The following is a 72,089-nucleotide window of genomic DNA, read 5'->3' on the forward strand; positions in this document are numbered from 1 at the left end:
AAGCTAGTACCCTAACCCTATATATAAGCTAGTACCCAAACCCTATATAATGTATAAGCTAGTACACTAACCCTATATAATGTATAAGCTAGTACCCTAACCCTATATATATAAGCTCCTACCCTAACCCTATATATGTAAGCTAGTACCCTAACCCTATATATAAGCTCGTACCCTAACCCTACATACTGTATAAGCTAGTACCCTAACCCTATATACTGTATAAGCTAGTACTCTAACCCTATATACTGTATAAGCTAGTACCCTAACCCTATATATAAGCTAGTACCCTAACCCTATATACTGTATAAGCCAGTACCCTAACCCTATATACTGTAAAAGTTAGTACCCTTACCCTATATACTGTATTAGCTAGTACCCTAACCCTATATATAAGGTCGTACTCTAACCCTATATACTGTATAAGCTCGTACCCTAACCCTATATACTGTATAAGCTAGTACCCTAACCCTATATACTGTATAAGCTAGTACCATACCCCTATATACTGTATAAGCTAGTACCCTAACCCTATACATAATCTCGTACCCTAACCCTAAATGCTGTATAAGCTAGTACCCTAAACCTTTATATAAGTTAGTACCCTAACCCTATATACTGTATAAGCTAGTACCCTAACCCTATATACTGTATAAGCTAGTACCCTAACCCTATATATAAGCTTGTACCCGAACCCTATAAACTGTAGAAGCTAGTACCCTAACCCTATATATTAGCTAGTACCCAAACCCTATATAATGTATAAGCTAGTACCCTAACCTTATATACTGTATAAGCTAGTACTCTAACCCTATATACTGTATAAGCTAGTACCTCAACCCTATATATAAGCTAGTACCCTAACCCTGTATACTGTATAAGCTAGTACCCTAACCCTATATACTGTATAAGCTAGTACTCTAACCCTATATATAAGCTAGTACCCTAACCCTATATACTGTATAAGCTAGTACCCTATCCCTATATATAAGCTAGTACCCTAACCCTATATACTGTATAAGCTAGTACCCTAACCCTATATACTGTATAAGCTAGTACCCTAACCCTATATATAAGCTTGTACCCTAACCCTATATAATGTATAAGCTAGTACCCTAACCCTATACACTGTATAAGCTAGTACCCTAACCCTATATATAAGCTCCTACCCTAACCCTATATATGTAAGCTAGTACCGTAACCCTATATACTGTATATTCTAGTACCCTAACCCTGTATATAAGCTCGTACCCTAACCCTACATACTGTATAAGCTAGTACCCTAACCCTATATACTGTATAAGCTAGTACCCTAACCCTATATACTGTATAAGCCAGTACCCTAACCCTATATACTGTAAAAGCTAGTACCCTAACCCTATATACTGTATAAGCTAGTACCCTAACGCTATATGTAAGCTCGTACCCTAACCCTATATACTGTATAAGCTAGTACCCTAAACCTATATGCTGTATGATCTAGTACCTTAACCCTATATATAAGCTCGGACCCTAACCCTACATACTGTATAAGCTAGTACCCTAACCCTATATACTGTATAAGCTAGTACCCTAACCTTATATATAAGCTAGTACTCTAACCCTATATACTGTATAAGCTACTACCCTATCGATATATACTGTATAAGATCGTACCCTAACCCTATATATAAGCTAGTACCCTAACCCTATATACTGTATAAGCTAGTACCCTAACCCTATATACTGTATAAGCTAGTACCCTAACCCTGTATATATAAGCTAGTAACCTAACTCTATATACTGTATACGCTAGTACCCTAACCCTATATATAAGCTCGTACCCTAACCCTATATACTATATAAGCTAGTACCCTAACCCTATATACTGTATAAGCTAGTACCCTAACCCTATATATAAGCTAGTACCCTAACCCTGTATACTGTATAAGCTAGTACCCTACCCTATATATAAGCTAGTACCCTAACCCTGTATAAGCTAGTACCCTAACCCTATATATGAGCTCGTACCCTAATCCTGTATACTGTATAACCTAGTACCCAAACCCTATATACTGTATAAGCTAGTACCCTAACCCTATATATAAGCTCGTACCCTAACCCTATATACTGTATAAGCTAGTACCCTAACCCTATATCAGTATATGCTAGTACCCTAACCCTATATACTGTATATGCTAGTACCCTAACCCTATATATATAAGCTAGTACCCTAACCCTATATACTGTATATGCTAGTACTCTATCCCTATATATTAGGGGTGAGCGGGTTCGGATTTCTGAAATCAGAACGCCCCCGAGTCCCCTCGATCCGAGGCAGATCCGAGTCAGGCTCGACTTTTCCCGCCTGACTCGGATCTGAAATCGAGGCAAAACTTCATCATCCCTCCTTCCGGGTCTCGCGGGCTTTGGATCCTATATAAGGTACCCGCGTCGGCGCCATTTTCTCACTCAGCTGTGGACAGGGAAGAGGGAGGGTGGGAGATAGGGCTGGCTGGGCTGTGTAGTGTAGTGCAGAGTAGTGTTGTGCTGTGCTGTGCTGCTGTTGTCCATAGGGGCTGTGTCCACTACTTCAAAGTCCATAGGGGCTGGCTGGACTGTGTAGTGCAGTCAGTTCTCCATAGGGGCTGTGTCCACTCCAAAGACCTGTGCAGTGTCCCAGTCCTAAAGGGGTGCTGTAGTGTTGTCCAGGGGGTGCTCTGTCCGTCAGAGGTGTTCCCCCCAAGTGCTAAAAAAATATGATTTTTTCTGTGTTAGTGAACTGTGTGCGCAGAAGCCGCACGTGCATCAACAAAGTAGTGCCAAGCGTGCGCCTGTGTCATAAGTAAAGGGCCGGCTGGCTTGACCGTTAAAGGGTGCTGTAACCCCCAAAGTACACTCCAAACCAAATAACAAAATATTTTTTCTGTGTTTGTGAATTGTGTGCGCAGTAGCCGCACGTTAATCAACAAAGTAGTGCCAAGCGTGCGCCTGTGTCATAAGTAAAGGGCCGGCTGGCTTGACCGTTAAAGGGTGCTGTAACCCCAAAAGTACACTCCAAACCAAAAACTATATATATTTTCTGTGTTTGTGAATTGTGTGCGCAGTAGCCGCACGTGCATCAACAAAGTAGTGCCAAGCGTGCGCCTGTGTCAAAAGTAAAGGGCCGGCTGGCTTGACAGTTAAAGGGTGCTGTAAGCCCCAAAGTTCAATCCAAACCAAATAACAAAATATTTTCTGTGTTTGTGAATTGTGTGCGCAGTAGACGCACATGCATCAACAAAGGAGCAGCGCCAAGCGTGCGCCTGTGTCCCATAAGTAAAGAGCCGGATGGCTCATTTCTTAAAGGGTGGTGTAACCCACAAAGTGCACTACTCTCCAGCAAAAATAAAAAAATATTTTCTGTGTTTGTGAATTGTGTGCGCAGTAGCCGCACGTGCATCAACAAAGTAGTGCGAAGCGTGCGCCTGTGTCATAAGTAAAGGGCCGGCTGGCTTGACCATTAAAGGGTGCTGTAACCCCCAAAGTACACTCCAAACCAAATAACAAAATATTTTTTCTGTGTTTGTGAATTGTGTGCGCAGTAGCCGCACGTTAATCAACAAAGTAGTGCCAAGCGTGCGCCTGTGTCATAAGTAAAGGGCCGGGACAGTTAAAGGGTGCTGTAAGCCCCAAAGTTCAATCCAAACCAAATAACAAAATATTTTCTGTGTTTGTGAATTGTGTGCGCAGTAGACGCACATGCATCAACAAAGGAGCAGCGCCAAGCGTGCGCCTGTGTCCCATAAGTAAAGAGCCGGATGGCTCATTTCTTAAAGGGTGGTGTAACCCACAAAGTGCACTACTCTCCAGCAAAAATAAAAAAATATTTTCTGTGTTTGTGAATTGTGTGCGCAGTAGCCGCACGTGCATCAACAAAGTAGTGCGAAGCGTGCGCCTGTGTCATAAGTAAAGGGCCGGCTGGCTTGACCGTTAAAGGGTGCTGTAACCCCCAAAGTACACTCCAAACCAAATAACAAAATATTTTTTCTGTGTTTGTGAATTGTGTGCGCAGTAGCCGCACGTTAATCAACAAAGTAGTGCCAAGCGTGCGCCTGTGTCATAAGTAAAGGGCCGGCTGGCTTGACCGTTAAAGGGTGCTGTAACCCCCAAAGTACACTCCAAACCAAAAACTATATATATTTTCTGTGTTTGTGAATTGTGTGCGCAGTAGCCGCACGTGCATCAACAAAGTAGTGCCAAGCGTGCGCCTGTGTTATAAGTAAAGGGCCGGCTGGCTTGACCGTTAAAGGGTGATGTAACCCCCAAAGTACACTCCAAACCAAAAAAATATATATTTTCTGTGTATGTGAATATTGTGCGCAGTAGCCGCACGTGCATCAACAAAGTAGTGCCAAGCGTGCGCTTGTGTCATAAGTAAAGGGCCGGCTGGCTTGACAGTTAAAGGGTGCTGTAACCCCCAAAGTACACTCCAAAGCAAAAAAATATATATTTTCTGTGTTTGTGAATTGTGTGCGCAGTAGCCACACGTGCATCAACAAAGTAGTGCCAAGCGTGCGCCTGTGTCATAAGTAATGGGCCAGCTGGCTTGACCATTAAAGGGTGCTGTAACCCCCAAAGTACACTCCAGTCCAAACCAAAAAAATATATATTTTCTATGTTTGTGAATTGTGTGCGCAGTAGCCGAACCGTGCATTCACAAGGTAGTGCCAAGCGTGCGCCTGTGTCATAAGTAAAGGGCTGGCAGGCTTGACCGTTAAAGGGTGCTGTAACCCCCAAAGTACACTCCAAACCAAAAAAATATATATTTTCTGTGTTTGTGAATTGTGTGCGCAGTAGCCGCACGTGCATCAACAAAGTAGTGCCAAGCATGCGCCTGTGTCATAAGTAAAGGGCCGGCTGGCTTGACCATTAAAGGGTGCTGTAACCCTCAAAGTACACTCTAAAGCAAAAAAAATAATATTTTCTGTGTTTGTGAATTGTGTGCGCAGTAGCCGCACGTGCATCAACAAAGTAGTGCCAAGCGTGCGCCTGTGTCATAAGTAAAGAGCCGGCTGGCTTGACCGTTAAAGGGTGCTGTAACCCCCAAAGTACACTCCAAACAAAAAATATATATATTTTCTGTGTTTGTGAATTGTGTGCGCAGAAGCCGCACGTGCATCAACAAAGTAGTGCCAAGCGTGCGCCTGTCATAAGTAAAGGGCTGGCTGGCTTGTCCATTAATGGGTGCTGTAACCCCCAAAGTACACTCCAACCCAAAAAATATATATTTTCTGTGTTTGTAAATTGTGTGCGCAGTAGCCGCACGTGCATCAACAAAGTAGTGCCAAGCGTGCGCCTGTGTCATAAGTAAAGGGCTGGCTGGCTTGACCGTTAAAGGGTGCTGTAACCCCCAAAGTACACTCCAAACCAAAAAATAAAATTAGTTTCTGTGTTTGTAAATTGTGTGCGCAGTAGCCGCACGTGCATCAACAAAGTAGTGCCAAGCGTGCGCCTGTGTCATAAGTAAAGGGCCGGCTGGCTTAACCATTAAAGGGTGCTGTAACTCGCAAAGTACACTCCAAACCAAAAAAAAAATTATTTTCTGTGTTTGTGAATTGTGTGCGCAGTAGCCGCACGTGCATCAACAAAGTAGTGCCAAGCGTGCACCTGTGTGATAAGTAAAGGGCCGGCTGGCTTGACCGTTAAAGGGTGCTGTAACCCCCAAAGTACACTCCAGTCCAAACCAAAAAAAAAATTATTTTCTGTGTTTGTGAATTGTGTGCGCAGTAGCCGCACGTGCATCAACAAAGTAGTGCCAAGCGTGCGCCTGTGTGATAAGTAAAGGGCCGGCTGGCTTGACCGTTAAAGGGTGCTGTAACCCCCAAAGTACACTCCAAACAAAAAAAATATATATTTTCTGTGTTTGTGAATTGTGTGCGCAGTAGCCGCACGTGCATCAACAAAGTAGTGCCAAGAGTGCGCCTGTGTCATAAGTAAAGGGCCGGTTGGCTTGACCATTAAAGGGTGCTGTAACCCCCAAAGTACACTCCAAACCAAAAAAATATATATTTTCTGTGTTTGTGAATTGTGTGCGCAGTAGCCGCACGTGCATCAACAAAGTAGTGCCAAGCGTGCGCCTGTGTCATAAGTCAAGGGCCGGCTGGCTTGACCGTTAAAGGGTGCTGTTACCCCCAAAGTACACTCCAAAGCAAAAAAATATATATTTTCTGTGTTTGTAAATTGTGTGCGCAGTAGCCGCACGTGCATCAACAAAGTAGTGCCAAGCGTGCGCCTGTGTCATAAGTCAAGGGTCGGCTGGCTTGACCATTAAAGGGTGCTGTAACCCCCAAAGTACACTCCAAAGCAAAAAAAAAAATACTTTCTGTGTTTGTGAATTGTGTGCGCAGTAGCCGCACGTGCATCAACAAAGGAGCAGCGCCAAGCGTGCGCCTGTGTCCCCTATGTAAAGAGCCGGCTGGCTCATCTCTTAAAGGGTGGTGTAACCCACAAAGTGCACTACTCTCCAGCAAAAATAAAAAAATATTTTCTGTGTTTAGCCGCACGTATATATCAAATCGATATAACATAAATGGAGGACCAAACTTTCTCCAATAAAAATAAAATAGAGAAAGATCAAGAAACACTTCCTCCTAGTGCTGAAGCTGCTGCCACTAGTCATGACATAGACGATAACATGCCATCAACGTCGTCTGCCAAGGCCGATGCCCAATGTCATAGTAGAGGGCACATACAATCCCAAATGGCAAAGTTCAGGAAAATGACCTTGAAAAAAACATTTAAATCATCTCAAGAGAAACGCAAACTTGCCAATATGCCATTTACGACACGGAGTGGCAAGGAATGGCTAAGGTCTTTCCCTATGTTCATGACTAGTGGTTCAGCTTCACATGACGATGGAAGCCCTCCTCCCACTAAAAAAATCAAACGAGTTAAGCTGGCAAAAGCACAGCGAAGAACTGTGCGTTCTAAGAAGATATCACAAATCCCCAAGGAGAGTCCAAGTGTGGTGGTGGTTGCTATGCCTTACCTTCCCAGCACTGGACGGGAAGAGGTGGCTCTTTCCACCATTTGCACACCCCCTGCAAGTGCTGAAAGGAGCACCCACAGTGCACTTGCTGATATGCAAATTGAAGATGTCACTGTTGAAGTACAACAGGATGAGGATACTGGTGTAGCTGGCGCTGAGGAGGAAGTTAGCGAGGAGGATTCTGATGGTGATGTGGTTTGTTTAAATCAGGCTCCGGGGGAGACAGTTGTTGTCCATGGGATGAAAAAGCCCATCACGGTAATGCCTGGGCAGAAGACCAAACATTCCACCTCTAAGGTCTGGCAATATTTCTATCCAAATCCGGACAACACCTGTCTTGCCATATGTACCATATGAAAAGGTGAAATAAGTAGGGGTGGGGACGTCAACTACCTAGGAACATTCTCCCTTATACGGCACCTGCAGCGCATTCATAAAAAGTTACTGTCAAGTTCAGAAACTTTGGCTATGACCGTAAGCAGTCCAGGGACACCTAAATCCCATTGTCCTGTTGTATCCAAGCGCCTGCAGACCACACCATCAACTCCCTCCTCGTCAATTTCCTCCTTAATCAGGATCGGAAGTAGTCCTGCAGGCCATGTCACTGGCATGACTGACTCTCCTATCCGGGATTCCTCCGGAGGATCCTGCATTGCTACGCCTACTGCTGCCGCAGCTGCTGCTGTTGCTGCTGCTGGGAGTCGTTCATCATCCCAGAGAGGAAGTAGGAACACCACTACTTTTACTAAACAATTGACCCTACAACAGTCCTTAGTGAGGAGGATGAAGTACGACAGCAGTCATCCTGAAGCAAAACGTATAACTGAGGCCTTGACTGCTATGTTGGTGTTAGACGTGCGTCCGGTATCCGCCATTAGTGCAGTGGGATTTAGACAATTGATGGAGGTAGTGTGTCCCCGATTCCAAATCTCGTCTAGATTCCACTTCACTAGGCAGGCGATATCGAGACTGTACAGAAACGTCAGAAAGTGTCCTCAGTGTCCTGAAAAATGCCATTGTACCCAATGTCCACTTAACCACGGACATGTGGACAAGTGGAACAGGGCAGACTAAGGACTATATGACTGTGACAGCCCACTGGGTAGATGTATCACCTTGCGCAGCAACAGCAGCAGTGTCACCAGTAGCAGCATCTCAGAAACGCCAGCTCGTTCCAAGGCAGCCTACGCTGTGTATCACCAGTTTCAGTAAGAGGCACACCGCCGACAACCTCTTAGAGAAACTGAGGGAAATCATCGCCCAGTGGCTTACCCCACTTAGACTCTCCTGGGGATTTGTGATATCTGACAACGCCACCAATATTGTGCGGGCATTACATCTGGGCAAATTCCAGCACGTCCCATGTTTTGCTCACACAATAAACTTGGTGGTGCAGAATTTTCTGAAAAGTGACAGGGGCGTGCAGGAGACGCTTTGGGTGGCACGAAAAATTTCTGGCCACTTTCGCCATTCAGCGACTGCGTGCCGAAGACTGGAGCGCCAGCAAACACTCTTGAACCTGCCCGCCATCACCTGAAGCAAGAGGTTGTGACGCAGTGGAACTCAACCCTCTATATGCTTCAGAGGATGGAGGAGCAGCAAAAGGCCATACAAGCCTATACATCCACCTATGACATAGGCAAAGGAGGGGGTATGCACCTGACTCAAGCGTAGTGGAGAATGATTTTCGTGTTGTGCAAGGTTCTCCAGCTCTTCGAACTTGCCACACGTGAAGTCAGTTCAGACACTGCCAGCTTGAGCCAGGTCATTCCCTTCATCAGGCTTTTGCAGAAGCAGCTGGAGAAAGTGAAGGAGGAGCTAAGACGGAGCGATTCCGCTCGGCATGTGGGACTTGTGGATGAAGCCCTTCATTCGCTTTGCCAGGATTCCAGGGTGGTCAATCTGTTGAAATCAGACCACAACATTTTGGCCACCGTGCTCGATCCTAGGTTTAAAGCCTATGTGGTGTCTCTCTTTCCGGCTGACACAAGCCTGCAGAGGTGCAAAGACCTGCTGGTGAACACACTGTCAGCTGAAGCGGAACGTGACACGTCAACAGCTCCTTCTTCATTTTCTCCCGCAACTGGGGCTGCCAGGAGAAAACTTATGTATCCTAAGCAACCCGCTGGCGGTGATGCAGGGCAGGCAGGACCAAGTTTGGACATCTGGTCCGGACTGAAGGACCTGGCAACAATTTCTGACATGTCTACTGTCACTACATATGATACTGTCACCATTGACAGCATGGTGGAGGATTACATCGGTGACAGCATCCAAGTAGGCATGTCAGACAGTCCATACCTGTACTGGCAGGAAAAAGAGGCAATTTGGAGGCCCCTGTACAAACTGGCTCTATTTTACCTGAGTTGCCCCCCCTCCAGTGTGTACTCCGAAAGAGTGTTTAGTGCAGCCGGGAACCTTGTCAGCGAAAGGCGTAGGAGGTTGCTTCCACAAAATGTGGAGATGATGTTCATCAAAATTAATTATCAACTCTTCCAGGGAGACCAGCCTCCACGTACAGAGGGACCTGTGGTGGTGGATTCCAGTGGGGACGAGTTAATACTCTGTGAGGATGAGGATGTACACAGCACTGAAGAGGGTGAGGAATCGGTGGATGAGGAGGATGATGACGACATCTTTCCTTCGTAGAGCCACTTTGTGCAGGGACAGATTAATTGCCAGCTTGTTTTGTGGTGGCCCAAACGAGCCAATCATTTCAGCCACAGTCGTGTGGCAGACCCTGGCGCTGAAATGATTGGTTTGTTAAAGTGTGCATGTCCTGTTTATACAACATAAGGGTGGGTGGGAGGGCCCAAGGACAATTCCATCTTGCACCTCTTTTTTTTCTTTGCATTATGTACAGTTTGGGGCCTAGTTTTTCAAACTGCCATCCTGTCTGCCACTGCAGTGTCACTCCTAGATGGACCACGTGTTTGTGCCGCCCTCTCGTGTTGCTTAGCATAGTCATCCAGCTACCTCGGTGCAGCCTTTTGGACATAAAAACACTATTGTGAAGTGTGAGGTGTTCAGAATAGACTGGAAATTAGTGGAAATTAAGGTTATTGAGGTTAATAATAGCATAGGAGCAGAAAAACCAACACATTCTGTGATTTTAGCTGTTTTTATGCTTTTTTTAAAAAAAATACAGATCCAAAACACAAAATCCAGAACCCAAAACACGGAAGGGTGGTTTTGGCAAAACCAATCCAGATCCAAAACACGAAGAAAGATCCAGATCCAAAACACGAAAAGTGGCCGGTGCACACCCCTACTATATATAAGCTCGTACCCTAACCCTATATACTGTATAAGCTAGTACCCTAACCCTAACGCCTTGTGCCTAACACTAACCCTCCCCCTAGTGCTTTACCCTACTCCTCCCCCTAATGCCTAACCCTAACCCTCCCCCTAATGCCTAACTCTAGTGTCTAACCCTAACCCTCCCCCTAGTGCCTAACCCTAACCCTCACCCTAGTGCCTATTCCTAACCCTCCCCCTAGTGCCTAACCCTAACCCTCCCCCTATTGCCTAACCCTACCCTCCTCCTAGTGCCTAACCCTAACTCTCCCTCTAGTGCCTAACCCTAACTCTCCCTCTAGTGCCTAACCCTAACCCTCCCCCCTAGTGACTATCCCTAACCACCCCTAGTGCCTAACCCTAACCCTCCCCCTAATGCCTAACCCTAACCCTCCCCCTAGTGCCTATTCCTAACCCTCCCCTTAGTGCCTAACCCTAACCCTCCCCCTAGTGCCTAACCCTAACCCTCCCCTTAGTGCCTAACCCTAACCCTCCCCTTAGTGCCTAACACTAACCTTCCCCCAGTGCCTAACCCTAACCTCCCCCTAGTTCCTAACACTAACCCTCCCCCTATTACCTAACCCTCCCCCTAGTGCCTTACACTAACCCTCCCCCTGTCCCTTACCCTCCCCCTAGTACCAAACACTAACCCTCCCCCTAGTGCCTAATACTAACCCTCCCCCTAGTGCTTTACCCTAACCCTCCCCCTAGTGCCTAACCCTAACCCTCCCCCTAATGCCTAACTCTAGTGCCTAACCCTCCCCCTAGTGCCTAACCCTAACCCTCCCCCTAGTGCCTATTCCTAACCCTCCCCCTAGTGCCTAACCCTTTTTGCCTAACCCTACCCTCCCCCTAGTGCCTAGTGCCTAACACTAACCTCCCCCCAGTGCCTAACCCTAACCTTCCCCCAGTGCCTAACCCTTAACTCCCCCTAGTTCCTAACACTAACCCTCCCCCTATTACCAAACCCTCCCCCTAGTGCCTTACCCTAACCCTCCCCCTAGTGCCTAACCCAACCTCCTGCTAGTGCCTAACTCTATCCTCCCCCCTAGTGCCTAACCTCCCCTAGTGCCTAACCCTAACTCTCCCTCTAGTGCCTAACCCTAACCCTCCCCCCTAGTGACTATCCCTAACCACCCCTAGAGCCTTACCCTAACCCTCCCCCTAGTGCCTAACCCTCCCCCTAGTGCCTAACCCTAACCCTCCCCCTAGTGCCTAGTGCCTAACACTAACCTCCCCCTAGTGCCTAACAGTAACCTCCCCCTAGTGCCTAACCCTCCCCCTAGTGCCTAAACCTCCCCCTAGTGCCTAACCCTAACCTCCCCCTAGTGCCTAACCCTAACCATCCCCCTAGTGCCTAACCCTACCCTCCTCCTAGTGCCTAACACTAACCTCCCCCCAGTGCCGAACACTAACCTCCCCCCAGTGCCTAACCCTAACCTTTCCCCAGTGCCTAACCCTAACCTCCCCCTAGTTCCTAACACTAACCCTCCCCCTATTACCTAACCCTCCCCCTAGTGCCTTACCCTAACCCTCCCCCTAGTGCCTAACCCAACCTCCTGCTAGTGCCTAACTCTATCCTTCCCCCTAGTGCCTAACCTCCCCTAGTGCCTAACTCTAACTCTCCCTCTAGTGCCTAACCCTAGCCCTCTCCCCTAGTGACTATCCCTAACCCCCCCTAGTGCCTTACCCTAACCCTCCCCCTAGTGCCTTACCCTAACCCTCCCCCTAGTGCCTAACCCTAACCCTCCCCCTAGTGCCTAGTGCCTAACACTAACCTCCCCCTAGTGCCTAACAGTAACCTCCCCCTAGTGCCTAACCCTCCCCCTAGTGCCTAAACCTCCCCCTAGTGCCTAAACCTCCCCCTAGTGCCTAACCCTAACCCTCCCCCCTAGTGCCTATCCCTAACATTGAATAAGTTATCAATTCAATGTTTGTGCTAGATCATGTTCCAGCTCTATTTAAAGAGTTTTTATTTCATACATACATGTGTGTTATTAATAAATATTATACCTTTTTATATTACAGAAACAGAAATATCAGGTGCACAACTCCAAATTACTGATAATATATATATATATATATATATATATATATATGCAATAAAATGTTGCAATCAATAGAGGTTTTTAGCATAATCATGGCCAAGGTTATGGGCCTACCCACCATATCCAAGTAACCTCTGTAGGGTAGGTCCCTAACATACTACGATTCAAATCCAGAGCGCATAACCCCCCAAAACTGGCCCAGCCAAACTTCCCCAGGGCACCGCCACAGTAAGAAAAGTGCAGTGTAAAGAGATAGTTAGAAGCAGCTGCATATAAAGAATGAAAATAAAAAGTGGCCATAACCTTGGCCATGATTATGCTAAAAACCTCTATTGATTGCAAACTTTATTGCATTTATATATATATTATTAATAATTTGGAGTTGTGCACCAGAGATTTGTCTGTTTCTGTGCCTGCAATTAGTCTCATCAGGTAGCACCTCCCTTTATATATATAGTCAGGGTGTGCAGTCCAGAAATCTTTCCCATAACTTTTTATATTAGACTGATTAATCTAGTTATGAAGTACACACCAGCGCAATCATTTTGGGATTATAGTATTCTGTGGCGTGCACGGTGTATCTTTGGGGCTCATACTGTTACGGTCAAATGTAATAGGTGCGGTAATTCGGAACCATTGGCGCTTTACCATTTCACTGCTGATTTGCTGAAATCTCACCAGTTTTCAGGATTGCGCACCCTTAATGTCTGCTGGAGATAAAGAGGGAAGAGGTTCCGCAATGCGCACGGACCAGGCGTGGAAACAAGCGTCACTCACGTCCATAAAAGGATTATTATTATTTTTTATTAAGTGTCAAAATGTTACATAAAAAAAAAAATCAGTACACTTAAAAAAAAAACTAAACAAAAAACAATAACAGTCGCAACAATCATTTTTAACCCCTTAACGTCCTTATAGCTGAGGTTCTAAAGGCAGAGACATGTACGAAAAGGCACTAAACATCTGCAAAACCCCCCAGGACCCCTAAAATAAACATCCTCTTCCTATAAGTGCAATTAATTCAGTTATTTTTTTCCACAAGGTTCCAGGTCAGTGCGGGTGCAGCAGACGTACAGTACACGGACCACTAGGGAACCCATTCAGTCTGAGGAGAGAGCAATAGGAACGGGTCTTCGGCTCACACCAATGTTATTATTCATCAGAGCATTGCGCCAACTCCGCCAACTGCTGTAACACACGACCGCTCAGGAAGGAGGCGAGGGCCAGGCTGGCACCTCACAGACCCCACTTGCTGGAGCTAACTCCGGGAGCACATCTATAGTACAATGCAACGGACTTCTGACCTAATTCAGGCCTAAACTCAACAATATAAACTCACAAGTGGTTCCCCAATAGGAAGGTGAACGCGGGCCGCAGGCAACCAATTATCTACATCTACAATTTATTCTGTGTTTGAAGACCGTTCTGTGAGTATTTAGAACAGTGCGCAGGTAAACTAAGCTGCTGTATAGGGCGGCAGGTTGTGGGGCCTAATATACTGAATTAGTGACAGTTCCAGAAGAAGATGCCACCCAGCCCCCTGCCGCACAGAAGGTAACTGCCCCCTCCCCTCCTTGTAAGCACACATTCACATCACTCAGCATGACACCCGGTCGCCTAGCTCTTGGCAAGTGCTCGCAACGCAACCAATTCATTCATCTACATACAATATTTGCCTTTTACAAACCTATGTATTTGAAATGTTGGCAGGAAACTAGCGCCACCTACAGTACTGAGACGTCAGTGCAGCATTAATCTATTAGTACATTTGCTGATTAAAATCTGCTGGTTACGTTTGCGCCAAAGGCCCCGGCAGCCGGAAATGAAAGCAACACTGCGCGGTTATTGACACCATATCAGGCAAGTCACTAGGAGCGAACAGGGCGCCAGGCAGGCTCCTCAACGGCATGCGGGGGCGTTTCCCGCTAATTGAAAAACGGATGTTCTGCTGGTTGCTCTTTCAATAGCAACCCGAAACGCGCCAGAAAACATTTACCAACGGAATAACTTGTGGCAGTGAAAATAAATTAGCATAAATGATGTAAAAAAAATATATAGAAATATATGAGATAAAGTATAGAGAGAGAGTTATCGCATTACAGAGCGTAATAAAAATCATATTTACATAAACGGAAAACGGTTCCTCATGCGTCTGCCTCTCTGTCCAAGGCAAAATAATAACAAAAATGATAATTGTACGCAGGCAGCAGCTGGTGTAAACGGAAGACAGTGTACAGCGCTCTCAGGGCGGCCAAACGGGAATCCCCAAAATATAAAACATTTTATGACGAGCCAAGGTTGCGAGCAGTTATCTCAGAGGTGCAAATAGAACGCCATGTGTAACTGAAATACAATATAAAAACACCAGGTCATTGACGCGGGAGCACCAAAAGGATTCTGGGAACTGGGTGGGCACGTCAGAGAAAAATGGGTGGAAGACTAGTGGACAGCGTGATAAAGTGAGGGACAAGGGACGAGCGAAATCTGAAGCGAGGACAGACAAGAATGACAGCGCCACCATGATTTCTGGAAGACGGCCGAGGTTATCGTTACACACTGGAAATGATGAGATTGAGGGGTCATTCATTTACTCAGACCGGAAAGAAAATTCCCATGAAGCACCCAATGTGCGCCTACAGCGAAGATTGGGCAAAAGCGTTGTTATAGGAAGGGGGTAAAATCACAGGGAGACCCCTGACCAATCTAAGGTTCCAACATTCATCAACAGTAGAAAGAAACTTATATACAGTATAACAAAACGTGACAATAGTCAGTAAGAGAACAAACTAACAACCAAACAGGAAAAGTAGAAAACTTCTGAGTAAAGTGCAAAAAAAAATAAAAAATATAGCAAGAAGATAGGGTGGCGAAACGCGTTAATCTCTGTAAAGGATTTCAGCGCTCAACCACAACGTGCGCAGTCCTGTGGCAAAAGATTCTGGGAATGCGCCTGATTATCTTAGGCGCAAGGAGGACGGGGGCCAAGCATCTGTACTTTGCAGAGAGGGGTGGAGGCTGTTTTACGTGTATATTCTGTAGCGAGAGGGGAAGCAGAAAGTGCCGCCTGACGGGATCCTCGCAGGGGGTGTTTCTAGTCGTGTTACCTACAGAGATCTCTGCGACAGGTCAGTGTCCTGTGACGGACGTGAGGGGGTCGCTGTACAAACACAAGTCCATCATAGCTCAGTGCAGGTGACGGGAGTCAGCCCATGAATCAGGAGCGTGGGGCCCAGACCCCCTGTTAAAGTCTCCAATTCCTCCAAGTAGCGCTCATGGAGAGAAGCATCAGCCGGAGGCCGCGGGAGATACAGGAACCTCACAGCGGACTCTTCCCCGCCTTCCTCTGCTACGGCACGGTTTGCGGCACTCAGGTACTCGGCAGAAATGGGCTCACGTGTAAGGCCTGGGAGCTTACCGTCCTGTCCACGCAGCGCTGCCACGGTATCCCAGGCCACCACCCGGATGGAGGCTCGTATGCGCAACTTGAACAACAGCTCACGGAACTTTATTTCGGCAGCAAGCCAGCCAGTACCATCAGCGCTGCCCCCGGCCGCCCTGGACTCCACACACAGAAAGACACGGAGCTGGTACCGGCGCCACGTGGCGGCCATGTTGAGGATACAGGCCATCTGCAGCAAAAACAGGCTACAAACATCCACATATGCCGAAGCCTGGGGCCGCAGCAGGTCCAGGGGCCAAACATCGATGTACATGGCAGGGTTGGATGCAGAGATTCCCGGCCTGGTCAGCGAGGGGAATCCCCGTGCCAGGACAATGTTTTTATGCATCTTTAGTGCATCACAGATCATGGCCACGTACTCTGCAGGACTCACGTTGCGAGGAGATTCTGGGCCTCGCACCGGTGGGAAATGGGCCTGAAGAGAGGCAGCATCCACACCAAACGGATCGTCTTGTGGAGAGAGGCCGGGGGTAAAAGCGGAGTCCTGCAGGAAGTAATCATCAGGGCTGGCGTCGTCATAGAATCCCAGGACCAGCATGTTTGGTTTCATCCCTCCTGGAGGTGGAGAAATGGAATTAATGTTAGATGACGGAGATCATGGGCAGTCACATGACAGGTCTGAGTCACATGATGGCGTCTGTGTGTGTGTGTGTGGTCAGTACAGGAATAGTAGAGAGATACAGGACAGGATGGTGGTGTAGAGACAGAGCTGTGTGTGTGGTCAGTACAGGAATAGTAGAGAGATACAGGACAGGATGGAGGTGTAGTGACAGAACTGTGTGTGTGGTCAGTACAGGAATAGTAGAGAGATACAGGACAGGATGGAGGTGTAGTGACAGCTGTGTGTGTGTGTGGTCAGTACAGGAATAGTAGAGAGATACAGGACAGGATGGAGGTGTAGTGACAGAGCTGTTTGTGTGTGAGGTCAGTACAGGAATAGTAGAGAGATACAGGACAGGATGGAGGTTTAGTGACAGAGCTGTGTGTGTGTGTGTGTGTGTGAGGTCAGTACAGGAATAGTAGAGAGATACAGGACAGGATGGAGGTGTAGTGACAGAGCTGTGTGTGTGTGGGGTCAGTACAGGAATAGGAGAGATACAGGACAGGATGGAGGTGTAGTGACAGAGCTGTGTGTATGGGGTCAGTACAGGAATAGCAGAGAGATACAGGACAGGATGAAGGTGTAGTGACAGAGCGGTGTGTGTGTGTGAGGTCAGTACAGGAATAGTAGAGAGATACAGGACAGCATGGAGGTGTAGTGACAGAGCTGTGTGTGTATGAGGTCAGTACAGGAATAGCAGAGAGATACAGGGTAGGATGGTAGCATTGAGTACAATACATCTACCCTGTATCTGGACAATTCACTGTTTTGCCGTAGTCGGGGTCAGGGAATTAGAGAAATCCAACTTGTTGGACAATCTCGATTCCCCAATTCCGACCTGAAGATGTGTCTTTGGGGGAATTTTAAAATGTTGAATTTTCCGAATTCACCGATGGAATCTGTGTTTTTGATCTCCAATCGGCAGAACGAGGGTGTAGCTCTATGTCCCGCATTACTTTGCACCTAGACCCCTCCTCCCCGCAGCGCAGCATGGTGTTACCCAGGCGCATAGTTACTCAGACTCAGGCTCAATTGGTGGAGGTGCTGGTGGGAGGGTTCCCCGGTGGTGTTTTTACAGCTATATCAGAACATACCCAGGCCGGTGATGCGCAGCAGCTGCTGTATCCCCTGACGGACAGACGGACACAAGGTGAGATCCACAAAGGCTTTAACGTTGAGTTTATCCACCAGACTAAGCCAGAAGCTGTAATGGGCCTGGATGGGGTCTGAGGGCAGCGCATCTAGAGAGAGAGGAAGGAAGGAGGAGACACTGGTAAGAAATGGCCACTGCCCGGACTATCTGACCAATACACTTACTGGCAGGGTTCTTTACAGTAAGAGTAGTGCAGGCCACACCTCTAGCATTATCAGGACAGGAGATGACTATGGAGTCACACGTGTGTCGTGAAAGTGTGATGGTGAAAGAAGAGCATGAAGGATCTCACCTAGGTCCCCGGTCTCCACATGACCCATGACAAAGAGTCCTCCTTTCTTCAGATCATTGATAAACTTGATGAGCTGGCAGGAGGTGCGCGGGTTGGACACCATGAGAAGAATCTGTGGTCTCCAGAACTTCACATGCTCTTTCCGCACATCCAGGAGCAGCAGATATTTCCTGACCTGGGAGAAGGGACACATACGTCACAAGAAAGGAGGGAGAGGGAAAGAGGGGCAGAGAGAAAGAGAGGGAGGCGGGGGGAGAGAGAGAGAGAGAGAGAGAGAGAGAGAGAGAGAGAAGGTTAGAGAGAGAGAGAGAGAGAGAGAGAAGGTTAGAGAGAGAGAGAGAGAGAGAGAGAGAGAGAGAGAGAGAGGACAGAGGAGGAGAGAGACGATGGGGGAGGGGAAGCAAGGAAGGAGAGAGAGACAGAGAAAGAGGGGGTCGAAGGAGAGGGAGCGAGGGAGGAGAGAGAGGACAGAGGGAGAGAGAGAGGATATAGATATATATTAATGGTTGTGGATGATGGGGACATACAGTATATCGGGGCAGTGAGGTGTCACAGAGCTCCTCTCCCAGCACTGATCTCACCTATGTGACTTTTACCTTCCTCACAGATGTCTTACTGCACAATGTGTTCTATACAAATTAAACTGACTCAACCTCTTTGTCTCTTATAGGGAATATATGGTCATCCTGAATAATTGTACACCATTCACCCTTCTGAAGTAATAATTTGAAGAGTTTAGACTAACCTCTCCATAGATGTTAGACTACTGTAACCCTTGTGTCCAACCCATCTGTGTCACCCCTGTCTGTCTGCCCCCTTCCCTTAGAATGTAAGCTCTCACGAGCAGGACCCTCTTCCCTCATGCGCTTCTCCTTTACTTAATTATACTTTAATTTACATCAGCACCCCACCCTTGGTTACAGACCCCATGCTGCTTATCTAAGTGTTATGCAGCAATGTATAAATCATGTATCTGTCCTGTATTGTTTGTACTGTTAATATCTGTTTTCTTGTGTACTCATTTGTCTATGTACTGTGTAAGGCGCTGCGGAACCCTTGTGGCTCCAAATAAATAAAGGATAATAATAATATTAATAATAATAATAATAATAACCATCATCTCCCGTTATTGATGACAATACTTTGTGGGCTTCAGTATGGTCTCAGTGAGGTACCCTAGTCTGACAGATAACACCGATTTGGTTTGTTCTATGTATAATTTCTGTATCAGGGATCAGATTCAACCCAAAACTTTCAATTTTAGTTTTGAATTGAGTTCATTATGTTATGATGAAATTGATTAAATATTTCCCCTTCTAAGCTTGTATCTGCCAGCAAAGTGGGCACTGCTCCATACCAGGAGGTGTATACAGTATAGCCCAGGCACCTACTGTACCTGTTGCCAAAGTGGGCACTGCCCCATACCAGGAGGTGTATACAGTATAGCCCAGGCAGACATTCTTTACCTGCCCCCTAGTGGGCACTGCCCCATACAGGAGGTGTATACATTGCAGCCCAGGCAGACATATGTGTGCCCAGGTCTAACCTCTCTGCGAGGTTCCCCAGGAATTCCCTGCACATCTCATTAGACGGTATACAGAGCCTGCGCTGGTTTCTGGCATAGACCCTTTATTTGTCCAGGTATATATACAGTATATTCAGGTTTACCAGCAACCAAATTTTGCCACTTATTTTAAGAATGTGGGTATAGACATGTCTGATAGTGACTGATAGCGTGGGGGCTGAGAGTGACTGATAGCGTGGGGGCTGAGAGTGACTGATAGCGTGGGGGCTGAGAGTGACTGATAGTGTGGGGGCTGCTAGAGAGAAGGTGGCAGGAAGACTCATACTCCCACCATCCCAGTCATTGCCTGACTCTCCTGGGGTCTCTATAACATTATCATTCCTCCTCCTCCTCCTCCTCTCTGACTGTGGCAATGAGAGGAAGTGAGATTGCCTGACGTGTGTGGGTAGGACAGTGCAGTGCGGCCATCCAGGCTTCTTCGGTCTTCATTCCTCTCTCTATTATCATTCATGGTAATGTGCCCTACTCAGGTCTCATGTCCGCACCTACTCTCTACAGGAACTAGTCTAATATTATTACTCTTCTTGAGGTTTCCTGCATCCAGATTTATCCCCTAACCTTCTCCCACATCAATATTTTAGTAGTCTCCTCCTTTTACCTTATTCTTCCACCTTTCTACTATCATTCATCAAGGTGTGGATGCCCTCCTACCTAATTTCTCCATCTCAGCACTATCATTTCTCACGGTGTGGGGCACCCTCCTACCTCATTCCTCCACCTCACACTATCATTCCTCATGGTGTGGGATGCCCTCCTGCCTCATTCCTCCACCTCAGCACTATCATTCCTCATGGTGTGGGATGCCCTTCTGCCTCATTCCTCCACCTCAGCACTATCATTCCTCATGGTGTGGGATGCCCTTCTGCCTCATTCCTCCACCTTAGCACTATCATTCATCATGGTGTGAGGTGCTCTCCTGCCTCATTCCTCCACCTCAGCACTATCATTCCTCATGGTGTGAGGTGCTCTCCTGCCTCATTCCTCCACCTCAGCACTCATTCCTCATGGTGTGGGGTGCCCTCCTGCCTCATTCCTCTACCTCAGCACTACCATTCCTCATGGTGTGGTGTGCCCTTCTGCCTCATTCCCCCACCTCAGAACTATCATTCCTCATGGTGTGGGATGCCCTTCTGCTTCATTCCTCCACCTCAGCACTATCATTCCTCATGGTGTGAGGTGCCCTCCTGCCTCATTCCTCCACCTCAGCACTATCATTCCTCATGGTGTGCTGTGCCCTCCTGCCTCATTCTTCCACCTTAGCACTATCATTCCTCATGGTGTGGGCCTCCTCCTGCCTCATTCCTCTACCTCAGCACTAGTAGTATTATTATCCTTTATTTATATGGCACCACAAGTGTTCTGCAGTGCCTTACATAGTACATAGAACTAAGAAGTGGACAAAAAAAAACAACAACTAGTAACTTACAGTACCGTGAAGGACATTATATACATTGCTGCAATAGTGATTAAAGCACTCACAATAAGCTGCCGGGAGTTGGCAGTCACGTGTTAGATGCCCTTATGGTGAGTAGAGAGTAAAAGAAAATGTAAAAAGAAGCACATGAGGGAAGAGGTCCCTGCTCATGAGAGCTTACATTCTAAAGGGGAGGGGCAGACAGACAGGTGTGACACAGAAGGGGAAGATAGGGAGGAAAGAGCATGAGGTGGGTTAGGATGAGTGCTGGAAGGCCTTGATGAAGTAGTGGGTCTTGAGAGCCTGTTTGAAGATTTGTAGAGAGGTGGAGAGTCTGATAGGGAGAGGGAGAGAGTTCCAAAGGTAGGGAGCAGCACGGGCAAAATCTTGGATGCGGGAGTGGGAGGAAGTAATCAGTTGGCAGGAGAGGCATTTGTTGAGCAACGGGGGTGGATGGGAGTGTGAAGGGAGATGAGGTCAGAGATGTAAATGGGAGAGGAATGGGTGAGTGCTTTGTAGGAGAGTGTAAGAACCTTGAATTAGCATCTGAAGGGGAAGGGGAGCCAGTGTAGGGCTTGTAGGAGAGGGGAAGCAGATGTAGAACGTCTGGAGAGGAAGATGAGGTGGGCAGCAGCACTGAGGACTGATTGTAGTGGAGAGAGGTGAGAGACTGGGAGGCCAACTAGGAGGAGGTTACAGTAGTCCAATCTGGAGATGACCAGTGAGTGGATGAGGGTTTTAGTGGCATCCTGGGTGAGGAAGAGTCTAATCCTGGAATATTTTTTAGGTGTAAGCGGCAGGACTGCGAGAGGTGCTGAATGTGTAGTTTAAAGGAGAGGGAGGAGTCTATGATAACTCCAAGACAGCGCACTTTGGGGCTAGAGGATATAGTTGTGCCATCAATAGATAAAGAAATTGTGGGAAGTGAGGTAATGGAAGAGGGTGGGAAGATGATCAGCTCAGTCTTAGACAGGTTAAGTTTAAGAAAGGGCTGGGATCTCCATGAAGAGATAGCAGAGAGACAGCCTGAGATACGGGTAAGAAGCAAGGGGGAGAGGTCAGGGGTGGAAAGGTAAATTTGAGTATCATCTGCATAGAGATGATATTGGAGGTCAAAAGAGTTAATGAGTTCCCCTAGAGAGGAAGTATAGAGGGAGAAAAGGAGAGGTCCAAGAACAGAACCTTGGGGAACTCCTACTGTTAGTAGAAGTGAGGGGGAAGAGGAGTCCTGAGAGGAGACAGAGAAGGAACGATCAGACAGGTAGGAGGACAGCCAGAAGAGGGCAATGCCATGGAACAATAGTGTGAAGGAATTGCAGGAGGATAGGGTGGTCTACAGTGTCAAATGCAGCAGAGAGGTCAAGGAGAATGAGCAGAGTACTGGCCCTTGGATTTGGCAGCAAGGAGGTCATTGCTGACTTTCGTGAGGGCAGTTTCAGTGGAGTGGAGAGAACAGAAGCCAGATTGAAATGAGTCAAGGAGGGAGTGGGAGGAAAGGAAGGTGGTAAGGTGGTTGTAAACAATACCCTCAATGAGTTTGGAAGCAAAAGGGAGAAGAGAGATGGGTCGTTAGTTGGAAAGTATGTTAGGATCTAGGGTAGGTTTTTTAAGAATGGGGGAGACAAGGGCATGTTTGAATGCAGAAGGGACAGTGTCAGATGATAGGGAGAGATTGAGGAGGTGGGCAAGATGGGAACAGGCATAGGGAGACGTGTAACAGAGGAGAAGGGAAGGGATAGGGTCAAGGGTGGAGGTGGAAGAAGGGGAGGACCAGATGAGGGCCATGACTTCCTCTCCAGAAACAGGGGAGAAGGATGTCAGAGTTGGTGAGACAGAAGGGGAGGGGTGGTCAGTAAAAGGAGGGGGAGGAGTGCTGAGGGTCTGATGGGATATTATGTCCTCACGTATGGAGTACATTCGAAATGTAAAGTAGGTGGTTAAGTCAAGGGCAGAGAGCGAGGAGGGGAGACGAGGAGGAGAAGGGCAGAGGAGGGAGTTGAAAGTGGCAAAGAAATGCCAGGGGTTTGAGGACTAGGATGAGATGAGGTTCTTGAAATATGATTGTTTGGAGAGGGACAGGGCATCACAGAAGGATGAGAGAATATATTTGAAATGGTGGAAGTCAGCCATAGAATGCGATTTCCTCCACTGGCGCTCAGCAATTCTTGAACACTTCTGCAGGTATCTGGTGTGGTGCATTTGGAATGCCAGGGTTGTGGTGTGGATCTGCAAGGGTGAGTAGTTATTGCTGGAGCAACAGAGTCAAGAGCCGAAATAAGGGAGGCATTGTACAAGGAAGTGGCTTGTTCAGGACAGGAGAGAGAAATGATAGGGAAGAGAAAAGAGTCCAGCAGAGAGGAAAAAGTAACAGTGTCAATAGCCTCAATGTTACGCTTAGTAATGGTAGCCTTAAGAAGTAAAGGAGGGGAAGGAGAGAGGGTTAGGTTAAAAGAGAGAAGGTGATGGTCAGAGAAGGGGAATGGGGAATTGGAGTAATCAGAAATATCACAACGGTGAGTAAAGACCAGGTCAAGTGAGTGCCCACTCACATCTGAGGGTGATGAGGTCCATTGGGCGAGACCAAAGGAAGAGGTGAGGGTATGGTGTTTAGCGGCATAGGATTCTGTGGGAATGTCAATAGGAATATTAAAATCACCTAGGATAATGGAGGGAAGATCTGAGGAGAGAAAGTGAGGGAGCCAGGAAGCGAAGTTATCAAGGAATTTGGAGGGAGAGCCAGGGGGACGGTAAATGACAGCTACTCTGAGGTTTACTGGTTGGAAGAGGCGTATAGCATGAACCTCAAATGTGGGGAATGTAAGGGATGGCTCAGAGGGTATTAGCTGGTAGGAGTAATTGGCAGATAGATTCCTCATGGTGTGGGGCACCCTCCTGCCTCATTCCTCCACCTCAGCACTATCATTCCTCATGGTGTGGGTTGCCCTCCTGCCTCATTCCTCCACCTCAGCACTATCATTCCTCATGGTGTGAGCGACCTTCAGCCTCATTTCTCCATCTCAGCACTATCATTCCTCATGGTGTGGGGTCCCCTCCTGCCTCATTCCTCCACCTCAGCACTATCATTCCTCATGGTGTTGGGCCCCCTCCTGCCTCATTCCTCCACCCCACCACTATCATTCCTCATGGTGTGGGGTGCTCTCCTGCCTCATTCCTGCACCTCAGCACTATCATTCCTCATGGTGTGTGGTGCCCTCCTGTCTCCACCTCAGCACTATAACTAGGTCATTCTCACCTGGTGGAAGATTAGGGCCTGGCTGATGTAGCCCCAGCTGCTGCTGCCACTCCTGAAGTGAATGGATCCCAGCAGTAGTAGGAGCAGGACGATGCTTCCGGACGCATAGGCAGGGTTAATGAGAAACATCATCACCAGGCAGCTCAAGATGCCCAGCAGGCAGGAATGCCAGGAGAAGAGGCGGAATGTGGGACTACACCAGGGACAAAACAAAAACAAATATCAAACTTGAACATGAAGAAAACAAAACTAGAAGCTACAGTCTCAGTAATCTCACCGGAAGTTTGGCGCCGATGCCCACTCGAGCGCTAGGCATGCTAGGTCTATTGCCGCGTATGCCATGAGGTAGAACACGGTGACTATCCCAGCTATGGTGTTCAGCTTTCCTGCCAACAGAACCAGCTGAGAGGAGAGAGAGCAACAACTGAATACATTTTGTCCTGCAACAACTTACCCCAACCACCGTGAGCGCATGTGAGGGACAAACAGTGTCATTAGGTAGCAGGACGGGGGTGAGGCTGGGGATCAGGTACCCCATAGATCTATCTAACCTGCACCAGAGCCCAGGTGTACAGCACTGCCCCCCAGGGGTTCCCTCCCTTGGACACCAGCTTTGCGGGAGCCAGAAGAATTCCTGGAAAAGAGACAAAGTGGTTAGAGGGAAGGCATGTGTCTCTAATCAGAGGTCATGCCATAGAACACATACACACGCTTAGCACATGATAACAGAGGACAACAGTTAGAGATCAACTAGATTAGGGTACATGGAAAATTACTTCTATATTTGTGCCTTTTCACTGACAATAATAGCGGTGTATAATGACCATCCTTCAGCTATTGCACAATTAAAGACACCCCTGGCGATCAGCAATTAAACACCGCTCAGATATTGCGCTGTATAGTATGACCTTATCAACTGACGTGATTATACTGAGGTGTATCTGGATAGTGCGCCAACTATACCATTACACCGCTGACAACGGACATCAGTAAACAGCTGTTTAGGAACACAAGGATCTAATTCAGATGACTCTGGGGTATTTGCAGTCTACTAGGTAACAAATGCTCTGTGCAGGCTGCTGGCTTCTCACTCTGGGTTATGAATGCAGATTCCATAGCAATAGTAAGCACATAGGTAACTATGGGGTCTATTTACTAAGCCTTGGATGGAGATAAAGTACCAACCAATCAGCTCCTAAGTGTCAATTTTCAAACACAGTCTGTGACATGGCAGTTAGGAGCTGATTGGCTAGTACTTTATCTCCTTAGATCCCATATCAGCAGCACAAGCCATTGTTTGTCTGTTACGCTGTTGCATCAAAGCCGTCATGGAAAGACTGAGGGCAGACGAAACCTGGGATAGGCAGGAGTTGGCCTGAGGGCCGCATGGGACCATGCACACCTTCACTTGTAGCCCCCAGCTCTAACTCTGCCTTATACCCTACCCAGCGTCACTAGCAGCTAAAGCTCTTATTATGTTAGTGAGTGGGGAGGCTGACGGGTGTCTTGGTCTTAGGATTACGTTGCTGCAATCTAAATAATTAGCCTGTCTTGAAAAAGCTCCAGGTTTGGAGTGAAACATGTCGATATAGGGGCTCTCTAACCACTTGTGTGAGTCCAAGTCCTGCTCAGTTACCGATCTGTGCCACCGATCTGCCTAATTACAAGGATACCCGTTACTCGTGCAGAGCTCAGTGTACCTGGATCAGTGTACCCGGTAATCAAGGTGACACCTATTCTGTAGCGGCCGCTACCTACATCGCAGCCCAGGGTTTTCCACATTGCCAGAGGACGCACGGAGCATGGGGTATAACGCCAGCTCGGGTTACCCAGTGCGGAGTACACAAATGCCGTCTCAGCCCAACATACAACAGACTCTGCCGATTTACAAGTATACTTACAGGTAAGAGAACAATACTGTTTGGCTACCTCGCCCGATGAGCAGATTGGAAACTTTGAGATACCTTTATATCTTTTATTATGAGAGACTCAACACTTTTAAGGATCAAAGGTTTTTTTGGACTAATAATATCATTCCACTTATACACACTGAGCCACAAGTGGTACCAGCAATCATTTTTATCTTATTGCATATATTTAAACAATTGGATTGTATGGGGGGTTTTTTGTGTGTTTTTATAGGTTTATTATGCTGATATTAAATGTATTATTCTTTTATTGAGAGAAGCCTTGTTATATTAAAGTTGTCAACCCATACATTTACACTCACTTAAAAAATGTTTTGATGCATATATTCACCACCTTGGCGCAGTCCTATATATATGTATAGGTGTATATGTGTACACATGTATATATAGAGAGCCATGTACATATGGTTTTCTTTTGTGAGTGCAATCTAAACAATTATAAAGTAACCTCTCAGATCAATTCAGCACGATCCCTCCAGACACTGCGAGAAAAGTTGAAATTCAAATATTGTGCAGTAACTGCTATAGCCACTAGGTGCCACTGTTCTCCTTCTCACCGAATAGGTCATCTTTGGCGAGAGCGTGCAGGATGCGAGACGCTCCAATGAGAGTGCTCATGGAGGCAGACAGGGACGTGGCGTACACCCCAATCAGGACAAACGGCGGCCAAATGTTAATCGGCTGGAAGAATCCGTAATCCTCTTTTAGCAGCGTCCTGACAAGAGACACAAGGAAAATTCAGAACATTCCGGGACCTTTAGAGTCGCCTGTTCCCTTCAGACAGGATAATTTCCTACTTTACCAATCTTAGCTGATTTAGAGACAGAGAATAACAGTTTGTATCACGTTTCACTCATTAGCAGGAGGCGGACATAACGGAACGAAATAGCGACAGAAGAAAATGGCGTGTAGAGGACAATGTTGAGGTATTTCAGTCCGATTCCTACCTGTCACAGGTAAACGCCGTCAGTATGAAGAGTATCAGATAGACAAAGAACGTGATGATCACCGCGATGATGGTGCCGATGGGAATGGCGCGGCTCGGCTGCTTCAATTCACCTAGGGATAAGAAACAGACAATAACCGGGAGACTGAGCCTGAGGGAGAAATATAGGAACAGTCTCAAGAAAATCCATTAAATCCGACCCTCGCACATTCTGGATCTTTTTATTTAGCTGGGGCTGACAATCGTATACGTCGTATACCGTAATAATACGCCAATGCTTATGGTTCACTGGCTGAACAGCCATTTTGTGCAGTGAGTCAGGATATCATGAAGTAGGGGCGAGTCACTCCAAGGCAGCCATTTTGTGCAGTGAGTCAGGATATCATCCCAGAGCTACTCTGCGAGTCACTCCAAGGCAGCCATTTTGTGTTGATTTTATTTGACACAGGGCCTGATTCAGCAAGGAACGCAATGCTGCATTTGCACGCACTCGGCCGATGTTTACAATTTGCGCATGCGTATAAGACGCAGTGCGCGTACTAGCTATTGCCTTGGGAACTGCTTTTGCAGAGGCTACGCAGACCCAGAGCACAGCGATTGACAGGAATTGCCGTTTGTGGGTGGTGATGGGGGAGTGGTCGGGCAAATGCAGGCGTGCCAGTGCATCTGGACGGCGTTTCAGGGGCGTTCATAACTAAGCCCTTGCGGTGACGGACGCAGCCTGAGGTCTAGTTCCACACAGGAAGTCTCGCTACGTCTGCGGGAGGGTCAGGCCAGCCACTATTGTGCGTATGGGTCCGATGGTTCTCGATGTTACCGATGTCTCCGCTGTCTTGCCCAGGTATAGAGGATGTAAGTAATGGGAAGTGGGTGTATTATGTGGTGCTGGGCGTCTGCTTATTCTGCTGCGATTGCCGTGCATATGCATAGCATATTCTTGCAGAGGCCGATTGCGTGCGTCCCAATCCGTGCGTTCCTTGCTGAATCAGGCCCACAGTACATACATGTACATGTAATATAGGATGGAGCTGATAGGTAGCGGAGATCAGGGCATTATAAATGCATTTTTAATATTGAAATCACCTTATTTCTATCATCACTTCAGTATTAGGAATAATTGTGTGTTATGAGAACATATTATACATTATATAATGAATAATGTATAATATTAGGCTGTCATTTTGGTGTTTCATTAGATTTGCAGCTATTTATGCTTTGAGAACCTCTCAGTGACTAAATCATTATAAGGGGGGGGGAATTATCCCATTATATCTACACTACAGCCAGTGTTTATCCAAAGTGCACGTGCAAAGGATGCTGGGTAGAAAACAGGGGACTTATTCCTTACCGGACATATTACATCCTGCCATGATGCCGGTGCAGCCATTAAACATGACAGCAAATACCGTGGCGAAATTCATGAGGTTCCCGGTGGTGTAGTCCAGGGAGTAATCAGCTATAGGGAATGGGAGGAAGAGTGACATACAGTAAATGAAAGAGCAAGAGAGAGAGGGAGAGTGAAATACAGTACAAGGAGAGAAATAGAGGAAAAGACAGTAAAAGGAGAAAGAGGAAGAGATACAGTAAAGGAGAGAGAAAGAGGAAGAGTGAGATACAGTAAAGGAGAGAGAAAGAGGAAGAGTGAGTTACAGTAAAGGAGAGAGAGAGAGGAAGAGTGAGTTACAGTAAAGGAGAGAGAGAGAGAGAGAGAGAGTGAGTTACAGTAAAGGAGAGAGAGAGTAAGAGTGAGTTACAGTAAAGGAGAGAGAGTAAGAGTGAGTTACAGTAAAGGAGAGAGAGAGGAAGAGTGAGTTACAGTAAAGGAGAGAGAGGGAGAAAGAGTGAGTTACAGTAAAGGAGAGAGAGGGAGAAAGAGTGAGTTACAGTAAAAGAAAGAGAGAGAGAGAGAGAGGGCGGAAGAGTGAGTTACAGTAAAGGAGAGAGAGGGCAGAAGAGTGAGTTACAGTAAAGGAGAGAGAGGAAGAGTGAGTTACAGTAAAGGAGAGAGAGGAAGAGTGAGTTACAGTAAAGGAGAGAGAAAGAGGAAGAGTGAGTTACAGTAAAGAAGAGAGAGAGAGAGAGAGAGGAAGAGTGAGTTACAGTAAAGAAGAGAGAGAGAGTGGAAGAGTGAGTTACAGTAAAGAAGAGAGAGAGAGTAAGAGTGAGTTACAGTAAAGGAGAGAGAGAGTAAGAGTGAGTTACAGTAAAGGAGAGAGAGAGTAAGAGTGAGTTACAGTAAAGGAGAGAGAGAGTAAGAGTGAGTTACAGTAAAGGAGAGAGAGAGAGGAAGAGTGAGTTACAGTAAAGGAGAGAGAGAGTAAGAGTGAGTTACAGTAAAGGAGAGAGAGGGAGAAAGAGTGAGTTACAGTAAAGGAGAGAGAGGGAGGAAGAGTGAGTTACAGTAAAGGAGAGAGAGGGAGGAAGAGTGAGTAACAGTAAAAGAAAGAGAGAGAGAGAGAGAGAGAGAGAGGGCGGAAGAGTGAGTTACAGTAAAGGAGAGAGAGGGCAGAAGAGTGAGTTACAGTAAAGGAGAGAGAGGAAGAGTGAGTTACAGTAAAGGAGAGAGAGGAAGAGGGAGATACAGTAAAGGAGAGAGAGGAAGAGGGAGATACAGTAAAGGAGAGAGAAAGAGGAAGAGTGAGTTACAGTAAAGAAGAGAGAGAGAGAGAGAGAGGAAGAGTGAGTTACAGTAAAGAAGAGAGAGAGGAAGAGTGAGTTACAGTAAAGAAGAGAGAGAGAGTAAGAGTGAGTTACAGTAAAGGAGAGAGAGAGTAAGAGTGAGTTACAGTAAAGGAGAGAGAGAGTAAGAGTGAGTTACAGTAAAGGAGAGAGAGAGTAAGAGTGAGTTACAGTAAAGGAGAGAGAGAGAGGAAGAGTGAGTTACAGTAAAGGAGAGAGGGAGAAAGAGTGAGTTACAGTAAAGGAGAGAGAGGGAGGAAGAGTGAGTTACAGTAAAAGAGAGAGAGAGAGAGAGAGAGAGAGAGGGAGGAAGAGTGAGTTACAGTAAAGGAGAGAGAGGACGAGTGAGTTACAGTAAAGGAGAGAGAGGAAGAGGGAGATACAGTAAAGGAGAGAGATAGACAAAGAGTGAGTTACAGTAAAGAAGAGAGAGAGAGAGGAAGAGTGAGTTACAGTAAAGAAGAGAGAGAGAGGAAGAGTGAGTTACAGTAAAGGAGAGAGAGGAAGAGGGAGATACAGTAAAGGAGAGAGATAGATGAAGAGTGAGTTACAGTAAAGAAGAGAGAGAGGGGAAGAGTGGGTTATAGTAAAGGAGAGAGAGGAAGAGTGAGTTACAGTAAAGGAGAGAGAGAGAGAGGAAGAGTGAGTTACAGTAAAGGAGAGAGAGAGAGGAAGAGTGAGTTACACTAAAGGAGAGAGAGAGAGAGAGAGAGAGAGAGAGAGAGGAAGAGTGAGTTACAGTAAAGGAGAGAGAGAGAGGAAGAGTGAGTTACAGTAAAGGAGAGAGAGCGAGAGAGAGAGAGAGAGGAAGAGTGAGTTACAGTAAAGGAGAGAGAGAGAGAGAGAGAGAGAGAGAGAGGGAGGAAGAGTGAGTTACAGTAATGGAGAGAGAGAGAGAGAGAGAGAGAGAGAGAGAGAGAGAGAGAGTTACAGTAAAGGAGAGAGAGAGAGAGAGAGAGAGAGAGAGAGGGAGGAAGAGTGAGTTACAGTAAAGGAGAGAGAGAGGAAGAGAGGAAGAGTGAGAGGAAGAGTGAGTTACAGTAAAGGAGAGAGAGGAAGAGTGAGATACAGTAAAGGAGAGAGAGGAAGAGGGAGATACAGTAAAGGAGAGAGATAGACGAAGAGTGAGTTACAGTAAAGAGAGAGAGGAAGAGTGAGTTACAGTAAAGGAGAGAGAGAGAGAGGAAGAGAGATACAGTAAAGGAGAGAGAGAGAGGAAGAGTGAGATACAGTAAAGGAGAGAGAAAGCGGAAGAGTGAGTAACAATAAAGGAGAGAGAGAGGAAGTGTAAAGGAAAGAGGAAAATAGATACATTAAAGGAGAGAGAGGAAGAGTGAGTTACAGTAAAAGAGAGAGAGAGGAAGAGTGAGTTACAGTAAAGGAGAGAGAGGAAGAGTGAGTTACAGTAAAGGAGAGAGAGGAAGAGGGAGATACAGTAAAGGAGAGAGATAGACGAAGAGTGAGTTACAGTAAAGAGAGAGAGAGGAAGAGTGAGTTACAGTAAAGGAGAGAGAGAGAGAGAGGAAGAGAGATACAGTAAAGGAGAGAGAGAGAGGAAGAGTGAGATACAGTAAAGGAGAGAGAAAGCGGAAGAGTGAGTAACAATAAAGGAGAGAGAGAGGAAGTGTAAAGGAAAGAGGAAAATAGATACATTAAAGGAGAGAGAGGAAGAGTGAGTTACAGTAAAAGAGAGAGAGAGGAAGAGTGAGTTACAGTAAAGGAGAGAGAGGAAGAGTGAGTTACAGTAAAGTAGAGAGATAGACGAAGAGTGAGTTACAGTAAAGAGAGAGAGAGGAAGAGTGAGTTACAGTAAAGGAGAGAGAGAGAGGAAGAGAGATACAGTAAAGGAGAGAGAGAGAGGAAGAGTGAGTTACAGTAAAGAAGAGAGAGAGGAAGAGTGAGTTATAGTAAAGGAGAGTGAGAGGAAGAGTGAGTTACAGTAAAGGAGAGAGAGAGAGAGAGTGAGTTACAGTAAAGGAGAGAGAGAGTAAGAGTGAGTTACAGTAAAGGAGAGAGAGTAAGAGTGAGTTACAGTAAAGGAGAGAGAGAGGAAGAGTGAGTTACAGTAAAGGAGAGAGAGGGAGAAAGAGTGAGTTACAGTAAAGGAGAGAGAGGGAGAAAGAGTGAGTTACAGTAAAAGAAAGAGAGAGAGAGAGAGAGAGAGAGGGCGGAAGAGTGAGTTACAGTAAAGGAGAGAGAGGGCAGAAGAGTGAGTTACAGTAAAGGAGAGAGAGGAAGAGTGAGTTACAGTAAAGGAGAGAGGAAGAGTGAGTTACAGTAAAGGAGAGAGAGGAAGAGTGAGTTACAGTAAAGGAGAGAGAAAGAGGAAGAGTGAGTTACAGTAAAGAAGAGAGAGAGAGAGAGAGAGGAAGAGTGAGTTACAGTAAAGAAGAGAGAGAGAGTGGAAGAGTGAGTTACAGTAAAGAAGAGAGAGAGAGTAAGAGTGAGTTACAGTAAAGGAGAGAGAGAGTAAGAGTGAGTTACAGTAAAGGAGAGAGAGAGTAAGAGTGAGTTACAGTAAAGGAGAGAGAGAGTAAGAGTGAGTTACAGTAAAGGAGAGAGAGGGAGAAAGAGTGAGTTACAGTAAAGGAGAGAGAGGGAGGAAGAGTGAGTTACAGTAAAGGAGAGAGAGGGAGGAAGAGTGAGTAACAGTAAAAGAAAGAGAGAGAGAGAGAGAGAGAGAGAGAGAGAGGGCGGAAGAGTGAGTTACAGTAAAGGAGAGAGAGGGCAGAAGAGTGAGTTACAGTAAAGGAGAGAGAGGAAGAGTGAGTTACAGTAAAGGAGAGAGAGGAAGAGGGAGATACAGTAAAGGAGAGAGAGGAAGAGGGAGATACAGTAAAGGAGAGAGAAAGAGGAAGAGTGAGTTACAGTAAAGAAGAGAGAGAGAGAGAGAGAGAGAGAGAGGAAGAGTGAGTTACAGTAAAGAAGAGAGAGAGGAAGAGTGAGTTACAGTAAAGAAGAGAGAGAGAGTAAGAGTGAGTTACAGTAAAGGAGAGAGAGAGTAAGAGTGAGTTACAGTAAAGGAGAGAGAGAGTAAGAGTGAGTTACAGTAAAGGAGAGAGAGAGTAAGAGTGAGTTACAGTAAAGGAGAGAGAGAGAGGAAGAGTGAGTTACAGTAAAGGAGAGAGGGAGAAAGAGTGAGTTACAGTAAAGGAGAGAGAGGGAGGAAGAGTGAGTTACAGTAAAAGAGAGAGAGAGAGAGAGAGAGAGAGAGAGGGAGGAAGAGTGAGTTACAGTAAAGGAGAGAGAGGACGAGTGAGTTACAGTAAAGGAGAGAGAGGAAGAGGGAGATACAGTAAAGGAGAGAGATAGACAAAGAGTGAGTTACAGTAAAGAAGAGAGAGAGAGAGGAAGAGTGAGTTACAGTAAAGAAGAGAGAGAGAGGAAGAGTGAGTTACAGTAAAGGAGAGAGAGGAAGAGGGAGATACAGTAAAGGAGAGAGATAGATGAAGAGTGAGTTACAGTAAAGAAGAGAGAGAGGGGAAGAGTGGGTTATAGTAAAGGAGAGAGAGGAAGAGTGAGTTACAGTAAAGGAGAGAGAGAGAGAGAGGAAGAGTGAGTTACAGTAAAGGAGAGAGAGAGAGAGAGAGAGAGAGAGGGGGAGGAAGAGTGAGTTACAGTAAAGGAGAGTGAGAGAGAGAGAGAGAGAGAGAGAGAGAGAGAGAAAGAGTGAGTTACAGTAAAAGAGAGAGAGAGAGGAAGAGTGAGTTACAGTAAAGGAGAGAGAGAGAGAGGAAGAGTGAGTTACAGTAAAGGAGAGAGAGAGAGGAAGAGTGAGTTACACTAAAGGAGAGAGAGAGAGAGAGAGAGAGAGAGAGAGAGAGGAAGAGTGAGTTACAGTAAAGGAGAGAGAGAGAGGAAGAGTGAGTTACAGTAAAGGAGAGAGAGCGAGAGAGAGAGAGAGAGGAAGAGTGAGTTACAGTAAAGGAGAGAGAGAGAGAGAGAGAGAGAGAGAGAGAGAGAGAGAGAGAGGGAGGAAGAGTGAGTTACAGTAATGGAGAGAGAGAGAGAGAGAGAGAGAGAGAGAGAGAGTTACAGTAAAGGAGAGAGAGAGAGAGAGAGAGAGAGAGAGGGAGGAAGAGTGAGTTACAGTAAAGGAGAGAGAGAGGAAGAGAGGAAGAGTGAGAGGAAGAGTGAGTTACAGTAAAGGAGAGAGAGGAAGAGTGAGATACAGTAAAGGAGAGAGAGGAAGAGGGAGATACAGTAAAGGAGAGAGATAGACGAAGAGTGAGTTACAGTAAAGAGAGAGAGGAAGAGTGAGTTACAGTAAAGGAGAGAGAGAGAGAGGAAGAGAGATACAGTAAAGGAGAGAGAGAGAGGAAGAGTGAGATACAGTAAAGGAGAGAGAAAGCGGAAGAGTGAGTAACAATAAAGGAGAGAGAGAGGAAGTGTAAAGGAAAGAGGAAAATAGATACATTAAAGGAGAGAGAGGAAGAGTGAGTTACAGTAAAAGAGAGAGAGAGGAAGAGTGAGTTACAGTAAAGGAGAGAGAGGAAGAGTGAGTTACAGTAAAGGAGAGAGAGGAAGAGGGAGATACAGTAAAGGAGAGAGATAGACGAAGAGTGAGTTACAGTAAAGAGAGAGAGAGGAAGAGTGAGTTACAGTAAAGGAGAGAGAGAGAGAGAGGAAGAGAGATACAGTAAAGGAGAGAGAGAGAGGAAGAGTGAGATACAGTAAAGGAGAGAGAAAGCGGAAGAGTGAGTAACAATAAAGGAGAGAGAGAGGAAGTGTAAAGGAAAGAGGAAAATAGATACATTAAAGGAGAGAGAGGAAGAGTGAGTTACAGTAAAAGAGAGAGAGAGGAAGAGTGAGTTACAGTAAAGGAGAGAGAGGAAGAGTGAGTTACAGTAAAGTAGAGAGATAGACGAAGAGTGAGTTACAGTAAAGAGAGAGAGAGGAAGAGTGAGTTACAGTAAAGGAGAGAGAGAGAGGAAGAGAGATACAGTAAAGGAGAGAGAGAGAGGAAGAGTGAGTTACAGTAAAGAAGAGAGAGAGGAAGAGTGAGTTATAGTAAAGGAGAGTGAGAGGAAGAGTGAGTTATAGTAAAGGAGAGTGAGAGGAAGAGTGAGTTACAGTAAAGGAGAGAGAGAGAGAGGAAGAGTGAGTTACACTAAAGGAGAGAGAGAGAGAGGAAGAGTGAGTTACACTAAAGGAGAGAGAGAGAGAGAGAGAGAGAGAGAGAGAGAGAGAGGGAGGAAGAGTGAGTTACAGTAAAGGAGAGAGAGAGAGAGCGAGAGAGAAAGAGTGAGTTACAGTAAAGGAGAGAGAGAGAGAGAGAGAGAGAGAGAGGGAGGAAGAGTGAGTTACAGTAAAGGAGAGAGAGAGGAAGAGAGGAAGAGTGAGAGGAAGAGTGAGTTACAGTAAAGGAGAGAGAGGAAGAGTGAGATACAGTAAAGGAGAGAGAGGAAGAGTGAGATACAGTAATGGAGAGAGAAAGCGGAAGAGTGAGTTACAATAAAGGAGAGAGAGAGGAAGTGTAAAGGAAAGAGGAAAATAGATACAGTAAAGGAGAGAGAGGAAGAGTGAGTTACAGTAAAAGAGAGAGAGAGGAAGAGTGAGTTACAGTAAAGGAGAGAGAGAGGAAGAGTGTGGTGCAGTAGAGGAGAGAGAGAGGAAGAGTGTGGTGCAGTAGAGGTGAGAGAGAGAGGAAGAGTGTGGTGCAGTAGAGGACAAGAGAGAGAGGAAGAGTGTGGTGCAGTAGAGGACAAGAGAGAGAGGAAGAGTGTGGTGCAGTAGAGGACAAGAGAGGAAGAGAGTTACAGTTAAGACGAGAAAGAGAGAAGAAGCGAGAGTTGGAATGTGGTAGGTAGCTGCAGGATTAGTGACAGATTATTGGGGTAAGGGGAACCGCATGCACACTACTCACATTGCAGGTTGTCATGCAGAGTCGTAGAGTTGATTCCAGTGTACTCTCCGACCAGAGTTATATTGCCTCCATGTCGGATCGTCACTTGAAGCGGCCCCACAGCTAAAAAACTAATCAGAATAGACAGAAGGACTAAAAATACCAGAATAAAAATGAAAAATGCAGCCTGGGAGTAAATGGATGCCCCGACCAGACAAACCGAGAGACAAATCAGGAGAACCACGCTGGCATAAAGGAAGCTGTATCCATATCCCTGGGGGAGGGAGCGCAGGGTGTTTGTGGGGTCAGAAGAGTCTGCGGGAAGACAAGGAGGGAAGAGTTATGGAGTGAAGGGATAGGGGGGGGAGAGAGAGAAGGATTTCTGGGGAAGGAAAGTACTGACCTTTCCCGAAAAGATCCAGCACGGCCTCCACCAGACCTAGGACATAAACACCACATGCACATACATTGGCCAAATAGAACATCAGGCCAATACTGCCCCCGAACTCCGGGCCTAGCGTACGGGAAATCATAACTGGGGTATCGTTAAGGAAATAGAGGTCTACTGAGAAATGACATTAGGACAAGGGAGTGGGGTGAGAGTAGAGACCTTCTGCTTTCCTGTTCTCCTGGCTTGCAGTTCATATGAGATTTGTGGAATAATCATTAGGGACAGGCTATGGACTGATACACTGGAGGTATAATAGTTAAGGATTGGAATTGCCTAGGAGCATAAAACTCATATGAAACAGTTACCAAACAAACAAGAGAGAAGCCGAAGCTAAGTACCAGGGAGCAACAAGGTACTGATCAGAAGCCACTGGAGGAGAAACCATAACCAACACAGGTGAAATAGCAAGGCAGCTATATAAAGGATGGGTAATCAATTAAATGTATCCTGAATTTCAGCCTACACCTAAAGCATAAATGGCATCTTGTACAGGTATCTGGCTGACTGGTTCTAACACCCAACCTAGACATCCCACACCAAATACAGCATTTAATAAGCAAAGACATGGAAATCAGTTTGGGCTGTAAGAACTGTACCTTTTTGTTGCTATTTAATGTGCAAAAAAATATATATATTTTAGTATAAAAAGCGTGTGCGCCAGAGATGCGTTTTGAGTTCCATTCTGATCCTAGTTATCACCTAATCCAGGATAACAAGGTATATTTGTATTGCTAACAATTATTCACCAAAATGTAACAAATAAAATATTTTAATGCAGCACAACCTAGAATATAGATTTAGATAATGTTGAGAATTCATGCACCCTAAGGACAACTACCAATTCAGTCACCAGGGGGCACTGTCACATTCACAGGAAGAAGGATCTAACATTGGCCCTCATTCAGAGCCGCTCGTTAGCGGCAGTACGCTCGTTCCGAGCGATGTTTGCACATCTGCGCATGCGTACGGTTTTTAGTACGCATGCGCGAACCAGTCAGTGCGGCCGAAAATAGTTTGTACGCTATATAGCGAGTGCTTGCTATTTTGAGTGACAGAATGAGGCGTATGTGGGTGGTAACAGGGGAAGGTGCTTGAAAATGGGGAGTGGAGATCCGAACGCAGGCGTGCTTAAAGGTCAAAACGGGCGTTTTATGGGTGTGTATATTTAAAACAGCAGCGTCATTGACCACGTCACTGGGTTATTTTAGAGCCAGAACTGCTCGCAAATTTGTGGTAGCAAACACCAACCACAAGAATAGCAAGCAGTTCATACGCTGGTCGATGTACTCGATTAATCTAATAAATAGCGGACATGACGTATGGTGCGAGCGGCCAGGGGGCGTTTTTAACAAATAAACGAGCGTATGTTTTGCTCGCTCGTTCAGACTTAGAGGTGTGAACAGACTGCAATGTGCGTACGGATCATTTGAATAGCCACCCCTTGTTTTTAAACGAACGACCGCAAATAGCGAACGGCTCTGAATGAGGGCCATTGTCCTTCTAACTGGACACACCAAACCTCACTTCTGAAGAGGAGGAACAGGTAGAGGAAGGAACAAGATCACTGAGGGTGTATTCACATACTTAATACGGGCCATGTAATATTTACTTCCAGCTCCATCTCAGCCCCTATAAATGCAGGAGATTCAGGAGTTGGAACCTGCATTTTCTTGGCCCCACGAGGTTGAGAACTCCAAGGACACCCTACAGTCAGTAACCAGGAGAGTAAGGAGCATGGTACGTGGCACGGGTGTCCTCTAGGCACAGGTGCAGAACTCCACAGACACCCTACAGTCATTACCCAAAAGAGTAAGGAGCATTGTACATGGCACGGGTGTCCTCTGGGCACAGGTGCAGAACTCCACAGACACCCTACAGTCAGTACCCAAAAGAGTAAGGAGTAGGTACATGGCACGGGTGTCCTCTAGTCTCAGCTCCTCAGAACTTAAGAGCCCCTCCACTTAAGTATAGAGGTGGGAAAAATTAAGAGACTTTATAATTAGATTGCATGAACTGTGGGCCTGATTCAGAGCCGGACGCTCTGACCAGAGCGCTCGCTCTGAATCAGTGCCCTCCTACCTAAAAATGGAGCGGCCTCTTGGACGCTCGCATAGCTGTGGGTTACCACCCACAGCTATAGCGAGCGTCCATGATGATGGTCGCGACCATTGGGCTTGCGACAAGACCCTGCGGTAGGGTCTCGCTGCCGCAAGTTCTGATCGAGCCAAAATCACTCCCACTGACATCACTACTGATGTCAGTGGGGCCGGACCCAGACGGTAGGCGTTCCCATGGGAAGGCCTCCGTCTGGCAGGCACGCCCACCAAAGGGGGCGTGCTGTCAGTCACCATCGACAGCACGCCCCCTTTGGTGTGAGACCCGGAGCGACAGCTTGGCTGTCGCTCGCCGGGTCTCGCGAATGCACACTCCGGAGCTCCCTCCGTCGTGCGCATTCGCATTAGGCACCATCGACCCGCTTCAGAGCGTCCTACGCTCGCGAGCGGGTCTGAATTAGGCCCTGTGCTAGTAAATGTAGGTGTCATGGACCTAAATCGCAAATGGAAGAAATGTCAGAGATGACAACTTTGACCTTATTGCAAAACAAACAATGGCAGAATACAGGGGGCTTGGTCCAAACCTGCAGACTACATCTGTGCCAGGCAAATCCCTCCCGCAGACGGGCATTGCCGCCGCTGCTGCTTCATGCCGAATGGTCACCCATCTTCTGCAGAAAGTAAAAGGAACCGGTCCATGGGCCGGATTCATTGACAGACGCTAATGCAAAGCATTTCCTCGCAGATCCCAGCTGCTAAAATACGCCAATGGCTTCCATAGCAGAGTCTGCTGCCTTCTCGTATCCATCTGATGACATGCAGCGGCGTAAACCTTTGTACCATCGATGCACATCGGCCAGTCATGCAGCATGTCACGCAGGTCAAACAGTGCAGCATTCCCGACATGCAGAGAGCTCTCATGTTGCGCAGGAGAACGCGGTGGCTAATTTATGCACACTCACAAAATGGCATTTAAACAGTCAGATACACCAGCGTTCTTCTAACCACTACCCGTTACCACCCCAAAACGCTGACTACCAGTCACTCACTTTGCGTATGGTTCCTCTGTATGAACCTGATCAAAATTCCAGCGCTGCACTGCGCATTCACAATAGCAAAAAACCCTCGTTCTGCGAAACTATCGGCAGTGCGCCCGTCTCTGAATCAGGCGCAACATATGGTAACAGCCACAGAAACGTACTAATGTGCGATTGTCTCAATCTGCGCAAACCTCCAGTGTTTAGACAGCGCATGAAGAGGAATAATGGTAATAACTGGGAATGAGGACAATGAGACAAAGGGCGTATTGAATTTGAGGCAAAAACCCGTTATCGGCGATAAATTATCACCGATGACGTCATTTTCGCCTATTATCATTATCCTTTAGCAGGCGAAAAAAAGTGGAGTATTGGGGTTTAGGGGTGCAGGTTTAAAAAAAAAAAAAAAAAATAACCTGCACCCCTGGGAATGGTCCTTAAAAATGAACTGTCAAAAAAAAGTAAAAAAAAAAAAATATAGGGACACCCCAAAAAATAAGTTAAATTTTGGGGTTAAAAAAAAATCTGGGGAACAAGTTTTAAACTAACTAAATAAATTCAGGGGGGTTCCCAAGTATGCGGCAGGTGTTTTAAAGAATGCGGGTGTTAGCGGAAGGTGCATCTTTGAAGAATTTTTAAAATGCACCTTAGGGACTTAAAAATATCCTTGCACCCATTTTCATGTTCCCCCAAATTTCCATGCACCTAGTTTTTTTTCGTAAAAAAAAAAAAAAAAAAAAGCTTAAGTGCTCTTCTTCACCCCTTCTTCCCAGGCGGAAAAAAACACCTGCCGCGGCTATTTAAAAACCATACTTGCCCTCCGCAGGCCAAAACGGGGCTACCCATAGTGATCCCCCATGTCAGGACATCATTAGGGGGTCCCTGGATGCTTTCCCGAAAAATCCCGATTTTTATTCGATACTTACCTTTCCGCCGGGTCCCGTTTTCGCAGCTTTCAAATTGAATGCGGGGATAAAGTGGGCACGCGCCCGATACTTTATCTCCAACAACCCTTCGATATGGAGCGAAAAGTCCAGCACGGACTTTTCGCTCACATATTGAATACCCCCCAAAGTGCGGCAATTAGTTTCCTCCATCGGCCATTGCACAAACGTTACTATTTGCTTAATATCTGCATAAAAGAGAAAATAATTTTTGAGATTATTATGTAAATAAAAACAACTGAAAGTAAAGTATAATAATATCATCGGATTATATAATTGGACGCAAGTCTTATGGGCATACAGGTACTAACGGGCGCAGAGTACATTTCATTCTGTATGCGCAGCAATGTGACTTTATATATAAAGCTGTAAGAAAACAAGAATTAGATTCACGTTTCACCAAATGACCATTTATACACTAATTACACGCGGCCAGTGGCCGCCATTACTGCGCACAGAAGGATACAGTAGGCTCCGCCGCCTTGGACGGCGCCATTGGTGGAGATGGCGCAGATGCTCAGTACAGTCAGGCAAATGATGGCGTAAGCTACAGCAAGCATGAGGAGCGACTGCAACAAGCCGGCGTGTCCCACCACAAAACCTGCGTGACAGAGAGATACGTGGGGGGAGTCACATGGTGGCACAGTGGTAAGCATTGCTGACTTACACCATTACTATGAGCAGCAATAACTGTGTGGAGTTTGTAGTACATTAATTTTAGTGCTGTCTGCATAAAAATAGTCTTATCACACAGACAGATACAGTCTTATCACACAGAGTCTTATCACACAGACAGATAGATACAGTCTTATCACACAGAGTCTTATCACACAGACAGATAGATACAGTCTTATCACACAGAAAGATAGATACAGTCTTATCACACAGACAGATAGATACAGTCTTATCACACAGACAGATAGATACAGTCTTATCACACAGACAGATAGATAGTCTTATCACACAGAGTCTTATCACACAGACAGATAGATACAGTCTTATCACACAGACAGATAGATACAGTCTTATCACACAGAGTCTTATCACACAGAAAGATAGATACAGTCTTATCACACAGACAGATACAGTCTTATCACACAGAGTCTTATCACACAGACAGATAGATACAGTCTTATCACACAGACAGATAGATACAGTCTTATCACACAGACAGATAGATACAGTCTTATCACACAGACAGATAGATACAGTCTTATCACACAGACAGATTGATACAGTCTTATCACACAGACAGATTGATACAGTCTTATCACACAGACAGATTGATACAGTCTTATCACACAGACAGATTGATACAGTCTTATCACACAGACAGATAGATACAGTCTTATCACACAGACAGATAGATACAGTCTTATCACACAGACAGATAGATACAGTCTTATCACACAGACAGATACAGTCTTATCACACAGAGTCTTATCACACAGACAGATAGATACAGTCTTATCACACAGACAGATAGATAGTCTTATCACACAGAGTCTTATCACACAGACAGACAGATAGATACAGTCTTATCACATAGACAGATAGATACAGTCTTATCACACAGAGTCTTATCACACAGAAAGATAGATACAGTCTTATCACACAGACAGATACAGTCTTATCACACAGAGTCTCATCACACAGACAGATAGATACAGTCTTATCACACAGACAGATAGATACAGTCTTATCACACAGACAGATACAGTCTTATCACACAGACAGATAGATACAGTCTTATCACACAGACAGATAGATACAGTCTTATTACACAGACAGATAGATACAGTCTTATCACACAGACAGATAGATACAGTCTTATCACACAGAAAGATAGATACAGTCTTATCACACAGAAAGATAGATACAGTCTTATTACACAGACAGATAGATACAGTCTTATCACACAGACAGATTGATACAGTCTTATCACACAGACAGATAGATAGATACAGTCTTATCACACAGACAGATAGATAGATACAGTCTTATCACACAGACAGATAGATACAGTCTTATCACACAGACAGATAGATACAGTCTTATCACACAGACAGATTGATACAGTCTTATCACACAGACAGATTGATACAGTCTTATCACACAGACAGATTGATACAGTCTTATCACACAGAGGGGCCTATTCATCAACACTAAAATAAAATTTTTAAGGACATTTTCCTTAAATAACATTATTTTGGTATTCATGAACAGACTTAACACAGGAGATATCACAGATATCTCCTTGCTAAGTCCCCCTGCGTTAATTCCCACACTCCCCATACATTAGTACATTAGTATGGGCACATTAGTACATTAGTACATTAGTATGGGTACATTAGTACATTAGTATGGGCACATTAGTACATTAGTATGGGGATGTGGAAATTATGGTATTCATCAGATTCCGAAAATTATCAATTTTCGGAATTTGATGCAGTTACTATTCGCCACTGTGAGGTGGCGAATAGCAGAATCCACTAACCTGTATCAGCGTGTGCAGGTCCCCCGACGTGTCCCTCCGGCGCTCTGCTCCGTCCTCAGGCTCCGGAGGCTGGTCTGTCATGTGTGCTCCCCAGCAGAGCACAAGAAAGTTTAGAAAAAGAAAAAAAAAAATTATTTTTTTTCTAATCTGTCATGTGGTCTGCTGGGAGCACACATGACAGACCAGCAGGACGGAGCCGGAGGCTGCTGCGCGGACAGGTAAGTTGGGGGGGTGGGGGGGAAGGTGAGCGGAGGGGGGAGGGGGGTGGGGGGGGGTACGAAACTTACCGCATCTGTAGGCAGTGCTGCGCATGCGCTGGTTTTACAGATGTAACAGCGCATGCGCAGCACTGCTTCCAGACGCGATAAGGTAGTGTAGGCAGGAAAAGTATCTAATTCCCGAAAAGCTGTCATCGCAAAAATGACAGGTACCGGAATAGATACTTATGGAGAGGAGGAATGATGAATTCCACCTATAATTAGCTAGAACTCCATGAGAGTTATAAAGCTAATTATCTCCAGAGAATTTTTACGTTTAATGAATAGGCCCCAGAGTCTTATCACACAGAGTCTTATCACACAGAGGGCCTGATTCAGAGCCGGACGCTATTTGCGGACGCTTGTTCAGAAAAAGGGGCCGGCTATTTAAATTGAGCGCTCGCTCTTTGCGGTCTGTTGACGCCTCTATGTCTGTGCGAGTGAACGAAACATGCGCTCGCTATTTTGTAAAGACGTCCCCTGGCCGCTCGCATCCTACGTCATCTCCGCTATTTATTAGATTAATCGAGTACATCGAAAGGCGTCTGAACTGCTCGCAGTGCTTGTGGTTGGATTTTCCTACCGCAATCATGCGAGCAGTTCAAGCTAAAAGACAACCAAGTGACGTGGTCGATGACGCTGCTTTGTTAATTATGCACACCCTTAAAACGCCCGTTTTGACTGTTAGGCACGCCTGCGTTCGGATCTCCACTCCCAGTTTTCCAGCACCTTCCCCTGTTACCACCCACAAACGCCTCCTCCTGTCACTCAAATTAGCAGGCATTCGCTATTTTGCGAGCGCTCGATTTCCAACCACAATGACTGATTGGCGCAAGCGCATTACGACCCATATGCATGCGCAGATGTGCGAACATCGCTTGGAGCGAACGAGCGGCCGATTACGAGCGGCTCTGAATCAGGCCCAGAGGCTTATCACACAGATTGATACAGTCTTATCATACACAGTCTTATCAGACAGAAAGATACAGGACCTCATTCAGGGGCAGTCGCTCAGGAGCGATCAGTCGCACCCAAAGTGATTGAGAATATGCAAAACGAGCACTCAGTCGCAACGCACATCGTAAGCGCGGAAACACCCACAACAATGAAAGCACACCTCCTATCTCTACGGCCTAATTCAGAGTCGGTCGCAGGCGGCAACCTACGTCAGCATGATTAACACCCGTTACATTGTTAATTGCCTGCAAACTTCGGTTGAGGCAGAAACCATCGCCTGCACTCACAATGCTTAAGGTAGACCCTGGGCTACCCTTAGCTCTGCGAGCAGTAGCATCATTATTGCAACGAGATGACGTGTGTGATGACTAGCTCAGTAATATATGCACACCCTTAAAACGCCCTTTTTAAGGTCAACCACGACTGTGTGCGCAACACCACACCCCCGTTCACAAGCACCTTCCCCTGTAACCACCCACAAACGGCACGAAATGTCAATCACAGCTACGACCTGGTAGTGACTAGCGAGCAAGAGGATTGCGGTAGGGAAGACAGGCTTGCGCACGCGTACTGCCATGTACACGCATGCGCAGTTGAAAAAAACGCTGCTCGCTACGACAAATCGCTCTGTTCGACCGCCTCTGAATGAGGTCCACAGTTTTATCAGACAGACAGTATGATACAGTCTTATCATACAGAGGGCCTGATTTAGACCCGCTTGGGAGCGCTGATCGCTCGCAAGCGGGTCAATGGTGGCCCTGTGCGCATTCGCACAACAGAGCCGGCTCCGTCGTGCGCATGCGCGAGACCCGGATAGCGATGGGCAAACCGTTGCTCCGGGTCTCGTACCAAAGGGGGCGTGCTGTCAATGTTGAGTGACAGCACGCCCCCTTCTGGTGGGCGTGCCGGGGGCGTGGCTGCCTAGACGGAGGCATTCCCATGGGAACGCCTACCGTCTGGGGCCGGCCCCACTGATATCACAAGTGAGGTCAGTGGGAGTGTTCTTGGCTCTGTTACAGCCGAAAGCACTTTAGGGCTTGCGGCAATGAGATCCTACCACAAAGGTCTCGTCGCAAGTCCGATGGTCACGATGGTCTTGACCATCGCGACCATCTTCCTGGCCGCTCACTATAGCTTTGGGTGGTCACCCACAGCTATATGAGCAGCCAGGAGGCTGCTCTAAAAATCAAGAAGGACGGCCCTGATTCAGAGCGAAAGCTCTGTCAGAGTGTCCGGCTCTGAATCAGGGCCAGAGTCTTATCACACAGACAGAGATACAGTCTTATCAGACAGATAGTCTTATCAGACAGACAGAGATAGTCTTATCAGACAGACAGAATGAACCACAGTCTTATCAGACAGACAGATAGATACAGTCTTGTCAGACAGACAGATACAGTATTATCATACAGAGTCTTATTAGACAGACAGATAGAGACAGTCTTATCATACAGACAGAGATACAGGACCTCATTCAGTGTCGGTCGTAAGCGGCCGCTCAGTCGTATGCATCCGATGTTTCCAAACCACACATGCGTACGGTTAGTTGTGCGCATGTGCGTACGAGACCATGCGATCCAAAATGCTGTCGATCGTACGGCTTACTAGCAGGAAGTGGCTTCCGAGAGTTGATTGACATGAAAGGCCATATGTGGGTGGTGACGCGGGTGGTGGTCTGAAAACGCAGGCGTTCCTCACCGTTTTCAGGGCGTTTTAGGGGCGTACATAAATTACCTGCTACGACCGACATAGAAGGCCGGAAGTAGTAAAACGTCACTCTGCGAGCAGGTTAGAGGCCTGGCTGATCGTACAGCTTGAGGTTGGGTATGTGCTCTCTCAAGCCCCAGAGTACAATCGATACTATTGAATGTTACTGATGTTCGGAGTGATGTTTCTATTTTGTGCCACACAATGCAATCAGCTAATAATCGTTTGTTGTTGCTAATAACACAGCTAATTGGCATGTAATTGATTCAGTTGCATTTGCATTAGAGAATAATAAGAATAATATTTCAGGGGATGGCTTATTCTATGCGGTTTTTGTTAATTTTTGGTGTAATTTGCACACAACACAAGCGGCCGCAACCATCAGAAGAAAATTAACATACAGCGACTGACAACGATTGACTCGATCGCTAGCTGCTATCACTTGGTTGCGACCGACCGGCCGTGCGATTGCTTCCTTTTTCAGTTTTGCAGTCGTTAGGCGTACGACCGAGCGGCCACTTACGACCGACTCTGAATGAAGTCCACAGTCTTATCATATAGACACACATATACAGTCTTATCATACAGACACACATATACAGTCTTATCATACAGACACACATACAGTCTTATCATACAGACAGACAGAGACAGTCTTATCAGACAGACAGAATGATACAGTCTTATCAGACAGACAGAGATACTGGACCTCATTCAGAGTCGGTCGAAGCGGCCGCACGGTCGTACGGGAAAAGGGGCCGGATATGCAAATGATTCCCTCTCAAGTTGCGTCCCTAAGTTCGGATCGGTAGTTGGCCGTCCAGGGGGAGGAAGCGGCCGGAAGACAATAAAAATACGCCCCCTTCTCGTATGCATTGCACGTCATCTCCGGGCATATAAGGATTCATCGAGACCATCGGGAACCATCGGAACTGGTCGTAGAGCTTAAGGTTGACCATACCCTCTCTTAAGCTCTACGATCATGTCAGTGTAAAAACCTCCCATGTCACATGTGCCATGACGCTACTTTAATTATGCACTCCCATAATCCGTATGCACTCCCACAAAACGCTGTCCGCATAATTAGGCACGCCTGCGTTCGGATCTCCACTCCCCCGATTTCAAGCACTTTCCCCTGTTACCACCCACAAACGCCTCCATCTGTCACTCGAACTACCGACCTGGCTGTGTTCAAGGAGAGAGAAATTTCTGATCGTAGCAGCTAGTCTGCGCACGCGCATTGCGAACTTTACGCATGCGCAGTATAGCGAACATCGGTGGCGTACGACCGTGCGACCACAACGACCGACTCTGAATCAGGTCCACAGTCTTATCAGACAGATATATACAGTCTAATCAGACAGACAGATAGATACAGTCTAATCAGACAGAGATACAGGGGGTCATTCAGACCCGGTCGTTAGCGCCGATGCGCTTGGACCTGGTCGATGGCCCCCCACAGGGCATGCGCACGACGGCGCCGGCGCTGTTGTGCGCATGCGTGAGACCCGCTACAACCAACAGCACCAGTTGTAGTGGGTCTCGATCCAAAGGGGGCGAGCTGTCGATGTTGATTGCCAGCTTGCCCCGTTTGGAAGGCGGGCCGGGGGGGTGGCAGCCCAAACGGGGGGGATCGGCCCCACTGACATCACTAGTGATGTCAGTGGAGAGCTTCCGGCTCAGACAGAGCTGAAAGCTCTCCGGGGCTTACGACAAGGGAGACCCTACCCTAGGGTCTCGTCGTAAGCCCCGATGGGCGCGATGGTCTTGACCATCGCGATCATCACCTTAGGCGATCGTAAGGCTGTGGGTGTTAACCGCAAAGGAGGACGTCTTGAAAATTCAAGACGTCCTCCCCTCATTCAGACCGACCGCACGCTCTGTGCGACCGGGTCTGAATGAGGTCCACAGTCTAATCAGACAGACAGATAGAGACAGACAGTCTAATCAGACAGACAGAGATAGTCTTAACAGACAAGATAGAGACAGTCTTATCAGACAGACAGTATAATACAGTCTTATCAGACAGACAGAGAGACAGTCTTATAATACAGACAGAATGATACAGTCTTATCATACAGAGTCTTATCAGACAGACTCTGGGGCCTATTCATTAAACCTAAAAATTCTCTAGAGATAATTAGGTTTAGAACTCTCATGGAGTTCTAGCTAATTATAGGTGGAATTCATCATTCCACCTCTCCATAATTATCTATTCCGGTACCTGTAATTTTTGCGATGACAGTTTTTCGGGAAATAGATACTTTTCCTGCCTACACTACCTTATCGCATCTGGAAGCAGTGCTGCGCATGCGCTGTTACATCTGTAAAACCAGCGCATGCGCAGCACTGCCTACAGATGCGTTAAGTTTGTGTACCCCCCCCGACTCTCCCCACCCCTCCACTCACCTACCTCCCCCCCTCCGACTTACCTGTCCGCGCAGCAGCCTCCGGCTCCGTCCTGCTGGTCTGTCATGTGGTTTCCCGGCAGAATTTTTTTTTTTTCTAAACTTTCTTGTGCTCTGCTGGGGAGCACACATGTCCGACCAGCCTCCGGAGCCGGAGGACGGAGCAGAGCGCCGGAGGGACTCGTCGGGGGACCTGCACACGCAGATACAGGTAAGTCGATTCTGCTATTCGCCACCTCACAGTGGCGAATAGTAACTGCATCAAATTCCGAAAATTCATAATTTTCGGAATTTGATGAATACCATAATTTCCACATCCCCATACTAATGTACTAATGTGCCCATACTAATGTACTAATGTACTAATGTGCCCATACTAATGTACTAATGTATGGGGAGTGTGGAAATTAACGCAGGGGAACTTAGCAAGGAGATATCTGTGATATCTCCTATGTTAAGTCTGTTCATGAATACCAAAATAATGTTATTTAAGGAAAATGTCCTTAAAAATGTTATTTTAGTGTTGATGAATAGGCCCCATAGTCTTATCATACAGACAGATAGATACAGTCTTATCAGACAGACAGAGACAATCTTATCATACAGACAGATAGAGACAGTCTTATCAGACAGACAGAGACAGTCTTATCATACAGACAGATAGATACAGTCTTATCAGACAGACAGAGACAATCTTATCATACAGACAGATAGAGACAGTCTTATCAGACAGACAGAGACAATCTTATCATACAGACAGATAGAGACAGTCTTATCATACAGACAGACAGAGACAATCTTATCATACAGACAGATAGAGACAGTCTTATCAGAGAGATACAATATTATCATACAGACAGATAGATAGTCTTATCAGACAGACAGAGACAATCTTATCATACAGACAGATAGAGACAATCTTATCAGAGAGATACAGTCTTATCATACAGACAGATAGAGACAGTCTTATCAGACAGACAGAGACAGTCTTATCAGTCAGACAGAGACAGATTTATCAAACAGACAGACAGATAGAGACAGGCTTATCAGACAGACAGACAGATAGAGACAGGCTTATCAGACAGACAGACAGATAGAGACAGGCTTATCAGACAGACAGATAGAGACAGGCTTATCAGACAGATAGAGACAGTCTTATCATACAGACTGATAGAGATAGGCTTATCATACAGACAGATAGATACAGTCTTATCAGAGAGATACAGTCTTATCATACAGACAGATAGAGACAGTCTTATCAGACAGACAGAGACAGTCTTATCATACAGACTGATAGAGACAGTCTTATCATACAGACTGATAGAGACAGTCTTATCAGTCAGACAGAGACAGGTTTATCAGACAAACAGACAGATAGAGACAGGCTTATCAGACAGATAGATAGAGACAGTCTTATCATACAGACAGATAGAGACAGTCTTATCAGAGAGATACAGTCTTATCATACAGACAGATAGAGACAGTCTTATCAGACAGAGACAGTCTTATCATACAGACAGATAGATACAGTCTTATCAGAGAGATACAGTCTTATCATACAGACAGACAGTCTTATCAGACAGACAGATAGAGACAGTCTTATCAGACAGACAGAGACTGTCTTATCAGTCAGACAGAGACAGGTTTATCAAACAGACAGACAGATAGAGACAGGCTTATCAGACAGATAGAGACAGGCTTATCAGACAGATAGAGACAGGCTTATCAGACAGATAGAGACAGGCTTATCAGACAGACAGATAGAGACAGGCTTATCAGACAGATAGAGACAGGCTTATCAGACAGATAGAGACAGGCTTATCAGACAGACAGAGACAGGCTTATCAGACAGATAGATAGAGACAGTCTTATCAGACAGACAGAGACTGTCTTATCAGTCAGACAGAGACAGGTTTATCAAACAGACAGACAGATAGAGACAGGCTTATCAGACAGATAGAGACAGGCTTATCAGACAGACAGATAGAGACAGTCTTATCAGACAGACAGAGACTGTCTTATCAGTCAGACAGAGACAGGTTTATCAAACAGACAGACAGATAGAGACAGGCTTATCAGACAGATAGAGACAGGCTTATCAGACAGATAGAGACAGGCTTATCAGACAGACAGATAGAGACAGGCTTATCAGACAGACAGATAGAGACAGGCTTATCAGACAGACAGAGACAGGCTTATCAGACAGATAGATAGAGACAGTCTTATCAGACAGACAGAATGAACCACAGTCTTATCAAGCAGATAGATACAGTCTTATCAGACACACAGAGATACAGGGCTTCATTCAGAGGTGGTCGGAGGATGCAAGCGGTCGCTCTGAAACTGGGCGGCCACTTGCATCCTGACCGCCCACCTCTGTTTCGGTCGTTAGGCTGTGGGTTTACACCCACAGCTCTAACGACCGCTAGGGTGATGGTTGCGATGATCAGAGACCATCGCGACCATCGGGTCTTACGACGAGACCCTAGGGTAGGGTCCCACTTGTCCTAAGCCCCGGAGAGCTTCTGGCTCTGTCAGAGCCGGAAGCTCTCCACTGACATCATTAGTGATGTCAGTGGGGCCTCCCCCAAATGGTAGGCGTTCCCATGGGAACGCCTACGTTTGGGCTGCCACCCCCCCAGCCCGCCCTCGAAACAGGGCGAGCTGTCAATCAACATCGACAGCTCGCCCCTTTGGAAAGAGACCCACTATGAACGGCGCTGTCGGTCGTAGCGGGTCTCACGTATGCGCACGAAGGAGCCGGCTCCCTCGTGCGCATGCGCACTTGACAAACAACGAGGCGGCTGTGTGGTCGTAGACCGTATGGCCGCCTCTGAATGAAGGTGGCCAGCTTCAGACGGTGGGCGTTCCCATGGGAACGCCTCCGTCTGGCAGGCACACCCCCTTTGGTGCGAGACCCGGAGCGACAGCTTGGCTGTCGCAGTCCGGGTCTCGCACATGCGCACGACGGAGCTCCCTCTCTCATGCGCATGCGCAGTGGGGCAACATCGACCCTTTGCGAGCGTCCTTTGCGAGCGTCCTTTGCTCGCGAACGGGTCTGAATGACCCCCAGAGACAGTCGTATCAGACAGACAGACAGTCTTATCAGACAGACAGACAGATAGATAGATACAGTCTTATCAGACAGAGATACTGGACCTCATTCAGAGTCGGTCGAAGTGACCGCTCGGTCGTACGGGAAAAGGGGCCGTATATGCAAATGATTCCCTCGCAAGTTGCGTCCCTAAGTTCGGATCGGTTGCTGGCCGACCAAGGGGAGGAAGCGGTCGGAAGACAAAAAAATACACCCCCTTCTCGAACGCATTGCACATCATCTCCAGGCATATAAAGATTAATCGAGACCATCGGGAACCATCAGAACTGGTCGTAGAGCTTAAGGTTGACCATACCCTCTTTTAAGCACTACGATCATGTCAGTGTGCAAACCTCCCATGTCACATGTGCCATGACACTACTTTGTTAATTATGCACTCCTATAAAACACTGTTCACATAATTAGGCACGCCTGCGTTCGGATCTCCACTCCCCCGTTTTCAAGAACCTTCCCCTGTTACCACCCACAAATGCCTCAATCTGTCAATCGAACTACCAACCTGGCTGTGTTCAAGGAGAGAGAAATTTCTGATCAAAGCGGCTAGTTTGCGCACGCGCATTGCGAACTTTCCGCATGCGCAGTACAGCGAACATCGGTGGCGTATGACCGTACGGCCGCTTCGACCGACTCTGAATGAGGTGCACAGTCTTATCAGACAGATATATACAGTCTAATCAGACAGACAGATAGAGATAGGCTTATCAGACAGATAGATACAGTCTTATCAGACAGACAGATAGAGAGACAGTCTTATCAGACAGACAGACAGATATATACAGTTTTATCAGACAGACAGAGATACAGTCTTATCAGACAGACAGATACAGTCAGGTCCACTGTGAATTTTCAGATTTTGGCCTCTATTCACCACCACAATGGTTTTGAAATGAAACAAACAAGATGTGCTTTAACTGCAGACTTTCAGATTTAATTTGAGGGTAATTACATCCAAATCAGGTGAACGGTGTAGGAATTACAACAGTTTCAATATGCGCCTCCCACTTTTTAAGATAAGACAGACAGTCTTATCAGACAGACAGATAGAGAGACAGTCTTATCAGACAGACAGACAGAGACAGTCTTATCAGACAGACAGATAGAGACAGTCTTATTATTAGCCTTTATTTATATGGCACCACAAGTGTTCCGCAGCGCCTTACATAGTACATAGAACTAATAGGTGAACAAGAAACAAGTAACTTACAGTACATTACAGTGCAGGACAAGGACACGACTTATATACATTGCTGAAATAGTGATTAAAGCACTCACAATAAGCTGCCGGGAGTTGGCAGTCACGTGTTAGGTGCCCTAATGGTGAGTAGAGAGTAAAAGAAAATGTAAAAAGAAGCACATGAGGTAAGAGGTCCCTGCTCGTGAGAGCTTACATTCTAAAGTGGAGGAGCAGACAGACAGGCGTGACACAGAAGGGGAAGATAGGAAGGAAAGAGCATGAGGTGGGTTAGGATGAGAGTTGGAAGGCTATGATGAAGTAGGGGGTCTTGAGAGCCCGTTTGAAGATTTGTAGAGAGGTGGAGAGTCTGATAGGGAGAGGGATTGCATTCCAAAGGTAGGGAGCAGCAGGGGCAAAATCTAGGATGCAGGAGTGGGAGGAAGTAATCAGTTGGCAAGAGAGGCGGCATGCATTAGTTGAGCGAAGTGGACGGGCGGGAGTGTGAAGGGAGAGAAGGTCAGAAATGTATGCGGGAGAGGATTTGGTGAGGGCTTTGTAGGCGAATGTAAGAACCTTGAATTGGCATCTGAAGTGGAAGGGGAGCCAGTGTAGGGCTTGAAGGAGAGGGGAAGCAGATGTAGAACGTCTGGAGAGGAAGATGAGCCGAGCGGCAGCATTGAGAACAGATTGTAGTAGAGAGAGGTGAGAGACTGGGAGGCCAGCTAGGAGAAGGTTACAGTAGTCCAATCTGGAGATGACCAGTGAGTGGATGAGGGTTTTAGTGGCATCCTGGGTGAGGAAAGGTCTAATCCTGGAGATACTTTTAAGGTGAAAACGGCTGGACTGCGAGAGGTGCTGAATGTGCGGTTTAAAGGAGAGGGAGGAGTCTAGGATAACTCCAAGACAGCTCACTTTGGGGCTAGAGAAGATAGTTGTGCCATCAATAGATAAAGAAATTGTGGGAAGTGAGGTAATGGAAGAGGGTGGGAAGATGATCAGCTCAGTCTTAGACATGTTAAGTTTAAGAAAGCGCTGGGACATCCACGAAGAGACAGCAGAGAGACAGTTGGAGATACGGGTAAGGAGCGAGGGGGAGAGCTCAGGGGTGGAAAGGTAAATTTGAGTATCATCTGCATAGAGATGATATTGGAGGTCAAAGGAGTTCACCTAAAGAGGATGTATATAGGGAGAAAAGGAGAGGTCCAAGAACAGAATCTTGGGGAACTCCTACCTTTAGTGGAAGTGGAGGGGAAGAGGAGTCATGAGAGGACACAGCGAAGGAACGATCAGAGAGGTAGGAGGAAAGCCAGGAGAGGGCAGTGTCACGTAAACCGAGAGAGTAAAGGATTTTCAGGAGGATAGGGTGGTCTACAGTGTCAAATGCAGCAGAGAGGTCAAGGAGAATGAGCAGAGAGTAGTGGCCCTTGGATTTGGCAGCAAGGAGGTCATTGCTGACTTTTGTGAGGGCAGTTTCAGTGGAGTGGAGAGATCGGAAGCCAGATTGAAATGAGTCAAGGAGGGAGTGGGAGGAAAGACAGGTGGTAAGGCATTTGTAGACAATATGCTCAAGGAGTTTCGAAGCAAAAGGGAGAAGAGAGATTGGTCGATAGTTGGAAAGTATGTTAGGATCAAGGGTAGGTTTTTTAAGAATGGGGGAGACAAGAGCATGTTTGAATGCAGAAGGGACAGTGCCAGATGATAGGGAGAGATTAAGGAGGTGAGCCAGATGGGAACAGGCAGAAGGAGACAGGTGTGAGAGGAGACGGGAAAGGATAGGGTCAAGAGGGGAGGTGGAAGGAAAGGAGGACCGGATGAGGGCCATGACTTCCTCCCCAGAAGCAGGGGAGAAGGATGTCAGAGTTGGTGAGACAGAAGGGGAGGGGTGGTAAGGGCAAGGAGAGTGCTGAGGCTCTGATGGGATATGATGTCCTCACGTATGGAGTCAATTTTAATGTAAAGTAGGTGGCAAAGTCGAGAGCAGAGATCAAGGAGGGAAGGCAAGGAGGGGGAAGAGCAGAGGAGGGAGTTGAAAGTGTCAAAGAGATGCCGGGGGTTTGAGGACTGGTAGGAGATGAGGTTCTTGAAATATGTTTGTTTGCAAAGAGACAGGGCAGCACTGTAGGATGAGAGAATCAATTTGAAATGGAGGAAGTCAGCCTTAGAGCGTGACTTTCTCCACTGACGCTCTGCAATTCTTGAACACTTTTGTAGGTATCTGGTGCATTTGGAATGCCAGGGTTGTGGTGTGGATCTGCCAGGGTGAGTAGTTATTGCTGGAGCAACAGAATCAAGAGCAGAAGTAAGGGAGGAATTGTACAGGGAAATAGCTTGTTCAGGACAGGAGAGAGAAATGATCGGGGAGAGAAGAGAGTCCAGCAGGGAGGAAAAGCAACAGTGTCAATAGCCTCAATATTACGCTTAGTAATGGTAGCCTTAGGAGTAAGAGGAGAGGAAGGAGAGAGGGATAGATTAAAAGAGAGAAGGTGATGGTCAGAGAGACAGATAGATACAGTCGTATCATACAGATAGATAGAGACAGTCTTATCAGACAGACAGACTTATCAGACAGACAGAGAGACAGTCTTATCAGACAGACAGATATATACAGTCTTATCAGACAGACAGAGACAGTCTTATCAGACAGACAGAGACAGTCTTATCAGACAGACAGGGAGAGACAGTCTTATCAGACAGACAGAGACAGACAGATAGAGACAGTCTTATCAGACAGATACAGTCTTATCAGACAGACAGAGACAGTCTTATTAGACAGAGACAGTCTTATCAGACAGACAGATAGAGACAGTCTTATCAGACAGATACAGTCTTATCAGACAGACAGAGACAGTCTTATCAGACAGAGACAGTCTTATCAGACAGACAGATAGAGACAGTCTTATCAGACAGACAGATAGAGACAGTCTTATCAGACACACATATACAGTCTTATCAGACAGACAGATAGATACAGTCTTATCAGACAGACAGATACAGTCTTATCAGACAGACAGATAGATACAGTCTTATCAGACAGACAGATAGATAGTCTTATGAGACAGACAGATAGAGACAGTCTTATCAGACAAGATAGAGACAGTCTTATCAGACAGATACAGTCTTATCAGACAGAGACAGTCTTATCAGACAGACAGATAGAGACAGTCTTATCAGACAGACAGATAGAGACAGTCTTATCAGACAGACAGATACAGTCTTATCAGAGAGACAGATAGATACAGTCTTATCAGACAGACAGATACAGTCTTATCAGACAGACAGATAGATAGTCTTATCAGACAGACAGATACAGTCTTATCAGACAGACAGACTTAGGCCCTCATTCAGAGCCGGACGCTCTGAGCAGCGCGCTCGCTCTGAATGAGGGCCGTCCTCCATAAATATGGAGCGTCCTCCTGGATGCTCGTATAGCTGTGGGTCACCACCCACAGCACATACGAGCATGCAGGATGATGGTCGCGAATGTCTTGACCATCGCGACCATCGCCAGTGCGACCAGAAGCCTGTGGTCGGGGTTTTCGACCACAAGACCTGGAGTGATTTTGGCTCTATCAGAGCCAAAATCACTCCCACTGACATCACTAGTGATGTCAGTGGGGCCGGCTTCTGACGGTAGGCGTTCCCTTGGGAACGCCTCCGTCTGGGAGGCACACCCCCGGCATGCCCACCAAAGGGGGCGTGCTGTCAATCAACATCAGCAGCACGGCCCCTTTGATCAGACACAATGAGCGAAGGAAAGTCCTTCGCTCGTAGCGTCTGGCGCATGCGCACGACGGAGCTCCCTCCGTCGTGAGCATTCGCAGTGCACACCATCGACCCACTTGCGAGCGGACAGCCGCTTGCGAGTGGGTCTGAATGAGGCCCTTAGTCAGACAGACAGACAGAGAGACAGTCTTATCAGACAGACAGACAGTCTTATCAGACAGGAAAATATATACAGTCTTATCAGACAGACAGATATATACAGTCTAATCAGACAGACAGATACAGTCTTATCATAAAGACAGAGATACAGTCTAATCATACAGACAGATAGAGACAGTCTTTTCAGACAGATAGATACAGTCTCATCAGACAGACAGAAATACAGTCTTATCAGACAGTCAGATAGATACAGTCTCATCAGACAGACAGAAATACAGTCTTATCAGACAGTCAGATAGATACAGTCTCATCGTACAGAGATACAGTCTTAAGAAAAACAATATCTAGCGCTCCAAAATGTAGCAGCTTCCTATGAGTGTAGTCAGTAAACTGGCTACATAAAGCAATAAGGTAAGAAAATAGAAGCGCTTGTAAATGATCTGTTGTAAAGTATTAAATCATTAAATAATAACTGAGGACCAATGTTAAATGACATACACAACATGTATAGACAGACACTGATGTTTAAAAAGCTCTCTTGTGAAAAATTATGGTGTTAACAGGATGGGATCCCCGATAAAGCAGCACGCTGGAATAGCTAGCAACCGCTAACCCTACCTTTCCCTAGGTGACCAGTTTTGTGGACATTTGGACATTTGGATTATCTTCCCCCCACCCCTGACGTCATATCCCAGCGGGCGCAATTCCAGAGCACGAGCTGCACTCAGCCGGAGAGCGCTCGTACAGCAGCGGGACCCACTGAACGGCTCACTGACTAATGGTCTGAAGTTAGAGCCAGAAGAGGATCCGGGGCTGAGAATCACGAAGTGCGGCAACATAGGGAAAGGTAGGGTTAGCGGTTGCTAGCTATTCCAGCGTGCTGCTTTATCGGGGATCCCATCCTGTTAACACCATCATTTTTCACAAGAGAGCTTTTTAAACATCAGTGTCTGTCTATACATGTTGTGTATGTCATTTTACATTGGTCCTCAGTTATTATTTAATGATTTAATACTTTACAACAGATCAGTTACAAGCGCTTCTATTTTCTTACCTTAGAGATAGTCTTATCAGACAAGATAGATACAGTCTTATCAGACAGACAGATAGTCTTATCAGACAGAGATACAGTCTTATCAGACAGACAGAGACAGTCTTTTATACAGACAGATAGAGACAGTCTTATATACAGACAGATAGAGACAGTCTTATCATACAGACAGATACAGACAGTCTTATCATACAGACAGATACAGACAGTCTTATCAGACAGACAGAGATAGTCTTATCATACAGATAGAGAGTCTAATCAGACAGATAGAGACAGACAGTCTTATCATACAGATAGATAGAGACAGTCTTATCAGACAGACACCCCACAGTCTTATTATACAAACATACATACATATATACATGCATACACATACATATATACATGCATACACGTACATATATACATGCATACACATACATATATACATGCATACACATACATATATACATGCATACACATACAGACAGACAGACACACAGGGGAAGATGTATCATAGCTGGGAGAGAAAGAGAGAAAGTACCAACCTATCAGCTCCTGTCATGTTACAGGCTGTGCTGGAAAACTGACAGTTAAGAGCTGATTGGTTGGTACTTTATCACTCTTCACTTTATTTCTCTACAATGCTTAATACATAGACCCCACAGACACATCATAGAGACAGACAGACAAACAGACAGTCTGATCCCTGAGACAGTCACATCATAGTCAGACAGACACGCTTTATCATCATGTTTAATGCGTGTAATGCTTTAATTCACATTATTACCGTGTCAGCATGTCGTGTTTGACATAACGCTCTGTTCACGGTCCCTGTCATTCTCATGACTATCCCCAATATAACTACGTCCCGGAGACATATACAGTCTTATCAGCCAGACAGACATGGTGCTATCCTACAGACAGACAGACATGGTGCTATCCTACAGACAGACATACAGACATGGTGTTATCCTACAGACAGACAGACATGGTGCTATCCTACAGACAGACATGGTGCTATCCTACAGACAGACAGACATGGTGCTATCCTACAGACAGACAGACATGGTGCTATCCTACAGACAGACAGACAGACATGGTGTTATCCTACAGACAGACAGACATGGTGCTATCCTACAGACAGACAGACATGGTGTTATCCTACAGACAGACATACAGACATGGTGTTATCCTACAGACAGACAGACATGGTGTTATCCTACAGACATACAGACATGGTGTTATCCTACAGACAGACATACAGACATGCTGTTATCCTATAGACAGACAGACATGGTGTTATCCTACAGACAGACATGGTGCTATCCTACAGACGGACAGACATGGTGCTATCCTACAGACAGACATGGTGCTATCCTACAGACAGACAGACATGGTGCTATCCTACAGACAGACAGAGACATGGTGTTATCCTACAGACAGACAGAGACATGGTGTTATCCTACAGACAGACAGAGACATGGTGTTATCCTACAGACAGACAGAGACATGGTGTTATCCTACAGACAGACAGACAAACATGGTGCTATCCTACAGACGGACAGACATGGTGCTATCCTACAGACAGACAGAGACATGGTGTTATCCTACAGACAGACATACAGACATGGTGTTATCCTACAGACAGACATACAGACATGGTGTTATCCTATAGACAGACAGACATGGTGCTATCCTACAGACAGACATGGTGCTATCCTACAGACAGACAGACATGGTGCTATCCTACAGACAGACAGACAAACATGGTGCTATCCTACAGACGGACAGACATGGTGTTATCCTACAGACAGACAGACAAACATGGTGCTATCCTACAGACGGACAGACATGGTGCTATCCTACAGACAGACAGACATGGTGTTATCCTACAGACAGACAGACATGGTGTTATCCTACAGACAGACAGACATGGTGTTATCCTACAGACAGACAGACATGGTGTTATCCTACAGACAGACATGGTGTTATCCTACAGACAGACAGACATGGTGCTATCCTACAGACAGACATGGTGTTATCCTACAGACAGACAGACATGGTGTTATCCTACAGACAAACATGGTGCTATCCTACAGACATACAGACATGGTGTTATCCTACAGACAGACAGACATGGTGCTATCCTACAGACAGACATGGTGCTATCCTACAGACAGATGGACAGATAATACCCAGCTATGAGGGACACTTACCAATCCTCATGAAGACCACGATACTGTACATGGAGAGGACAGTGGGCACAACCACCCCGAAGAAAGTGGAGAGCTTGCGGGGTGCAGGGCCTGACACCATGGTAGCAGAGTCGGCATCGCAGAGGGCGAGGGCTCCATCTGACACACTGAAGAGACGGTAATGCAGGAGCGGGGAGCTTTCTGAGGTCATCACTATGTACAGGACACACGTGTTCTGTGATCAGTATGTCATACTACATACGGTGCTGTATACATTACTGATGTCTTCGTCTCACATGTATATACAGCATCCCGCACACCCTGTACAATGTTACATACCTACATATACCCACCCTGCACACTCAGGACACACGTGTTCTCTGATCAGTATCACATACTACATACATACATTACTGATGTCCTCATCTCACACATATACATACAGCATCCCGCTTACCCTACACAATGTAACATACCTAAATATACCCACCCTGCTCACACGTGTTCTCAGATCATTATCACATACTACATACAGTGCTGTATACATATACTGATGTCCTCATCTCACATATATACATACAGCATCCCAGATACACTATACAATGGACCATATAATGTACCTGCACATACCCTGCACTCTCTCTGCACTCACAGGACAGCAGCTCTTCCTCATCAGCTGACTGCTCATGTGACCACACCCTCCCCCTTATAGCAGCACTGAGTATGACACAACACTGCCTGATACAGAGAGTCCATTCATCCTGTGTCATTGCTATACAGTGTCCGTACACTGCTCTGTATAACTATACTGACTATACACTGATATTATACTGCTACATTGTATCCACACTCTGCTCTGTATAACTATACTGACTATACACTGATATTATACTGCTACACTGTATACACACCCTGCTCTGTATAACTATACTGACTATACACTGATATTATACTGCTACACTGTATCCACACGCTGCTCTGTATAACTATACTGACTATACACTGATATTATACTGCTACACTGTATCCACACTCTGCTCTGTATAACTGTACTGACTATACACTGATATTATACTGCTACACTGTAACCACACGCTGCTCTGTATAACTATACTGACTATACACTGATATTATACTGCTACACTGTAACCACACGCTGCTCTGTATAACTATACTGACTATACACTGATACTATACTGCTACACTGTAACCACACCCTGCTCTGTATAACTATACTGACTATACACTGATATTATACTGCTACACTGTATCCACACGCTGCTCTGTATAACTATACTGACTATACACTGATATTATACTGCTACACTGTATCCACACTCTGCTCTGTATAACTATACTGACTATACACTGATACTATACTGCTACACTGTATCCACACTCTGCTCTGTATAACTGTACTGACTATACACTGATATTATACTGCTACACTGTATCCACACTCTGCTCTGTATAACTGTACTGACTATACACTGATATTATACGGCTACACTGTATCCACACCCTGCTCTGTATAACTATACTGACTATACACTGATATTATACTGCTACACTGTATCCACACTCTGCTCTGTATAACTGTACTGACTATACACTGATATTATACTGCTACACTGTAACCACACACTGCTCTGTATAACTATACTGACTATACACTGATATTATACTGCTACACTGTATCCACACCCTGCTCTGTATAACTATACTGACTATATACTGATATTATACTGCTACACTGTATCCACACACTGCTCTGTATAACTATACTGACTATACACTGATACTATACTGCTACACTGTATCCACACCCTGCTCTGTATAACTATACTGACTATACACTGATATTATACTGCTATACTATATCCACACACTGCTCTGTATAACTATACTGACTATACACTGATATTATACTGCTACACTGTATCCACACTCTGCTCTGTATAACTATACTGACTATACACTGATACTATACTGCTACACTGTATCCACACGCTGCTCTGTATAACTATACTGACTATACACTGATACTATACTGCTACACTGTAACCACACGCTGCTCTGTATAACTATACTGACTATACACTGATATTATACTGCTACACTGTATACACACTCTGCTCTGTATAACTATACTGACTATACACTGATATTATACTGCTACACTGTAACCACACGCTGCTCTGTATAACTATACTGACTATACACTGATATTATACTGCTACACTGTATCCACACTCTGCTCTGTATAACTATACTGACTATACACTGATACTATACTGCTACACTGTATCCACACTCTGCTCTGTATAACTGTACTGACTATACACTGATATTATACTGCTACACTGTATCCACACGCTGCTCTGAATAACTATACTGACTATACACTGATATTATACTGCTACACTGTAACCACACGCTGCTCTGTATAACTATACAGACTATATACTGATATTATACTGCTACACTGTATCCACACTCTGCTCTGTATAACTGTACTGACTATACACTGATATTATACTGCTACACTGTAACCACACGCTGCTCTGTATAACTATACTGACTATACACTGATATTATACTGCTACACTGTAACCACACGCTGCTCTGTATAACTATACTGACTATACACTGATACTATACTGCTACACTGTAACCACACCCTGCTCTGTATAACTATACTGACTATACACTGATATTATACTGCTACACTGTATCCACACGCTGCTCTGTATAACTATACTGACTATACACTGATATTATACTGCTACACTGTATCCACACTCTGCTCTGTATAACTATACTGACTATACACTGATACTATACTGCTACACTGTATCCACACTCTGCTCTGTATAACTGTACTGACTATACACTGATATTATACTGCTACACTGTATCCACACTCTGCTCTGTATAACTGTACTGACTATACACTGATATTATACGGCTACACTGTATCCACACCCTGCTCTGTATAACTATACTGACTATACACTGATATTATACTGCTACACTGTATCCACACTCTGCTCTGTATAACTGTACTGACTATACACTGATATTATACTGCTACACTGTAACCACACACTGCTCTGTATAACTATACTGACTATACACTGATATTATACTGCTACACTGTATCCACACCCTGCTCTGTATAACTATACTGACTATATACTGATATTATACTGCTACACTGTATCCACACACTGCTCTGTATAACTATACTGACTATACACTGATACTATACTGCTACACTGTATCCACACCCTGCTCTGTATAACTATACTGACTATACACTGATATTATACTGCTATACTATATCCACACACTGCTCTGTATAACTATACTGACTATACACTGATATTATACTGCTACACTGTATCCACACTCTGCTCTGTATAACTATACTGACTATACACTGATACTATACTGCTACACTGTATCCACACGCTGCTCTGTATAACTATACTGACTATACACTGATACTATACTGCTACACTGTAACCACACGCTGCTCTGTATAACTATACTGACTATACACTGATATTATACTGCTACACTGTATCCACACTCTGCTCTGTATAACTGTACTGACTATACACTGATATTATACTGCTACACTGTAACCACACGCTGCTCTGTATAACTATACTGACTATACACTGATATTATACTGCTACACTGTAACCACACGCTGCTCTGTATAACTATACTGACTATACACTGATACTATACTGCTACACTGTAACCACACCCTGCTCTGTATAACTATACTGACTATACACTGATATTATACTGCTACACTGTATCCACACGCTGCTCTGTATAACTATACTGACTATACACTGATATTATACTGCTACACTGTATCCACACTCTGCTCTGTATAACTATACTGACTATACACTGATACTATACTGCTACACTGTATCCACACTCTGCTCTGTATAACTGTACTGACTATACACTGATATTATACTGCTACACTGTATCCACACTCTGCTCTGTATAACTGTACTGACTATACACTGATATTATACGGCTACACTGTATCCACACCCTGCTCTGTATAACTATACTGACTATACACTGATATTATACTGCTACACTGTATCCACACTCTGCTCTGTATAACTGTACTGACTATACACTGATATTATACTGCTACACTGTAACCACACACTGCTCTGTATAACTATACTGACTATACACTGATATTATACTGCTACACTGTATCCACACCCTGCTCTGTATAACTATACTGACTATATACTGATATTATACTGCTACACTGTATCCACACACTGCTCTGTATAACTATACTGACTATACACTGATACTATACTGCTACACTGTATCCACACCCTGCTCTGTATAACTATACTGACTATACACTGATATTATACTGCTATACTATATCCACACACTGCTCTGTATAACTATACTGACTATACACTGATATTATACTGCTACACTGTATCCACACTCTGCTCTGTATAACTATACTGACTATACACTGATACTATACTGCTACACTGTATCCACACGCTGCTCTGTATAACTATACTGACTATACACTGATACTATACTGCTACACTGTAACCACACGCTGCTCTGTATAACTATACTGACTATACACTGATATTATACTGCTACACTGTATCCACACTCTGCTCTGTATAACTATACTGACTATACACTGATATTATACTGCTACACTGTAACCACACGCTGCTCTGTATAACTATACTGACTATACACTGATATTATACTGCTACACTGTATCCACACTCTGCTCTGTATAACTATACTGACTATACACTGATACTATACTGCTACACTGTATCCACACTCTGCTCTGTATAACTGTACTGACTATACACTGATATTATACTGCTACACTGTAACCACACACTGCTCTGTATAACTATACTGACTATACACTGATATTATACGGCTACACTGTATCCACACCCTGCTCTGTATAACTATACTGACTATACACTGATATTATACTGCTACACTGTAATCACACACTGCTCTGTATAACTATACTGACTATACACTGATATTATACTGCTACACTGTAATCACACCGTGCTCTGTATAACTATGCTGACTATACACTGATACTATACTGCTACACTGTATCCACACGCTGCTCTGTATAACTATACTGACTATACACTGATATCATACTAATACACTGTATCCCCACACTGCTCTGTATAACTATACTGACTATACACTGATATTATACTGCTACACTGTATACACACCCTGCTCTGTATAACTATACTGACTATACACTGATACTATACTGCTACACTGTATCCACACGCTGCTCTGTATAACTATACTGACTATACACTGATACTATACTGCTACACTGTAACCACACGCTGCTCTGTATAACTATACTGACTATACACTGATATCATACTAATACACTGTAACCACACGCTGCTCTGTATAACTATACTGACTATACACTGATACTATACTGCTACACTGTATCCACACGCTGCTCTGTATAACTATACTGACTATACACTGATATTATACTGCTACACTGTATCCACACTCTGCTCTGTATAACTGTACTGACTATACACTGATATTATACTGCTACACTGTAACCACACACTGCTCTGTATAACTATACTGACTATACACTGATAATATACGGCTACACTGTATCCACACCCTGCTCTGTATAACTATACTGACTATACACTGATATTATACTGCTACACTGTAATCACACACTGCTCTGTATAACTATACTGACTATACACTGATATTATACTGCTACACTGTAATCACACACTGCTCTGTATAACTATACTGACTATACACTGATATTATACTGCTACACTGTATCCACACCGTGCTCTGTATAACTATGCTGACTATACACTGATACTATACTGCTACACTGTATCCACACGCTGCTCTGTATAACTATACTGACTATACACTGATATCATACTAATACACTGTATCCCCACACTGCTCTGTATAACTATACTGACTATACACTGATATTATACTGCTACACTGTATACACACCCTGCTCTGTATAACTATACTGACTATACACTGATACTATACTGCTACACTGTATCCACACGCTGCTCTGTATAACTATACTGACTATACACTGATACTAAACTGCTACACTGTAACCACACGCTGCTCTGTATAACTATACTGACTATACACTGATATCATACTAATACACTGTAACCACACGCTGCTCTGTATAACTATACTGACTATACACTGATACTATACTGCTACACTGTATCCACACGCTGCTCTGTATAACTATACTGACTATACACTGATATCATACTAATACACTGTATCCACACACTGCTCTGTATAACTATACTGAATATATTCTGATATTATACTGCTACACTGTATCCACACCCTGCTCTGTATAACTATACTGACTATATACTGATATTATACTGCTACACTGTAACCACACACTGCTCTGTATAACTATACTGACTATACACTGATATTATACGGCTACACTGTATCCACACCCTGCTCTGTATAACTATACTGACTATACACTGATATTATACTGCTACACTGTAATCACACACTGCTCTGTATAACTATACTGACTATACACTGATATTATACTGCTACACTGTATCCACACCGTGCTCTGTATAACTATGCTGACTATACACTGATACTATACTGCTACACTGTATCCACACGCTGCTCTGTATAACTATACTGACTATACACTGATATCATACTAATACACTGTATCCCCACACTGCTCTGTATAACTATACTGACTATACACTGATATTATACTGCTACACTGTATACACACCCTGCTCTGTATAACTATACTGACTATACACTGATACTATACTGCTACACTGTATCCACACGCTGCTCTGTATAACTATACTGACTATACACTGATACTATACTGCTACACTGTAACCACACGCTGCTCTGTATAACTATACTGACTATACACTGATATCATACTAATACACTGTAACCACACGCTGCTCTGTATAACTATACTGACTATACACTGATACTATACTGCTACACTGTAACCACACGCTGCTCTGTATAACTATACTGACTATACACTGATATCATACTAATACACTGTATCCACACACTGCTCTGTATAACTATACTGACTATATACTGATATTATACTGCTACACTGTATCCACACCCTGCTCTGTATAACTATACTGACTATATACTGATATTATACTGCTACACTGTATCCACACACTGCTCTGTATAACTATACTGACTATATACTGATATTATACTGCTACACTGTATCCACACCCTGCTCTGTATAACTATACTGACTATACACTGATATTATACTGCTACACTGTATCCACACCGTGCTCTGTATAACTATGCTGACTATACACTGATACTATACTGCTACACTGTAACCACACGCTGCTCTGTATAACTATACTGACTATACACTGATATTATACTGCTACACTGTATCCACACCATGCTCTGTATAACTATACTGACTATACACTGATACTATACTGCTACACTGTATCCACACGCTGCTCTGTATAACTATACTGACTATACACTGATACTATACTGCTACTCTGTATCCACACACTGCTCTGTGTAACTATACTGACTATACACTGATACTATACTGCTACACTGTAACCACACCCTGCTCTGTATAACTATACTGACTATATACTGATATTATACTGCTACACTGTATCCACACCCTGCTCTGTATAACTATACTGACTATACACTGATATTATACTGCTACACTGTAATCACACACTGCTCTGTATAACTATACTGACTATACACTGATATTATACTGCTACACTGTATCCACACCGTGCTCTGTATAACTATGCTGACTATACACTGATACTATACTGCTACACTGTATCCACACGCTGCTCTGTATAACTATACTGACTATACACTGATATCATACTAATACACTGTATCCACACACTGCTCTGTATAACTATACTGACTATACACTGATATTATACTGCTACACTGTATACACACCCTGCTCTGTATAACTATACTGACTATACACTGATACTATACTGCTACACTGTATCCACACGCTGCTCTGTATAACTATACTGACTATACACTGATACAATACTGCTACACTGTAACCACACGCTGCTCTGTATAACTATACTGACTATACACTGATATCATACTAATACACTGTATCCACACGCTGCTCTGTATAACTGTACTGACTATACACTGATACTATACTGCTACACTGTATCCACACGCTGCTCTGTATAACTATACTGACTATACACTGATACTATACTGCTACACTGTATCCACACCATGCTCTGTATAACTATACTGACTATACACTGATATTATACTGCTACACTGTATCCACACCGTGCTCTGTATAACTATGCTGACTATACACTGATATTATACTGCTACACTGTAACCACACGCTGCTCTGTATAACTATACTGACTATACACTGATATCATACTAATACACTGTATCCACACACTGCTCTGTATAACTATACTGACTATATACTGATATTATACTGCTACACTGTATCCACACCCTGCTCTGTATAACTCTACTGACTATATACTGATATTATACTGCTACACTGTATCCACACACTGCTCTGTATAACTATACTGACTATATACTGATATTATACTGCTACACTGTATCCACACCCTGCTCTGTATAACTATACTGACTATACACTGATATTATACTGCTACACTGTATCCACACCGTGCTCTGTATAACTATGCTGACTATACACTGATACTATACTGCTACACTGTAACCACACACTGCTCTGTATAACTATACTGACTATACACTGATATTATACTGCTACACTGTATCCACACTCTGCTCTGTATAACTATACTGACTATACACTGATATTATACTGCTACACTGTATCCACACCGTGCTCTGTATAACTATGCTGACTATACACTGATACTATACTGCTACACTGTAACCACACGCTGCTCTGTATAACTATACTGACTATACACTGATATTATACTGCTACACTGTATCCACACCATGCTCTGTATAACTATACTGACTATACACTGATACTATACTGCTACACTGTATCCACACGCTGCTCTGTATAACTATACTGACTATACACTGATACTATACTGCTACTCTGTATCCACACACTGCTCTGTGTAATTATACTGACTATACACTGATACTATACTGCTACACTGTAACCACACCCTGCTCTGTATAACTATACTGACTATATACTGATATTATACTGCTACACTGTATCCACACCCTGCTCTGTATAACTATACTGACTATACACTGATACTATACTGCTACTCTGTATCCACACACTGCTCTGTGTAACTATACTGACTATACACTGATATTATACTGCTACACTGTAACCACACCCTGCTCTGTATAACTATACTGACTATACACTGATATTATACTGCTACACTGTATCCACACCATGCTCTGTATAACTATACTGACTATACACTGATATTATACTGCTACACTGTATCCACACCATGCTCTGTATAACTATACTGACTATACACTGATATTATACTGCTACACTGTATCCACACCATGCTCTGTATAACTATACTGACTATACACTGATACTATACTGCTACTCTGTATCCACACACTGCTCTGTGTAACTATACTGACTATACACTGATACTATACTGCTACACTGTAACCACACCCTGCTCTGTATAACTATACTGACTATATACTGATATTATACTGCTACACTGTATCCACACCCTGCTCTGTATAACTATACTGACTATACACTGATACTATACTGCTACTCTGTATCCACACACTGCTCTGTGTAACTATACTGACTATACACTGATATTATACTGCTACACTGTATCCACACCATGCTCTGTATAACTATACTGACTATACACTGATACTATACTGCTACTCTGTATCCACACACTGCTCTGTGTAACTATACTGACTATACACTGATATTATACTGCTACACTGTATCCACACCATGCTCTGTATAACTATACTGACTATACACTGATACTACACTGCTACACTGTATCCACACCCTGCTCTGTATAACTATACTGACTATACACTGATACTATACTGCTACTCTGTATCCACACACTGCTCTGTGTAACTATACTGACTATACACTGATATTATACTGCTACACTGTATCCACACCATGCTCTGTATAACTATACTGACTATACACTGATATTATACTGCTACACTGTATACACACCATGCTCTGTATAACTATACTGACTATACACTGATATTATACTGCTACACTGTATCCACACCATGCTCTGTATAACTATACTGACTATACACTGATATTATACTGCTACACTGTATCCACACCATGCTCTGTATAACTATACTGACTATACACTGATACTATACTGCTACTCTGTATCCACACCATGCTCTGTATAACTATACTGACTATACACTGATACTATACTGCTACTCTGTATCCACACCCTGCTCTGTATAACTATACTGACTATACACTGATATTATACTGCTACACTGTATCCACACCATGCTCTGTATAACTATACTGACTATACACTGATACTATACTGCTACTCTGTATCCACACCATGCTCTGTATAACTATACTGACTATACACTGATACTATACTGCTACACTGTATCCACACCCTGCTCTGTATAACTATACTGACTATACACTGATACTATACTGCTACTCTGTATCCACACACTGCTCTGTGTAACTATACTGACTATACACTGATACTATACTGCTACACTGTAACCACACCCTGCTCTGTATAACTATACTGACTATACACTGATATTATACTGCTACACTGTATCCACACCATGCTCTGTATAACTATACTGACTATACACTGATATTATACTGCTACACTGTATCCACACCATGCTCTGTATAACTATACTGACTATACACTGATATTATACTGCTACACTGTATCCACACCATGCTCTGTATAACTATACTGACTATACACTGATACTATACTGCTACTCTGTATCCACACACTGCTCTGTGTAACTATACTGACTATACACTGATACTATACTGCTACACTGTAACCACACCCTGCTCTGTATAACTATACTGACTATATACTGATATTATACTGCTACACTGTATCCACACCCTGCTCTGTATAACTATACTGACTATACACTGATACTATACTGCTACACTGTATCCACACACTGCTCTGTATAACTATACTGACTATACACTGATACTATACTGCTACACTGTATCCACACCATGCTCTGTATAACTATACTGACTATACACTGATACTATACTGCTACACTGTATCCACACCATGCTCTGTATAACTATACTGACTATACACTGATATCATACTGCTACACTGTATCCACACCATGCTCTGTATAACTATACTGACTATACACTGATATCATACTGCTACACTGTATCCACACTCTGCTCTGTATAACTATACTGACTATACACTGATATCATACTGCTATAATGTATCCACACCATGCTCTGTATAACTATACTGACTATACACTGATATTATACTGCTACACTGTATCCACACCATGCTCTGTGTAACTATACTGACTATACACTGATACTATACTGCTACTCTGTAACCACACACTGCTCTGTGTAACTATACTGACTATACACTGATACTATACTGCTACACTGTAACCACACCCTGCTCTGTATAACTATACTGACTATATACTGATATTATACTGTTACACTGTATCCACACCCTGCTCTGTGTAACTATACTGACTATACACTGATACTATACTGCTACTCTGTATCCACACCCTCCTCTGTGTAACTATACTGACTATACACTGATACTATACTGCTACACTGTATCCACACACTGCTCTGTGTAACTATACTGACTATACACTGATATTATACTGCTACACTGTATCCACACCCTGCTCTGTGTAACTATACTGACTATACACTGATATTATACTGCTACACTGTATCCACACCCTGCTCTGTATAACTATACTGACTATACACTGATACTATACTGCTACTCTGTATCCACACACTGCTCTGTGTAACTATACTGACTATACACTGATATTATACTGCTACACTGTATCCACACGCTGCTCTGTATAACTATACTGACTATATACTGATATTATACTGCTACACTGTATCCACACCCTGCTCTGTATAACTATACTGACTATACACTGATACTATACTGCTACACTGTAACCACACCCTGCTCTGTATAACTATACTGACTATACACTGATACTATACTGCTACACTGTATCCACACGCTGCTCTGTATAACTATACTGACTATACACTGATATTATACTGCTACACTGTATCCACATTCTGCTCTGTATAACTATACTGACTATACCCTGATGTTATACTGCTACACTGTATCCACACGCTGCTCTGTATAACTATACTGACTATACACTGATACTATACTGCTACACTGTATCCACACCATGCTCTGTATAACTATACTGACTATACACTGATACTATACTGCTACACTGTATCCACACGCTGCTCTGTGTAACTATACTGACTATACATTGATACTATACTGCTACACTGTAACCAGACGCTGCTCTGTGTAACTATACTGACTGTACACTGATACTATACTGCTACACTGTATCCTCACCCTGCTCTGTATAACTATACTGACTATACACTGATACTATACTGCTACACTGTATCCTCACA

General features: G+C 44.9%; 1 protein-coding gene across 2 annotated transcripts; it reads right to left on the bottom strand.

The window, feature by feature from the left end:
• Window positions 1-13,138: 13,138 nt before the first annotated feature.
• On the bottom strand, window positions 13,139-59,919 carry SLC12A9 (solute carrier family 12 member 9). 2 transcript variants are annotated; one of them, XM_088458441.1, is made up of 14 exons: window positions 59,852-59,919; window positions 59,243-59,434; window positions 40,463-40,597; window positions 35,914-36,045; window positions 35,532-35,825; window positions 28,335-28,442; window positions 26,988-27,099; window positions 26,598-26,755; window positions 24,664-24,746; window positions 24,390-24,514; window positions 24,113-24,305; window positions 17,861-18,035; window positions 17,510-17,656; window positions 13,139-16,369 (listed from the first exon to the last, which is right to left on the bottom strand). In XM_088458441.1, the coding sequence occupies exons 1-14, from the start codon at window positions 59,907-59,909 to the stop codon at window positions 15,531-15,533; spliced, it is 2,751 nt and encodes a 916-aa protein (XP_088314567.1). In that variant the 5' UTR covers window positions 59,910-59,919; the 3' UTR covers window positions 13,139-15,530. The 2 variants fall into 2 exon arrangements, with proteins under 2 accessions (XP_088314567.1, XP_088314569.1); XM_088458443.1 differs by having other exon boundaries at window positions 59,842-59,896.
• Window positions 59,920-72,089: the final 12,170 nt, after the last annotated feature.

The sequence above is a fragment of the Taudactylus pleione genome, unplaced genomic scaffold, assembly GCF_031769625.1.
Source record: "Taudactylus pleione unplaced genomic scaffold, aTauple2 ptg000833l, whole genome shotgun sequence".
Lineage (NCBI taxonomy): Eukaryota > Metazoa > Chordata > Amphibia > Anura > Myobatrachidae > Taudactylus > Taudactylus pleione.

Excerpts from the sequence above, each read along its gene's own strand:
- SLC12A9 (XM_088458441.1), bottom strand. The coding sequence starts at position 59,909 with ATGAGCAGTCAGCTGATGAGGAAGAGCTGCTGTCCTGTGAGTGCAGAG. Across the intron at positions 40,598-59,242 it reads CGTGGTCTTCATGAGGATTG|GTTTTGTGGTGGGACACGCC; the intron begins GTAAGTGTCCCT and ends TCTGTCACGCAG. Across the intron at positions 26,756-26,987 it reads ACGGCGTTTACCTGTGACAG|GACGCTGCTAAAAGAGGATT; the intron begins GTAGGAATCGGA and ends GTCTCTTGTCAG.